Source organism: Cucumis sativus, chromosome 5 (genome assembly GCF_000004075.3).
Source record: "Cucumis sativus cultivar 9930 chromosome 5, Cucumber_9930_V3, whole genome shotgun sequence".
Lineage (NCBI taxonomy): Eukaryota > Viridiplantae > Streptophyta > Magnoliopsida > Cucurbitales > Cucurbitaceae > Cucumis > Cucumis sativus.
The window spans coordinates 22,640,427-22,704,905 of NC_026659.2; the positions used below are offsets into that span (position 1 = coordinate 22,640,427).

General features: G+C 34.3%; 2 protein-coding genes and 1 long non-coding RNA gene across 3 annotated transcripts; 2 read left to right on the plus strand and 1 right to left on the minus strand.

Annotated features, from left to right (window-relative positions):
- The first annotated feature begins 17,192 nt into the window (after positions 1 to 17,192).
- Positions 17,193 to 42,412, plus strand: LOC101219330 (structural maintenance of chromosomes protein 4). Its single transcript, XM_011657130.2, has 28 exons — positions 17,193 to 17,678; positions 17,796 to 17,885; positions 18,812 to 18,913; positions 19,030 to 19,206; positions 19,280 to 19,410; positions 27,286 to 27,364; positions 27,493 to 27,650; positions 28,682 to 28,757; positions 28,879 to 29,007; positions 29,072 to 29,216; positions 29,489 to 29,619; positions 29,966 to 30,118; positions 30,206 to 30,395; positions 36,341 to 36,474; positions 37,040 to 37,198; positions 38,579 to 38,887; positions 38,982 to 39,158; positions 39,388 to 39,471; positions 39,548 to 39,757; positions 39,833 to 39,922; positions 40,009 to 40,130; positions 40,214 to 40,366; positions 40,445 to 40,552; positions 40,723 to 40,783; positions 41,272 to 41,406; positions 41,585 to 41,672; positions 41,773 to 41,845; positions 41,931 to 42,412. Exons 1-28 carry the CDS (start codon positions 17,526 to 17,528, stop codon positions 42,049 to 42,051), a joined length of 3,738 nt encoding a protein of 1,245 aa, XP_011655432.1. The 5' UTR covers positions 17,193 to 17,525; the 3' UTR covers positions 42,052 to 42,412.
- Positions 35,743 to 36,408, minus strand: LOC116403844. The gene is made up of 2 exons (XR_004216730.1): positions 36,271 to 36,408; positions 35,743 to 35,941 (listed from the first exon to the last, which is right to left on the minus strand). It is a non-coding gene; the product is annotated as an uncharacterized LOC116403844 (long non-coding RNA).
- An 11,840-nt stretch (positions 42,413 to 54,252) lies between the features above and the next one.
- On the plus strand, positions 54,253 to 56,900 carry LOC101207913. The gene is made up of 3 exons (XM_011657131.2): positions 54,253 to 54,546; positions 55,237 to 55,763; positions 56,486 to 56,900. The coding sequence occupies exons 2-3, from the start codon at positions 55,289 to 55,291 to the stop codon at positions 56,512 to 56,514; spliced, it is 504 nt and encodes a 167-aa protein (XP_011655433.1). The 5' UTR covers positions 54,253 to 54,546; positions 55,237 to 55,288; the 3' UTR covers positions 56,515 to 56,900.
- Positions 56,901 to 64,479: the final 7,579 nt, after the last annotated feature.

Sequence of the window (64,479 nt, forward strand, 5' to 3'; positions counted from 1 at the left end):
CTCGCTACCAAAATCTAAGGCAATAGTTTTAGCTTCCAGGGTTGATTTAGAAATTAGGGATGCAAGTCGGTCGATTGGAGTTAGTTTTGGACTCAAACGACACTAATAACAAGTACTCCACTTTTTCAATCGACTCTCAACAATTTTGTTCAAATTGATTATGTTGACTGACTGCCTAAGTTGGCAATCGATAGACCTCACATGAAAGAAAAAGGGGAGAGAACGAGGGGAAAAGAAAGAATAGATGGAGAAAAACTGAAAAATAATAATAAGATAAATGGGGAAGAGAAGAAAGAGAAGGGAAGGAAAAAAGGAGAAGGCAATTGTTGTGATTTTGGACACAAATAGGTGCCTTCATGTAAAAGTTGTTGATTTTTATGTTATGATGGGACTTGGGATTAACCTCTAATTCTAGAGAGTTGGTTTCTCCTCGCATGTATATTTGATAATGGTTGAGGTTGGTCGAAAGGATAGTGTGGCCTGACTTCATTGTTGCTTTGGTGTGGTTTCGTTCTCTAGTTGGGAGTCTTTACATCTTAAACATCATGAGGCCGATACCTTGAAGTTTTTGATTTGAAGATAATATTTCTAGACATTCATTTATTTCATAACTTGTTGTTTGGAAATCAATTACAAATGCACGATCCTATTCATAGATGGTTGTTGTCACGCACCGCCCTGCACACATCCTTTAACTTGCTATGCGGAACGCGACTCAAGCAAAATCTTTGAACTTTAAACAATTAAGCAATATTAAAACCTAACTTAGGTAGCAAAACAACAATAACTTTAACACAAACCACTTCTCTTATTAACTTAAAACCATGAGTTCTACAAATATCTCTTTACAAACATCCTTACTACATGAAATATATAAAATAAACTTAAATGCCTTGCTTAGCTTCCTCACTTTGTAATCCACCTTCCTTACTTGGCCTTAACACCTGATTACCTGGGAGGAAAAACTTAAAACATAAGTCGATAACTTAGTGAGTGGTGCTTTGAAAACCTTTTGAGAAATATATAAATCATTTTCACTTCGCAAAACAGGCTCAACGTCTCATTTCATAAAAATATAAAACACACACTAGTCTTCTACTATTCCTTTTGCCAATGACGTGAATCACTCTCAAGCATAGACTATTGTGATGATCGCATCATCATCAACATCTCCTGAAAACCCACCGATTCACTTCTCGTTCCTTAGACCACTAACACAACCGTTTTGGTTAGTATATCACTGCCATGTGGTCCGCTCACTCATGATTGCCTTGACTTATTATGTGCACATAATTAGTTAGCTCATTGATAGAAATATGACTAATGGTTTACTCTTAATCAAAACATACAATACAACCACATAAAACATGCACTTTAACTCTGAAACATAATACTAAAACTTTCTTACAATTGTCGAATATGAAAAGAAGTTTACAGAGGTGGCAAAATATGTGTTAGTGTTAGTAGCAACTAAGAAGGAAAGGTGTAAATGGTTTGAGCATGGATTAAGACTCGAAATAAGAACACTGGTTACAACAATAGTTGCACGGTGTGATTATGCGCAAAGATGGTTGACGCGACTTTACGAGTGGAGAAAAGTTTGAAGGAAAAAAAGGACAAGTTCAACAGTTAGCGATGAAGAAGAATAGCAAAGTATTGAAAGATTTAGCAAGCAAGCTAAATCAAACTTTAGACAAGGTTCACGTCGGACAAGCAAACAAAGACATAAATGTAAAGAATGTGGAAAAAAGACATATGAGACTGTAGGTAATGTTTTAATAGCGGAGAGGTTGGTCATTATCAAAAGAAATGTAAGAATAAAAGCAAGATAGGTGAAGAAACTCAAACATGAATGACATCTCACTCTATTCAACAGCCTTCACGAGGAGGTTTTGTGTTGGATAAAGGTAAAAATGTTGTAGATATAGAATTCCGGGGACATTAAAGCAAAAGAGTTTAAAAGAATAGCTAAACTTTGTGTTGATTGTTGTATATAGTTTTGTTTCAACATGTAAATACTAAGCTTGCAATTTGTTAAGTTAACTAATAAAGTTGTTGTTTGTAAAACGTTTTGAAGTTAAGAACTATTATTTAAATTTTGGGAATGAAATTCTTAAAGGAGGGGAGAGTTGTGAGACCCGAGCCTAAAAAAGTAAGGGAATCTCGGGGCAACCTTGAATAATCTCGGGCAAGATGGAAAGCAGAGAAAAAATATAGGTGTTATGGCAGGGGTTACTAAGATAAAGAACATAAGGGTTTTAGAGATGGTCTCGGTCCATCCACTACAAGGATAGTGGGTATTGTCGACGCACTACGACGTCGGTAAAAATGGAAAAACACGTCGACAAAGGTTCTCTCGACATCGAAAACCCCGTTGACAAGAACATCGAAAGTACTACATCGGTAGAACTTTGGTCGACACTCTAAAGGGACGACGTTGGGCATGCCTTATCCGTGATGTCGTCAATGTCGAAGTGTATATGATGTTGGCAATGAAGTATACCTGACATCCCCTCCACATGTTGAGGATAATAATGTCCGAATGTCGGGCAAAGGTATCCCCAACATCATGGAAAGGAGATCGGGGGAAACTCCTTATGGCGACGTATGTTATGTGTTAGGATAAAATTTTATATTATTATTTTTAATTATTTTAATTATTATTATTATTTATTTATTGCTATCATGAGTTATTATTTTCAATTTCGTTTCGGAAGGCAACAATTTAAATTTATAAAAAATTATTAAAATAAAAAACTTATAATTTATATAATAAAAGTTACAATTACGAAATCCAAACGTCTAATAAACATTACAATTAATACTGTTGTTCAAAACGACGACATTAAAAGAAAAAAAAACTACACCTATATTCTAAAACCTCCTCCCGCAGATGCTAAAAGACAAAATTTCAAATCTACAAATGACATAAAAGTGCAGTTAGATATATGTCATAGATGAGAAATTAATCAAATTGATTAAAAGTTGAAAAATATGTATCCCAAGTGTGTTCACTGTCCTCTCTATGCTCGACTCATCTCCTCGATCATCTTTCTTATCTCTTCCATCTTTTAGTGTATTTTCTTTCCATTTTCAAGTAGTCTCTGCAATTTTTCGGTCACAATTCTCCTCCCTTATTTGTTGTTCTTCAATTAGACGGTTAGCATTTTCAAGGCTAGCATTTAGTTCGATAACCTCTCTCAAGTATGTCGGTTGGTCATAAGAATTGGAAGTAGAACTCTTCCGAGACTTGCACTTGGAGCCCCAACCAAGATCTTTTGAGTATCCTCGTCGTCTATCCAAAACGGTCTCGCATATTTCATAAGAATGGTTGAGAACCCTCTGGGGTGGGCTGGGATTGAAGTTCTAGCATTTGATTCTACACAATACAAGTTGTAAGTTTTGAAATAATCAGAATTAAAATAGAAAGTACAATAAAAAGTTTTCATAAACTTACATATGCATTTGTTGTTGCCTGTGATTGCATGCGTTTCTCAGAACAACTAGACACGGTCCATCTGGCAACTGCATTCTTGAGTGAGCTCGTGTTGTCATTGAAGGAATAACTTGGATCTGCTCCTATGGTTGTAAGGCTGCTTCGCTCTAGCAGCCTTGTTGACCCTTGATTACTCCTACATTCAAAGAATGATCAAAATGTTACATCCATACAACAAAAATGAAGTACTGTTAAATCAAATTAAAGTGGACGATATAAATCATCTGAAATTGTTGAGTCATGTAATGATTGCAAAGACGGTGTCGATCTTGCACGCGATTCACCAATCTCGCGGTGGGTTTGCACGTGCTTCTTCAGGGTCGTTGTACTGCTTACAATGTCGGTGGTTGTCTCCCTTGAATTCCTTCCATGTGTTGAGCATTTGATGTTCAACAAAACGAGTAAGTGCTCGATCTTCGAAATCAAGCACAAACCATTACTACAAAAGAAAAATACATAAGGATTATTCTTCTACATATATAGGTTCAACATATATGTTAAATAATTTACAAACTTACCCCTAGGTCACCCTTGACGATCTCGATGTACTCTAAAGAAACATCAGCCCAATTGAGGGCCTGGATCAGAAAGGTGTCTTGCGTTAACACACTAATTATGCAGCTGAAATGAACCGTGTATGGCGAGATAAACTTGTCCTCTCCTAGGGGATTGAAATGGGAATCTTCCCATTTTGCGCTACATACATATTCCACTCTAAGTTCCGGAGTGCCGATGTCTCCTCGGAGTGCAGGTGTGAGTGGATTGAGGGGCATCTATGAAAAAAAGACACTATCAGATCCAGAAACTTAATTACAGTTGATTCAAATGCTTATGTAACGAAACTGACTTGAAGGGTCGCCCACGGAAGATGATCTTCTCACGTTATCTAACGCTTTCAAGTTCAGGTATGTATCTACCTCATTAAGACCAATGGAAAATGACAGAATTCTTGTAGATATAAAAACCAACCATTATTAAAAAAATGTGAGTATTTCAAACTAAATATATAGAAGAAGACATTATTATTCAACGTTGCTTGGTTTGTTTTGAGGTGATGATAATTGTTCATCATCATCGTCTATGAAGTCATCTGCGACATGACGGACATTCAGTCTTTGCACCATTGTAGGATCAACTTGAATCATGCACAGAGTGTCATTATCAACGTGTTCGTCCACACGATGTCCGACGACGATTTTCAATATAATAAGTTGCTCATTCTCAATATCTTCCAATTATGGCACGTACCATACACGTTTATTTTGTACCACTTGAACAATTTTTCAATCGGTACCATTTTTTGGGTCCTCGAGATAAAACACTTGATGTGCCTAGATTGCGAGAATCACTGGTTCCTCAGTGAACCAAAATCAGGATGTGTTGACTTTTTTGTAGCCTGGTTCCACGTGTGTCCTATAGTTTTTGTTTATATATGTGTCAAACCATCTACACTTGAAAAGCCAAACACGTCGTCCTAGTGGATATTAAACGTGCAACACTTCATCTACAATTTGTCCGTTGAAGGTATAAAGGTTGGCAGCGGAAGATTTTATAGAACTATTTCTCAATTTAATTTGGGAATCCCAAAATATCAGTGCATTGGAAATATTTAGAAAAAAAAATTCTAAAAGTCTAAGCCTACTTTTAAATTAAAAAGGTACAAAGAATGAAAAACACACATAATTTGATGCCTTTATGGAATTTTTTTTTTTTGAGAGAAACTATTTTGAAGAGAGCCAAAAGCATCGGTTGAAGAAAAACTATTTTCTTTTGCATATTTATAACACCACCCATAAGAGAGAATCATGTGATGCTATTAATTTAAAAAATATTAAATTAATAAAAATTTCAAATCAAATAATTAATTAAATTATATTTAATGAATATCTTTCACATATCTTAAAGTTTTAATTAATTTAATTAAATAAAATAAAACTAAAATATTAATTAAAACTCCAATTAATTAATTGTTAAATTAAATATCCTATATTTAGTTTAATTCAAATTTGAATCATATTCAAATATAAATTTCTCTCCTAACCAATAATTTTAATATGAATCTAATTCACATTAAATTAGTATTTGAACTTACTCAAATATTTTATCTTTTATAAATTAATTTTGAATCATATCCAAAAATAAACTTATAATAATAAAATTTAATTAAAATATAAACTTTATATTATAGTGTATCACCATACATTATTTTAAATCCCAAAGTGAATTTTAACATTTCAAATTACAATCAATATAAATAAATCTCATTACCTTTTACAAGCTAGGAAGGGGACCTAATGAACCTACAGACTAGAAGCTACAACCATATGAGATTAATTGACTAAACTAATTAACCACATTAATTAATATTCGTTAATTGTGTGTACACTTCACTAAAGACTCACAACTGAACTCTTCTCACTGTTGATGTATTTTTGTGTCCATGAATATAGACCAATTACAGTAAGTTAGTCCTTCACGAGTTTTCACAACGGTAGTTGGATCAAATTACCATTTCACCCATGGGTTAGCTCTAGTCCTTAATACCAGTGCTCCTCTAATGAACATGTTTATTGTCCAACAAATAAACAAAAATACCCCTCTTACCATAAAGAGGGTAAGACCCTTTGTTCAAGTCCCGAAGACACCATTTAAGGGAACACTCATCTACGACCCTTTGTTCAAGTTGCGAAGATGTCATTTAAGGGAACACTCATATATTTATCCTAAAGTCGAGAAGGCGTGAAGTCCATCTTGTGTGATTATGTTTCTAGCTCCTCACTCAGTTTTGTCCCCAAAATGATAAATATATTGAGTCGACAATCTGGTCACTCTCACTCATACAAATCAAAGGGCAATTTCTCGCGAATAGGAATTCATAATACACTCAAGATTAAGACTAAGTTACCTAGGTCATCCTAATGAAACAGAAACTAACTAGTTAACGGAGTTACATCTAGTGGTTATTAATTTGTGGTCTGATCTTATGCAAACTCATTGCATAGGATATCCTCACTCACATGTCACCAACATGAACGCATTGGATCATTGCATTTATATCAAATACAAAGTGAGCCGTATCCATAGTGTTACCAGGATAAGGTACCCAGTCTTATCCCTATACTATAGGCTTTTTAAGCTAATCTCGAACAGTGATCCATGTATGTCTCTACATACTATTTAAGATTCATCAAACAACTTAGGATGTTAGTTTATTGGATTTAGGTTATTAAAACAAAACTAATAATATAATCAATAGCACTTATTGAAAGTATAATAACAACACTAGTTATAACGGTTAATGAATTATATTTACTAAAGTACATAATTGTGAGTTTATGTGACCACAATAACAAAGACTCAAGATATCGAATGAAGTATGAATTCAAGTTAGAAATACATACTTGCGTCAGTCCGCTATTTCATCTACATTGTGTTGGATGTACCAATGAAAAAGACATTTCTCTTCCTTTGATATGCTTCGTAAACTTAACATTTCCAATGGTCGTACTTTCTAAGAACACTTCAAACTCACCAATCACCTCCTCCTCTAGAATGCTATCATCATTATGCTCACTCTAGTGAATTGGATCTCAATCCCAATTAGATACCTCAAACAAAATGTTTGATTCGTTCATCAAATATCCTTTTACAATAAACCCATCAGGACGTGCTTTGTTACGAACATATTGTTTTACTGTGCGACGATTTCTTCCAATGGGATACATCCAACTGTAAGAAATCGGACCAACAACCTTGGTTTCATATGGTAGGTGAACGACAAGGTGTACCATTACGCAGAAGAAAGCAGGTGGAAATATTCTTTTCAATTTGCAAAGTATGATTATAGTATCTGCTTGCAATCGATCCAAATCACTTATTTGTATCGTTCTTGCGCACAAGTCATGAAAAAAACTACACAATTCAATAACAGCAGTGTACACATTTTTCGTTAAGTATGCTCGAACACTAATAGGTAGAAGTCGATGTAGCAAAACATGATAGTCGTGCATTTTGAGACCTGATATTTTTCCATCTCTTTCATTCACACATCGTGAAATATTAGAAATTAATCCATCATGAAACTTAACTAATTTCATCAGAAACTTGCAAACCTTAACCCACTCGCTACTAGTCAACGTGTCATATGGCCTCACCAATCTGTTACCTACTTCTCTCAAGTGTAAATCCTTTCTTATTTTTATTTCTTGTAGATCCAACCGAGCATTCGTGGTATCCTTGATTTTTCCTTCAATATTCAACAATGTATCGATCAAGTTGTCACAAACATTCTTTTCAATATGCATTACATCAAGTTTGTGACGAATTAATAGTCTCGACCAGTAAGGAAGATTAAAAAAAAATACTTTTCATTGTCCAATTAAAAGCTCTCTTTTTGTTTCCTTATCTTTTAACGAATGATGTTTACTCATAATTGGAAACTCCAACGAATCTAGTTGTTTCAAGATTTCATGCTCATTCATTACCACTAGAGAAGCCTTACGCTCTACTTTTCTATCGACTACTTCTACGCCAAACGTGGTTCTCTAGAAGATAGTGTTGATGTCTCATGAAAGTTATTTTTCCTATGATCCTAAACTACGATATATCTCCCATGCAAATGGGACATGTCTGATACCCCTTTGTATTCCACTTAAATAGGTCACCATACGTCGAGAAGTCATTAATTGTTCATAACAAGGCTGCATACAACTGAAAAAACCGATCCGTAAGACAATCATACGACACACACCAAAATTACATAACTCTTTCAATTCCTCAATCAATGGTTGTAGGTATACATCAATTTTCCTACCAAGAGAACTTGGACTGGGAATGAGCAATGACATGAAAAAGTTTGACTCTTTCATGTATGTCTAAAGTGGAAAATTGTATAGAACTAACACCATAGGCCACAAACTGTACGAAGTACATATGACCGAATATATTAAATCCATCTAAAGTTAATATCAAACGAACGTTCCGTGAAACTGAAGCAAAATCAGGAAATTTAAAATCAATGTGTTTCCACCCCTCTACATCAGTTGGATGTGTCAACACATCCTCTATTTTCACTCGTTTATCCTTATGTCATTTCATGTCAAACGAGTTTTCTTGCGATACAAATAAGCGTTGTAATCTTGGCACCAACGGAAAGTAGCGCAATACCTTCTACATAATTTTTTTTCTCTGTTATTACTAACCTTGTATCAAGACTCACCACAAGTTGTATAATACACAGTCGTACTTATAAGCATGAATAATCTCGTATCCCAGGCCCAAGTCACGTAATTTTCGTTTAGCTTATTAGAATGAACTAGGTACATTGGTACCACACATTGGAAACACACGTTTTAATATCTCTAACATCATGTTGAACGACTTGTTACTCCAACCGTTCAGAACCTTTACATACATCATCTTAACCAAAAAATTCAGGGAGGAAAATTCAGAACAACCAAGGTATAGCTCATTACGTGCTTTATTCAATACATCCTAAAATATGTTTGTTGTTTCTTATTCTATATTTACTCCACTATTAAACGACATTTCATTATCCAAAGCTTTCTCTGTTTTTTCTATCTTGCATCCACAAAATGATGCAAATATTCTTCGAGCATACAGCTGAATCACTCAGTTTGATCGTTTATCTGAGGATGGTAGCTTAAGTATACATTCAAACTTGTCCCCAATAAAGTGAACAATTATGTCCAAAATGTGCTAATGAATCTACCATCTTGGTCACTCACAATGCTTGTCGGTACATCCCATAACTTAACGATATGTTTAAAGAACAACTAGGCTAATACTCTCCCATGGTCTTATTGGAACTGGTAGAGGTTCGAGAAGTCCAACAACTTTTGCTTTCTCTATTTTATCTTGTTGGCAAATGAGACATGTCTTCGTGCATTGCATGACGTCGTCTCTTATATTAGGCCAATAGTAGTCCTTCTTTAGTAAGACATATGTTCTCTGCCATCCAAGGTGGCTAGCCTATAGAGTGTCATGACACTCGTGTAGTAATTTCTTCCTTAGGTCCTCTCCTCTAGGGACATACAACCACTTCCCCTTTGTTACTAACAAGCCATCTTCAACCCAAAACTGTCTTGTTTTACCTGCCTTAGTCAAATTCATGACATTTTGAGTGGCATAATCTTTCTGCAGAAATTCTCTCAAAACGTTGCACATTGGGCCATCAATTTGACTCATGGGAAAATGAGCTAACATGCAGAGAGTCGCATGTTCATTTCTCTAACTAAGCGCATCAGCTACTCCATTGCTCATCCCTTTCTTATGCTCAAACTCAAAATCAAACTCAACTAGGAATTCCTACCACCTTGCTTGTTTTAAAGTCAATTTTGGCTAGGTAAAGAAGTGGCAAGTAGTACAATTGTTTGTCTTCACAACAAAAGTAGATCCAAGTAAATATTGTCTCTAGAACCTTAGACAATGTACCACAACAAGCATTTCCTTTTCAGATATCGTATACCTCCTTTCCCCGACCTTAAGCTTTCACCTCTCATATGAGATGGGATGTTCATTCTGCAGGAGAACATTGCCCAACGCATAATCAGACACATCGATTTTGACCTCAAACGGTTGGGTCACATCAATTATCTCAAGAATTGGCCTCTCGATCATAGATGTCTTCAACTCATCAAAGGCGGCCTGACATTCGGGGGCCCAACCCCATGAACTGTATTTTTTCAATAACTCAGTTAGTGGGCTTGCACTTTTGGAAAATCTTTTCACGAATCGCCTGTAATAGTTAGTTAATCCGAGAAAAGAGCACAAGTCGGTGACTGACCTTGGTTAGCTAATCCGAGAAAGAAGCACAAGTCGGTGACTGACCTTAGTACTCCCCAATCACGTATCGCCGCAATCTTCCCCTCATTCATACCAATTTGGCCACACTCAATCGCATGACCCAAAAAAATTATCCGTTGTTGCACAAAGGAACACTTTTCTCTCTTGACATACAACTGATTTTATTTTAGTTTCTGAAAAACCCTTTGGGATGTGTTCCTTGTGTTCTTCTATCGTGGAGCTATAGACCACTATATCATGATTGTTTAGAAGAAGAATTACACGTACTCGTGTGGTCGATTAGTCGCGTGTAGATTGGGGCATTTTTCACATTTTTCATTGTGGGCTTGCGGCCTTTTTTCCATTTTCAAAATTGTTCTATACAGTGTAAATATTTTTTGATTTGTTACATCTTTTTTTTAAAAAATCTATTTAATATGTTTACTTAAATATTTTATAAATTTTAAATTTCATATTTTGCAATATGCATGTTTATATCTTATTTTAAATTTAAATGTATTATTATTAGTTCTTTCAAAATTAGTTAGAATTTGAGATTTTTTTTCTCAAAATAGAAAAAATGACAAACTATCACTCCATAGAACAAAACCACTAGAAGACAAAATTCATTATACTTGATTTCATTTTTCTATGAAATGTAAATATTTGGTCAAATGTTATATTTTTGACCATTTTTCTGTACTCTACATTATATAAATTTTTTAACTAAGATATTTATTTAGATCATCTAATATTTTACAACCACAACATTTACAATTGAGTGGAATTTGAATCAATATCATTTAAGACAAATGACTTGAATGAAAAAAATAATATTGCAAATCAAAATTTAACAACATATAATTAATAAAACTATTGTAATATAGTTATTAATTTTGCAAGAGTGCTTGTGTATTTGATCATGTTAATATTTTATAATTATTTTATTTTATATTTTAATGGATTCTATATATTTTTCACTTTTTATATAATTAAATTATATTTAAACTAAAAAATAAGCAAAAATGTTAGAAAAATGACACAAAAAATGAAAAAAATAATTATTAAACAAATTTTGAATTTTGTTTTTTCTTCCCAAGAACATGAATATATGAATAGCTATTAAACATAATTTCGTTTCTTGTTCTAAAAAACAGAAGAAAGAAGAAACAATAAACAGTGAACATAAAATGGAAACATTATCAAATAGATGTGGGCATAAATACTTTAAATCTATATAATAGATTAACCCAAGATCATTCATGCTAAATTATCAATAATAATTTACATAGAATTTTCCATTGAATATGACTGTAAATTGGCTCTTGTCTAATGGCTATAAAATGACTATTGTCTTCTTCAACCAAAACCATGAATGCGCTTAGTGGGATCTTTCTCTTGATGGGAGACAAGACAGACTGAGTACTTATTGTTTTTGTATATTGGAGACCATAATCTTAAGTCTCTTTATATATTAGTTCAATTAGGATTCCCATTAAATCATAATCAATCTAAGAATAAGCTTCTACCCATATAATTCATACTCAATTAGGAATCTTGGGCCTTAATTAAATAGATCACATAATAGGCTTAATTTAATAAAATAACCCAATGTGATAAATTATTAATTTACATACATAACCCACACTTTAACTAGATGTATTATTTAAATATGTCTAACAATCTCCTACTTTGGCTATGTTTGTATTCTTGATATAATTAAATCACATAAATCTTAAGCGCGCATAAACAAATTATTTTAATAATAGATTTCCTCTTTTCAATATGGTCCATCTCGTGTATGAAAATAGAACCAAGGCAACTTTTGTCACTTTCCTTGTAACTAAACCTTCCTTGATCACTAATTCCAATACATCCAATGACATATATCAAGTATGGGTGGATCACATGGAAACTACATGCAAAATGATCTAGATCATGCCTGTTTCCAACTAATCCAAATTCTTTAGTGAGATCATTCTAAAAAAAGCTTATGCTAAACCACTTTGCAAAACTGCATGCATGATAAATAAGTTCATATAATAAAACATAAATCATCAACTTTATTTTATATAGAAAACAAACAAATTAAGGTCAAAGGACATTCTTAAGAACAAACTCCCACTAAACCATGGAATCAAAAAATTGACTAACACCAATATAAGCAACATGCTCATGGAATACTTTAGTGATGTACTTTTCGTCAATGGATCTGTCACCATCGAGTTTGTTCTTTATTTGTTTTATCAAAATTTGACCACTCTAAACTCTTTCTTTCACAACTAGAAGCTTTATGTCTATATGCTTTGACTTTGTATTGCCTTTGTTGTTATTGGAATACATTACTATTGAATTATTGTCACAAAATAATTTTATTGGTCTTTGCCAACTACTATTTGCAGCCTAGTGTTAAAATTTTGCAACCATATTCCATGACTAGATGCCTCATAACATGCTATAAACTTCATATCTATGGGTAGAAGAATCCATAAGTGTTTGTTTAACACATTCTCAAAATACAACTCCTTTAACCAACATAAAGTTATAGCTTGAAGTGGATCACAAAGTCTATTGACATCTAAAATATTCAAAATCAGAATACCAAATGATCTCCAAAATTTATGACTTCCAATAAGTGAGCATATAATCTTTTGTTCTTTATAAATACCTTATAACCTGTTTGGCTATTGTCTAATGATCCATCCCCGGGTTGCTCAAATATCTACCTAACACTTCAGCTATGAACGCAATATCTGTTTAGAAATGTGACCTAAATGCTAGTGCCACAACATAGCAGAATTCTCATTTAATTTATGCTTTGTACCAAATGATTTAGACAACAAGACCTTGTTAGATGAAGCATAAGAATCAAGCATGTATAGGTTATCAATTAAAGAGTCAGTACCAATAAGCTTAGAGTTTTGTAAGAGACTAACTTTATTATTTCCAAAAGAATAAGAAAAACTAAATTTGTCTAAACTGGAAATAGAAACTAAGTTCCGTCTAAATGACGGTACAATAAAAGTCTTTTTCAAATCCAAAAAACAACCAGTTTTTAAAAGTAACCGAAAATTTTCAATAGCTTTAGTTACAACTGCTTTGCCCTTAGACTAATTTAATTAATAACACTTGTTGAGATTTGACAAGCTTATCACTTGCATGCAATATGCAAGTGGCTTATTGCATGCAAGATACCTAACTCACTAATAGTTAATGGAATCTAAAAGTGTTGAGATAAAGGAATCCTATTACATGCATGTAGTTTGCTTGAATAGGGGAATAGTGAAAATGGAAAAGTGACTCTTGGTTTTTGGTGAGAGAATTAATTTTGTAATTAGGAATTTCAAGACCAAAAACTCTTTTTTCCCTAAAAAAAAAAAAAAAAATCTCAAAAGAAAGGTTCCTCTTCAAAATTTCATCTCTCTCTAATTCCTTCATCGGACGGGTTCCACAACCCGGTTCTAAGTCTAAAGAATAACGAATCAACACTAGTGATAGTCCCGACTTCAAGTTCGTGAGGAGATAACAAAGAGTTCTTGAGGAGATTACAAAGAAAGAAAAGCATCAAATGTGAGTTTTTCTTTTAACCCTATCTTTATTTCCATTAGGGTTGTAATGCATGTTAATTACTAAAGTGTTTAGTTGCAATTAGAGTAAAGTTTGATCATTATTCCACTGCACATGTCTATCGTTTCTATCACATAATTATTCGCATAAGAATTAAACTAATCTAGATAACAGAGGCTACTTTGACAACATATTATTTTGACCAATTCAATTAAAACTATAAGACACAATAATAATAATTTTATTATTGTAAAATAATAATAGAGGAAGAACACCAAATAATCTTTACTAAAATTCACCAAATAATTGGTTACACTAAAGTACAACTAATGTAACATAAACATGCGAATATTTCAAAATTATCATTAAAATTTAATCTACAGGACGATCAACATGAACAAATTAAACTTGAATTCACAATCTGATTAATCAAATCTTGAATACAGATCAATTAAACTTCAAACCACAAGATGATTAATCAAACTTTGAATCTAAAACAATTAGACTTAAAACCATAATATGATTAACCAAATCTTCAATCAAGAATAACTAAACTTAAAACCACAATATAATTGGCCAAATCTTGAATCAAAACAATTAAACTTAAAACCACGATATGAATAGTAAAATATTGATTCAAGAAATATTAAGCTTTGAAACCACAATATGATTAAGCAAATCTTGAATCAAGAAACCAGTACAAAACAAACATATTCCAACAATTCAACATGAAGTTCATGCTCTGATACCCACTTGTTGACATAAATATTTTAAATCTATATAATAGATTAACCCAAGATCATTTATGCTAAATTATCAAGAATAAGTTACCTACCAAATTCCATTAATGATGACTAGAAAATGATTATTGTCTTCCTCGACCAAAACCCTGAATGCTCTTAGTGAGACCTTTCTCTTGATGAGATACTAGAAAGATTGAGAGCTTATTGTTTTGGTATATTGGGAACCATAGCAATCCTAAGTATCTTTATATACTAGTTCAATTAGGATTTCTATTAAATCCATACTCAATTAGGAATAGGCTTCTACCCATTTAATCTATACTCAATTAGTAATCTTGGGCCTTAATTACATAGATCACGTAATAGATCTAATTCAATAAAATAATCCAATGTGATAAATTATTAATTTACATGCATAGTCCACACTTTAATTAAATAAAATAATCCAATGTGATAAATTATTAATTTACATGCATAGTCCACACTCTAATTAGACGTAATATTTAACCAGAGACACTTATTGACCAACTATGAGAAGAAAAATATTACAAACACCACTTTTTGATACCTTCATTTTAATTTGTGTATTTTTAATTTAAATTACTTTGTAACAATTTAGTTGTTGATTTTGTTTGTGTAGTTTACCATGTATTGCGATTTAGTCTCTAATCAAAACAAGTTTATTAGGTGTCGGTTTTTATTAATCTTTATAGTCTATAACTAAATTTGATTTTTTTTTTTTTTGGTTAGTTTACCAATTACACATGCAATATAAATTTGATAAAACTATACTAACAATATACTAGGATAAAGAATAAATCTTACCTTGATTAAATTATTAGTTATTTAAGTTGATGTAATATATGTTTTAAAATTTAAATCATTATCAACTAAAATCCATATCATAAATGTATGAGAATCGAGAATGATTTTTTTAAAAGAAAATAAATGAAGAATAAAGAGAGTTGCCTTAAAAATTTGATGACGAGGAATCTTTGTAATTCAAGTTTTTGAAATATGAAATTAATGGCTATAATCGTGGGTGCGTAAATGGAAAATATCATAATGCTTAGCCGTTTTGTTTTGGTATATATATGTGTGTGTGGTAAAGTGTAATTAAGCAAAAATGGCGATGGGTGTTGCAAGTGCAACTTCTTCTTCTTTCTTTGATGCTTCTCTTTTTTTATTCCATCTCCTTTTACTTTCTTCCTTTATTTCTACCAAAGGTAACATTCTTCTACACCACCTTTCTTTTTGAATGGTATTAATGATTTATTCTATTTCACTCCTCCTAACATTTGAATTATTAATCAAACTTAAAAAACATCCAAACAACCACTTTTGTATATGTATGTATAATATGTTAAGGAAATCTTGGAATAAATAAATATAGGATAGAAACTCATAGGTGGAATAACCATGTTTAAAAGTTTTTTTTTTCTTTAAAAAAATGTTGGAATGACCATGAAATCAAGTTTGATTGTGGATTTGTTTGTGTTTATTTAATCTTAATTATCTAGTATGTTTTACTTACTTAAATTTAACTTTTTCTTTTATAAAAAAGAGAAAAAAAGTACTTAATTGATCTATTAGCTAAAATAATTTGAATAATTAAACCTCATTGTTTGGAAATGATGTGAATTAGGTGGAGCATTAGAAAATGAATGTGAAGAAAATTAAGTCAAGCAAAAGGGGTGAGAATGTTCAATGGAATCCCAACATATACGGTGCAGATAACAAACCAATGTTCGAGCAATTGCATTATATACGATCTCCATCTCAAATGTGAATCCTTCAACTCTTCTAACTTAATAAATCCTCGCATCTTCAAGAGACTTGCGGTCGATGATTGTCTTGTCAACAATGGATTGTCAATTGGCTATGGAGAAACCCTTTCCTTTCAATATGCTACTACCTTTATGTTCCCTCTTTCGATTTCCTCGTTTAAATGTAAAAATCTTATCATCCAAGTTTAATTTTCACCTCATTTTGATTTTTAGGGAGGATATATAGATGTTGGCAGAATTTTAAGAATAATGGTTGGGTTTCTTTACTTGCTTGCAGTGTTTCACTTAAATGCATTCACTTGTGTTTTATAAATGAGTAATTGGGTAGTAGTGGAATTTTGTTCTCCTATGAAATGTTGGTGTTTATTTGGCTTTTTTTTTTTTTTTTTTTGTTCTTTTGAGACTTAAATGGTATGTTTATAAATCCATAAACTCTATTTAAAGCAATACGAAAGCCAATAAAATTTATTGCAAATTGACTATAACAAATTTTTTGTACAAATCACACAAATTGAAAATTTATATATAATTGTATTTGAGACCAATTAAAAAGTTGAGATGCAATATCAAATTGAAATTGAAAACATAAAATTGATTTTGATTATTATTATTATTATTTAAAATAAAACGAGACACCATCGAGAGTTTTAGATTTGATTTATAACCCCAAATTGAATGATTTGAATGGGCCTACTATGTGATATGAATGGGCCTACGGTGTGATATGAATTGAAGGGAAGGGCCCATTCTTGGTTTTGAAAATGGGAGTTTCCATCGCATTCCCGCGCTTTGCTTTCTACCTAAAGTGAAACAAACTTGTTCGCTCTCTCTTCTCTTCTCTTTTCTTCTACGTCCTCAACCTCAATTCTCTCAATTGCACGACGAAACTGCAACCCATTTCCACTTCTCCTCAACCAATTACCAAACGTTCATCAATTCATCTCTCAATCACCTAATTCACCATCTTCTTACCCCTAATTCCTGTTTTTCTTCTTTTAAGGATATATCTTCTTACTTCCACCTACCCTTTCACCTCCGATTCCCTCACCCTCCCTTCACTCAAAGGATCTACTTCCATTTCCCTTCCAGTCCACCTTTCTCATTCGTTTCACCCATTTCTTCTCCCAAATGGTTTCCACCGAACCTGTGGATGACCTGATGCCCCAAACCGCGAATTCTACCAATGGAGCTTCCACAACTCCCAGGCTTTTCATTAAGGAAATGGTTTTGTCCAACTTCAAGTCCTACGCTGGTGAACAACGGGTTGGACCCTTCCATAAGGTTGCTCAATCATTTCCATCCTAGGGTTTTTCCAATTTCCTGCTCACAATTCATTTTGTCGAAATACTTCACTTCTCCTTTACTTCAATTTTCTCCATCTACATTTTGTGGTTTCAGAGTTTCTCTGCAGTGGTTGGACCCAATGGCAGTGGAAAAAGTAATGTAATTGATGCCATGTTATTTGTCTTCGGAAAGCGAGCTAAACAGGTAGGTTCGCCTTTTGTTAGAGCTCACAATACGACTTTGGCTGTGGAATATGTTTTCAAATGTAAAGAGTGGAGATTCAGTTTGCGCACTATTTAGTTTACGGCTATTACCTAACTAACCATTTCTACAGTTTCACTTTCGTTTCTACTCAACTTTCTATCTGAGTTTTTAATCTAATCTCAATTGTTGTGCGTTTAGTTGCTCCACTATCCACGAGCCATCTTGTAGCAGTGTATGCTTCAAGAGATTTTCAGGAGTTCTCAACACTTGTCACGGATTGGTTTGTGTTGATTAGGGCACCCTAAACTTGATTTATCATTGGCCTTGTGTTTCCCTCGAAGGAAAAACTCATTGGTTGAGCTGTGCTTCCTGAAATAAAACACTCTAGTTCTTTTCCATGCAGCTCAACCAAGTTCATCGACTTTCTCATTATGTTGTTCCTTTTAATCAACTTCATAGTGAGATATTGGACACCCATTACCCAAGGGATTCAATAGAAGGTGGATTTACTGAAGTGATTGTAGTTGTACTCTTGAGGTTTCAGTTAGGCTTGCGCTTTCCACCAAATTTCTATATGAAAACCATGAAATTATCATGGTTGTAGTTGTAGTCTTGCATGTAGTGGTGTTTGTAAGGTAGCTCAACTTTTCAAGTGCCGTTGTGACGAGTAAATTTTTTTTATACGGGATGAGATTTTAGATAATGAGTGAAAGATGAAGGTGAAACAAGAAGATATCATATACTGAAATGAATGAGTCAATTCTTATTGCTATAAATTGGACATAGTATAGAGGAAAGGGAATAATAATGCATGACTATCATTCTTACATGGAGGCACAGTATACATAAAAATGATATGATCAATACAATGGAATTGAGTTATTAAATTTTCCTTCTTGTTTCTAATAGTAAAAAATGATTTGCAGATGCGACTCAACAAAGTTTCGGAGCTAATTCATAATTCTACCAATCACCAGAATTTAGAGAGTGCAAGTGTTTCAGTTCACTTCCAAGAAATAGTTGATCTGGTAAATTTTGATCAACAATTCTTTTTTACTATTTAATGTCTGCCATGTTTTCATAAACTGTTATTTTCTTAGAATCAGTAACTCAGTATTATTTATGTTGTTGACTAAATTTGCAGGATGATGGAGCATATGAAGCTGTTCCAGGAAGTGACTTTGTTATAACCCGGGCTGCCTTCCGTGATAACTCTTCTAAATATTACATTAATAATCGTGCAAGTAACTTCACTGAAGTTACCAAAAAATTGAAGGGTAAAGGAGTTGACTTGGACAACAATCGCTTTTTAATTCTTCAGGTTAGTTCAATAGCTCTGGTTGTATTCTAGTGAAATATTTCTACAAAATTTGTTATATCTTTGGTTTTATTAGGGTGAAGTGGAGCAGATTTCACTGATGAAGCCAAAAGCTCAAGGACCTCATGATGAGGGCTTTCTTGAATATCTTGAGGATATAATCGGAACCATCAAATATGTTGAAATGATTGACGAGTCAAACAAGCAGTGAGTGTTTTTTTCCTCAATTTTTTTGGTGGATAGTTTCTTATTGGTTTTCCTTGTCCATCAACTGTGTCTTCTCTTGCACTGTAGTGCCATTGTTCTGTGAGAGTGTTACCATTAGCGCTCTTGGGACATCTGTAGATACTCCAATAATTGGTCTTAAGCGCTAGTTTCATGGAGAAGAAACTAGTTCTACTATACTGGTTTTTACAGTTATTTAGTTTAATTTAAAGGCTGACAATATACAATTTATCTATTATATAGAATAAGTGGGGATTAAAAGAGATAAAAAAATATTTTTCATCTCCTTTCAATTTTTGAGATCAAAATTACGTCGTCAAATAATTGTATGATAGTCCTATATTTTTCTTTTTTTTGATAAGAGACAAGTATATTCATATAACAAAACAGAACATCCTAAGGGCGAGGGACAAGAGGGCCCTCCCCGGAAGAAGCTAAGGAGCTAAGACATAATGGCCTTCCAATTGTTGAAAATCATAGAAAGGCTATAATTACAAAAGTGTTTGGTGTAATTCGTACTCCACCAAGAGGCTGTGTGTTGAATCACAGTCCAAAAAGAATCAAAAGAATTAAATCTATCTTCAAAAATTCTGCTATTCCTTTCTTTCCAAATGCTCCACAAAAGGGAACGCGTCGCACATTTCCATAAGATGTTTCCTTTAGGGCTGTAACCTCTGATGTTAAGACCTTCAATCATCCAGCTAACAATCTTGCTAGGAAGGCAAAGCTCCAAATCAAAAATACCAAACAGAGTGTTCCAAGCTTTTCTTGTGAAGGGACAATGTAAAAATAAATGATCCAAGGTTTCCTCATCTTTAGCGCATAGGCAGCACATCGAGGAGCTAAGCAATGTGTTCTGAATTTTTTTTTTGTAGTTTCTCATGGGTGTTGAGGCTTCTGTAAGCAAGCGACCATAAGAAAAACTTCACCTTCTTTGGGATTTTATTCTTCCAAATCTGGCGAATCAAGGGAACGGCAATGTTGGGGGTTCTCTTAGTTAAGTTAAGAAAAGTGGATTTTGTAGTGAAATTGCCATTCATGTTAGGAGTCCATTTAAGACTATCCTTCCTTTCAGTGGGGGCCCAAGAGTGAAGAATTTCTAAAGCTGAGGCCGCATTGGCAATCTCGTTGTCGAGCATATTTCTTCTAAGGCCCAAATTCCAAGAGTAAGTAGCAGTACACCAGCATTCAGCCACATAAGCTTCCTTATTCAGCGCCAAAGAGAATAAGTTAGGGAATTTTTCTGCAAGTGTTTCCGCGACACCATTTATCCTTCCAAAATTTGATTTTTGTTCCTTCTCCCAAAACAAAAGCAGAAAAATTGAAGAATATCTCCTTATGCTTTAAAATACCAGCCCATAATCTATGAGATTTTCCCCTGTTTGGATCTTTGGTAGACCACCCATTCTCATCTAAACCATAGATGGCCACAATTAATCGCCTCCATAATGAGGTTTCTTCCTTACTAAACCTCCAAAACCATTTAGTGAGAAGAGCAATATTCTTTTGCCTAAAAGAGCCAATCCCAAGACCACCATAACAAGTTGGGGTGGAAGTGCATTCCCAGTTGACGAGATGAGCAATTGGATTCGTAGATCCACCTGTCCAAACAAACTTCCTGATCATCTGTTCCAATCTCTTAATAACGCCAACTGGAGCTTGAGCAAGGGAGAAGAGATAACAAGGGAGGCTGTTGAGAACTGATTGCACCAGAGTTAGTCTACCACCTTTGGAGAGGGATACATTCCTCCACCTATCAAATTTGTGTTTGAATCTCTCTTCAAGATTGTTCCACATCTCTTTTCTATTATGACCCCTTCCAATAGAGAAGCCCAAATATTTAAAGGGAAGATTATCAACCAAGCATCCCGTAGATTCACTAAAAGGAGCTAAGTCATCATTGCTAAGGTTAATACCGATCAGGGAGGTTTTAGCTTTGTTAAGGGAAAGACCGGCTCCATAAGAAAGATATTAACCACCTTCCACCAGTTCTCCAGATTTCCATCCTCCCAGGAAGAGAAAAGAAGCGTGTCGTCTGCGTACTGAAGATGGGTTAAATCTTCTGCCAGGTTCTCAAAATGAAAGCCTCTTAAACTCCTTTTCTCATTACAGTAGTGGATAAGGCAGCTTAGAGCATCTCCCACAATCGTAAAAAGAAAAGGAGCAAGAGGATCACCTTGACGAATGCCCCTTTTAGCAATAATTTTTCCTCTAGGCCTCCCATTGACAATGATGGAGAAATTAGTTGTCGACAAGCATCCCCAAATCCATTTCCTCCATCTCTTACCAAAGCCTTTAAGTTTCATGATCATATCAAGAAAAGACTAATCCACCTTATCATAGGCTTTCTCCAGATCGAGTTTCAAAAGCACGCCTTTTCTGCCTCTTAAAGACCATTCATCAACAGCCTCGGAAGCAGTTAAAATAGCATCAAGGATTTGCCTTCCCTCCACAAAAGCCATTTGAGAGTCATTAATTATCGATGGAAGAACTTTTTTAAGCCTTGAAGCAAGCACCTTGGAGATAATTTTATACAAGGAGGTGATCAAGCTAATTGGTCTGAAGTCACTGACACGGCCCGCCTCTTTCTTTTTGGGGATGAGGCAAATATAAGTCTCGCTACATATATTAATAACTCCGTTTTTAAAAAAATCTTGGAACACCCTTACGAGGTCGGACTTCAGAATGTTCCATGATTTTTTATAAAACGGAGTCATGCCATCAGGGCCAGGGGACTTGAGACAACCCAAGTCAAAGACAGCTTCTCTAATTTCTTTTTCGGTAAAGGGAGCCTCAAGTAAATTCGAATCCTGTAAGCTAAGGCCTCTCCAATTAAGACCGTCACAAATAAACGGCGATGAGATCCTTGTGCCATATAACATTGAAAAGAAGCTGAGGATCTCATCCACAATCTCCTTCTCTGTGACAAGAGTCTTCCCATCAATACTAACCAAGGAAGAAATAATACTTTTACTTTTACGAGCCGAAACCCATCTGTGGAAGAAGCTTGAGTTTTCCTCCCCCTCCCTAAGCCAGTGAAGCTTCGACTTCTGAATCCACAACTTCTGTTCTTTCACAATCAAATCAAGCAGAGCCCCTCTACAATTTTCTCTTTCCTTCACATTTTCCTCGTTGAGGCAGCTTGACTCTTCAAGTGAGTCAAAAGAGTTAATCTTTTGACTCACATTTTCCTCGTTGAGGCAGCTTGACTCTTCAAGTGAGTCAAAAGAGTTAATCTTATCAATCAGCACCTGTTTTTGGGAGAAAATGTTACCAAAAGTCTCCTTATTCCAACTTTTTAGGATGGCTTTCAGACCTTTTAGCTTTTCCATGAAAGAGAATATAGGCCAGCCATCAACCTCCAAACTGCCCCACCAGTTCTCAACATTTTTAAAGAAAAGATGATGATCCAGCCAAGCATTTTCAAATCTAAAAGGTGTGGGACCCCAGGAATGAGCCCCCATTTTTAAAATTATCGGAAAGTGATCCGATGTGGTACGAGGAAGTCTTTCCACACTTACTTCTCTAAAGAACTCCATCCAAGGCTTGGAAAGAAGGAATCTGTCGAGCTTTGAAGCAGCGGGCCTAACCCCTGATCGGGACCAAGAGAACCTTCCGTTTCGGAAGGGAATATCCACCAGATCCAACTCCTCAATCAGGTTGTTAAATCGAAGCATACTTCTAGTCGGGCGAGTGCCAGAGCTCTTCTCATTTAACCATCTGACTACATTGAAGTCACCCCCTACGCACCAGTTATCGTTGCACAAACCATATAAGCTAGAAAGCTCCATCCAGAATTGGTCTCTACGTTTATAAGACGAGGGGCCGTAAACAGCCGTTATCCATCCACAGAAACCAGCATTGAGTTTACAGTGAATAGAAACAGAGAACTCCCCTTGAATTGAGTCATCTACCGTGAGTGAATCCTCTTTCCACAAAATAAGAATACCACCCGACGAACCATAAGCCTCTAAGGAAGCCCATCCAACAAACCGACTACTCCAAACGGACTTCACCAACTGACGATCGACACTGCTTACTTTAGTTTCTTGTAGAATTACCACATCTGGATTGAATTTCGTAAGCAACTCTTTCACAATCGCTCTTTTGGGGCGAGCATTAATACCCCTTACATTCCAAGAGATAATTAACATGGATCACCCTCACAGCCCAGCTTATTATTATCTTTTTCCGCTTGGGCTTCCCTTTCCCAACTACCTAGCAGTGCTTTGACTTCTCTAGTAAGCTTTTTGTTGTTGTTCGAGGAGGCCCTATGTTGTTTCCCTTTTCTGGTTACAGCCCGAATGCATAGATCATATTCAAGTAGAGCCGCTATCACCTCCTTACTCAATGGAAAAGGATTATGTATAGAAGCTGCTGGTTCTAACTCGGTTACGCTTTCAATTTCAAATAATTCTTCATTGGAAAAAGGAAGCTCACTGGTATCCTCAACAGCTATTATCTGGAGACCCTCTTCCCTGTCTCTTTCCGTGGTGCTTACCTCGTGGAAGAGTCTTTGGACGTCGGAGGAAGAATCCGAGATGTGCTGCACGTCTTCGGCTTCAAGAGGAGCAAATTTATTTTCAGAGATGAGGCTGCCCGAGCTAGAAATAGAGACGTCCAAAGTTGGATCTATTTCTCCATGAATGCAGTCTGATATGAACGTTGAGGTTGAAGAGCCTCCCCTGCCGTCAGGTTGGTTTGTGGAGCAGATCACACTGTTTTTAAAGAAAGGTCGAATTTCTTCCTTTTCTGCAAACTTAATTTTGGTGGGCTTGGGTAATTTTAGTAACAGGGGTTGGTTGGCACGGTAGCTTGGGAATTTTCTCTAATAAAAAGCTGGTTTGCTTTTTAATATTGGTGGGCTGTTGAGTAAGTACTTCATCCACTGCTATGCCTTTCCCTTTTAAATCAGGGAAGCCCACCTCTGTAATGAGGCCCATTTCATTGGTCAAGCCCAATTTATTAGTCAAATCCATTAGGGTTTGCTTGGGCGGTAAATTTGAATTTGTTCCTCTAATCTCTCCGTCAGTTTGCAGAGAAGGACAGAACTTCTCAGCTTCTTCTGTCGCCGTACTCACCATCTCAGAATTCTGAAAAGCGAAAACTGCCAGCCTTGAGTTCGACTTCTCCACACGCCAAATATCAATCGGATTCGGATCCGGGCCACCCGGACCTTTGAAGAAATTCTCAGCTTGTTCCGGCGAGAAGGATCCATGGATTCCGGCGACTTTATCAATAAGAAGATTGGGATCTTGGAAGGACGCCACCTGCACAAGATAAGAATCGGGTCCTTCTATCAGTTCAAAATCCGCTGGAATGAAGCCGCAGTAGTTCCCTCTAACTTTGATATTCACTTCCAAACAGTTAATGAGGCTCGAATTTTCTTCCGCAAACTCAATGAAGCCTCCAAACTTATCACCAACCCTCTTAAACACCTCCTCGTTCAACAAATGCAGGGGAAAATTTCTTAGTTTAATCCATCCTCCATAAGATGGAACAAGCGCCATTCTCCCATGTTTTTTTGGATCCCACCATTCCATTTTCAAGGTTAAAGGGCCGTAGGTAGCCCAGTCCTTGTTCATCGTGAGAAGTCTAGCTATCGTCTGATCAGGGCATTCGAGCAAAGCTTTATCAGCGTGGAACGGGTTGATAATAAAGGTTTTTTGTGTTTGATTCTGAAGGACATCCAGAATCCTCTGCCAATCGTCATGGAAATCGCGCTTAGTGACCACCAGTGTGTCCTCCCAGCAAATCTTTCTAACTCTTTTTTCTCCTTTGCTTCTGCCTTCCTCTTGACTAAGAGTTACCCTTGGATACCCTCCATGGTTAGAGATTCGCAAAGGATGACGAGGCTGATAATGAGTTTCCATTCTGTTTCCAAAAGAAGGCTTATGGGTTAATTTCTTCTCAGAATGAAAGGCCCTAGAGTCGACTTCATCATTCAAAAAATTCATCAATAAGCGCCTAAAACTTTCCCATCCTTTTAAATCAACACCAGCTGGGACCACTATGTTTCCTTTTTTCCCTGACTTCAGCACCTTCGAAATCTCCAAAAAGCTTCCTCTCTTGTTTGTCGTTTTTTGAATCCAGGTGAAACCTCCATTACAGAATGTCTTTCTAAAAAATTTTTGGGGCTTCGGGGTCTGCAGAACTTCCTCCAAGGAGTCAGTCAGTCAGCCAGCCAAAAAGGGTTTCCTCTCCTAAAAGGGTATATGACTTATTCAAATGAGCTTCGGTTAGGCGTATCACCCTTCCTCTACTATTCGAATCAAACTCACACGAGAAGGATTTATTTTCGATTTTTGTCGAAATCCGTTTTGATGTCCCCATATTCGTTCAGTGAGGAGATGATCGGAGAGGGTGAAGTCAGTCGGGGATGAAGAGATAAGCGGAGGAAGTAGGTAGAGCAGTGAGGACGGGAGGTTGCAGGTAAAGGAATCGTCGGAGGCCATCAACACGAAAGACGGCAGGGGAGCACTCTCTCTCTCTCTCTCTCTCTCTCTCTCTCATCTCTCACCAATAACACCTTTGAGTCCTATATTTTTCTAGTGATAGAAAAATGATGTATACCAAATATGAGAATTTTATTAATGTTTTAAAAGTTGTGAATACAAGAAGACAAATATTTCATTTATAATTAGAAAGAAAACTAATCCTAATCCTAATAAACCAAAGAAACTAATCCTAATCCTAATAAACCAAAGAAACTAATCCTAATCCTAATAGATTAAGGATTTGACCATAATACCATATTCCTAATACATCATTCTATCCCTCCCAGAAAAAAAACTCATCCTTGAGTTTTGAAACGAAAATGAAGGTAAAAATAAAAAAGTAAGCCACTCGAACGAAAATATCTTGGAACATTCAACGTAAAAGATACCCAATCTTCATGACAAGCCAATGAACCCCATAAATAATTTGTTCAAAAAATCCTCTGTCGTAAAAAGAATGTGCAGAATTTTCAAAACACGAGGAAAAACCCATTTTATAAGAGTGAAGAAAATCAACCATCATGGATTGGCCTTGTGGTGAAAAGGAAGATAGTTTCAATAACTAACTAAGAAGTCATGGGTTCAATCCATGGTGGTCACCTATCTATGAATTAATCTCCAATGAGTTTCGTTGACACCCAAATGTTGTAGGGGTCAGACGGGTAGTCTCGTGAGATTAGTCGAGGTGCACATAAGCTAGACAGGACACATAAGCTGGCCCAGACACCCACGGACACCCACGGATGTAAAAAAGAGTGAAGAAAATCCAATTGGGGATGTGTTTCTTGTACTTCATTAAATTGTGTATGGTTCTGTCAATAGACATTAATGAAAGGGAATGATGTCCAAATTAGAATTGGATTTGGGTTTGTGTTTTAGGGAGAAACAGAATACATAGGTCATGGGTCTTTTGGGTAGGGTCTATGAAAAGGGTAAAATTTTTGTGAGACCAAATGGGTTGCCAAAAAATTGTGCTGTCTTCTTCCCCTTCGTGGAAAACTGCAATTGGGTTGCCAACATGCTTTTAAGGATCTTTATCATCACACTATTCTTCTTTCTTTTCTACAAACAATGTGTCTTTCATCTTCTTGCTTGGATCTTTTGGTTTGGTCACCTCTACCTTGCCCTAAGTACCCAATCTTTTTTATTTGGGACATGTCAACTCCCCTGTTTTTTTGTAGTTGATTGTAATTAGGTTTTCAAGTTTCTTCAAATCAGACAGGGTTAGTTTAATCCATATATTTATCATTGCTGTTATGGATATATATATATATATATATATATATATATATATATATATATATATTATTTTATTATTATTATTTTTACTGGATTTTAACCATTTATATTGGTCTTTCAGGCTAGAGGCCCTCAATGAGAAACGTACCGGTGTGGTGCAAATGGTTAAGTTAGCTGAGAAGGAAAGAGATGGCTTGGAGGTAGAGTTCCCTATTTCTGCACTTAAAAATATTTTCTGATATATAAATGAAATAGTTTTTATTTTTAAAAGATAAAGAGATAAAAAGAAAGAAAAAAAAAAAACAGTTTTTACATCTGCACATAACAGGGGGTGAAGAACGAAGCAGAAGCATACATGTTGAAAGAATTATCACATTTAAAGTGGCGAGAGAAAGCCTCTAAACTAGCTCATGAGGATACTACAAAGAGAATAACTGAACTGCAAGATGAAGTGTCCACCTTAGAGGCAAATAAGAAAACTGAGAGGTGCTTTCTTAATCTCTTTTCACTTTTCTTAATCTCTTTTCACTTTTCCCCTTTCTTTATTTCGCCACTCTAGTAAAAAGATCTAGATTTTATGCTCATACTAAGGTTAAGTAGGTAAAATTTAGTCCTAATTCCATCACATTGAGTCTTGAGCTTCAATAAATGTTATAATTGATGGCTTCCAATAGTTGAGTTTTTATGTTTTCTTTAAAAAGTTTATAGGTGGTTATTAGTGCTCTTTTGGCTGGATGTAGCTATTTCTATAGGTATTGGTTATTTTGGTTTGCATGCTATTGTTTAAAACATGAGACAAGCTATAAGTACAATAGTATCTTTTTAGTGTGGGTTGAGTACTTTGATGTTAATTATTATTGTAGTTACCTTTTCACTTATTCATTTTATGATTAGTGTTAGAAATAATGGGCTTAGGTCATGTTGAAAGCTCAAGGGTGTAATTTACTTTGCCCCATTTTTTATTATGTTAATTAGACTCGTGTTGCCTGTAAATACTTTCCCTTTGTACCTTTATGAGTATTAGAAAATAAAAAACTACCCCGTGGTTTTTCTGCTTGTACTAGGGTTTTCACATAAAATTGTGTTTGTTCTTCGTCTCTATTTTCAATAATTAGATTTAAATGTTTCTATGGCTGCGTTTGTGCATTTCTTAGCTTGATTCTATATGCTTTGTTGGTTGGTTTATGTGCAGTTTTCTAATTTTAATCTTTTGAGGTATACATTTGACCACTTATTCAGGTCAGAGTTGGGTGGAATGAAATTGGAATATTTAGAATAAATCGATTCATTAAGCTAAGTATTTTGATGAATTTTTTTTCTCATTTGCCAAATAAAACCACATTTGTATAGCTCAATGTTGCTTGTTGGTGTAAAAGCTATATCAATTTGTTTTGTGATCTGATTTTCTTGAGTCTTGACTCTTGTTAATTGGAAGACTATTTAAGTAGTTCTTTTGGGGGAGGGTGAGCCCTCTTCTCCAGGCCCTTAGGTTCTTTAGACCGATGCTCTTGTTGTAGGGAAAAGATTCGTGAAACTAGCAAGGAGTTGAAGGAGCTTGAAGCTGTGCATGAAAAAAATATGAAAAGAAAAGAGGTTTGTTGTACTTTTTTCCAACTTTGTTAAAAGATTCATGTTCTTTTTGTTTGACCTGATTTCAAAATGGTATTATGTTATGTGACCACTTTTGACCCACATTTTGTACTCGTGCATCCAGGAACTTGATAATGACTTGCGAAGATCCAAGGAAAAATTTAAGGACTTTGAACGTCAGGATATTAAATACCGTGAGGATTTGAAGCACATAAAGCAAAAGATTAAGAAACTTGATGATAAGCTTGAAAAGGTGTGAAATAATGTCCAATTTGTATTGAGCACATGCATAAATCTTATCCTGTCTTTTATTACAGGATTCTACAAAAATTGATGGCTTAAGAAAGGAGTGTGAAGAATCAACAAGCTTGATTCCGAAGCTTGAGGAGAGTATTCCACAATTCCAAAAACTTCTCACAGACGAGGAAAAAATCTTGGACGAGATTCAAGAGAGTTCAAAAGGTAATTTAATTTTCTTGTGTTTGAGGGTGGTGGTTGATGATTGTCTTTTGTTTGTTTTTCTAATCAAGCTCTCACTATTTCAAATCAGTTGACTGAGTTTGTTAAATCCTCATTTTTATTATTGTGTTTTTTAAATTTTCTTATAACCTTGCCTAAAAGTTTGAAGTTTCTTTTGCTAGACAGAACTTTATAGAGGTTGAGTATTTGTTTGAGGCAATGGTGCAATTCACATTTTTGTAATTTATTTTACTCTTTATTTCATTTGCTTCTAGTTGAAACTGAGAGGTACCGCTCAGAGCTTGCGATTGTTCGTGTTGAGCTAGAACCTTGGGAAAAGCAACTGACTGAGCACAGAGGGAAACTTAATGTCGCATGTACTGAGAGCAAACTATTGAGTCAGAAGGTAAAATTGTCGCAAATTCATTTCTTGGAGTACACAGTAATGATTACACACCAACTATTCCTATCTAGAATAACCCTTTCTACTTCACAGTGTGGTCTACACATTTGCGGAATCTTCTCAGACTATTTCGTGCGGCACTTTACATGTCTTTTTTTCTCCTATCATTGATAGTACCTCTTTTTCCTGCAGAACATGAAAAACAGAAATACTTATTATAAAATTAAAGGGAAGGCTACAATATGATAATATAAGACCTTTAATAATAATTTGACAGTGGGGATTTCTATCTAGGAGATATGGAGTTAGCATTTTATCTTGTTGACTGAAATTATGGTGATTGTTTCAGCATGAAGGTGGTCGTGCAGCTCTTGATGATGCTCGCAAGCAGATGGTTAACATACTGAAAAACATAGAAGAAAAGTCTACAAAGCTTGAACAGATTAAAACTGAGCTTCAAAAGAGAAAATTGGAAACCTTGAAAGCTCAAGAAGAAGAGCAAGTATGTGTTTTAAGAGAAATTTTCCATCATCTTCTTTTATGCAGTTATGCTTTGGTAAATGATGAAAGTGATTGACTATCTTTTTAGGAGTGTATTAAGGAACAAGGCTCACTTATTCCTGTAGAACATGCTGCTAGACAGAAGGTTGCAGAACTTAAATCTGTTATGGATTCAGAGAAAAGTCAGGGATCAGTGCTTAAAGCAATTTTGAAGGCAAAGAAAACCAACGAGATTGAGGGCATATATGGGCGAATGGGTGATTTAGGTGCTATTGACGGTGAGTTTTCTATATTTGAGATATTATTCTTTTGATGTTAACGCTTTTGATATTTTAAAACTTCCCACCATGGACTATAAAAATCATAATGCAATTTTGGGCATATGGCACTGTAAGTTTGTAACAACCTAAGACCCTTACTGGACGTGTTCACACGATGACTGAATTTTGTACCAACTTTTTTTCTTTTTCCTTTAAAAGAAACTACTTAAAATAAGTTCTAGTTGAAATCCCTTTAAAAGAATCAACATTACATAAAACCACAATTTAGCTGGGATGGTCACTCTAAAGCTCATCTTCCACATTGATGCAGTAATTGCAAAGCTAGAAATTTTTATGTATAATGCCTCTTTTTTTTTATGATCTATTAATGAAAATGAGAAGCCTTTTTATAGGCTGGAGATTACAAGAGTTGTTAAACTAACTTGGGGTTGAGTTAGTTTAACTTGGAGTTGAGTTAGTTTATTTATAACTAACTCGAGATACAAAATTGTTAATTCAAATAACTTATCCTAAACTATAAAAATGGTAATTCAAACCACTCCTCTAGGATAAAACTCAAGAAACATCAAGAAGGGAGATGTTCTACATCAAACCCCTCCTCTAGGATAAAACTCGACCTCGAGTGAAGATTAGGGAGCTAAAGAGAAGGAATCTGGTGCATAGTAAGGTGATAAGTCGGCAACATTAAAAGATGGGCTGATTATCATGTTTGCTGGGAGGTCTACTCGGTAAGCATTGGGGCCGAGTCTTTCCAATATTTGAAATGGACCCATGCGCTTGTTGGTCATTTTGGAGTGATGACCAGCAGGTAGTCTTGACTTTTGAAGTTACATCATAACTAGGTCACCTACTTGATATTCCTTAAAGCGTTTGTGATAGTTGGCGGCTGTTTTGTAGGAGTCATTAGCAAGCTCTAGATGACTCTTGACTTCTTGGTGTAGCTTGGAGATACGTTCAGCCATTGCTTCAGCCTCCATACTGACATCAACAAGAGAAGGTAGATTAGCTAAATCAAAAGTTACCCGAGGGAGACTAGTGTATACAACTTCAAATGGGGACTTCCCTGTTGAGCGGTTTGCCATGTGGTTGAAGGCGAATTCTGCTTGAGGTAAAGCTAGGTCCCACTGTTTAGGCTTGTCCCCACTAAGGCACCGAATGAGGTTGCCAAGAGTTTGGTTGGTCACCTCTGTTTGGCCGTCAATTTGTGGGTGGCTGGCGGTACTAAACAGGAGGTTGGTGTCGAATTTCTTCTATAGGGATCTCCATAAATGGCTCAAGAATTTTACATCTCTATCCGAAACTATAGTTTTAGGAATTCCATGCAATCTAACAATTTCTCGAAAAAACAAGTTAGCTATATTCAAAGCATCGGAAGTTTTTTTGCAAGGAATAAAATGAGCCATTTTGCTAAAGCGATCTACAACTACAAAAACAGAATCATGGCCCCTTTGGGTTCTTGGTAATCCTAAAACAAAATCCATAGATAAATCCTCTCAAATTGTAGAAGGAATAGGTAAAGGAGTGTACAAACCTGTATTTTGAGAGTTTCCTTTGGCTGTTTGGCAAATGGAGCATCTTTTGATGAAATTAGTAACATCCCTATTGAGTTGTGGCCAAAAGAATTTAGAGCTAATTGCAGCCAAAGTTTTGTCTCGGCCAAAATGTCCTACTAATCCACTAGAGTGTTTTTCTTTAATTATTGCTTCTCTTAAAGATGTATGAGGGACACACAAAACATCACCTTTGAAGAGAAAACTATTAACAATGTGGTAATCTTTACAAGGTTTATGGTTAGAGCAATTTTCCCAAATACTTCTAAAATCAATATCAGTAGGGTACAGTGTAGGAAGGTGATCAAAAGCAATTATTTGAGATTGGAGGGTGGTGAGAAGTATACCTTTTAGGCTGAGAGCATCACAACCTTATTAGACTTACCCGAAGTATGTTTAATCACAAAATCAAATCTTTGCAAGAATTGTAGCCATCGGGCATGCATTCTACTAATTGTTTTTTGGGAGTTCAGAAATTTAAGAGAAAAGTGGTCAGTGAGCAAGATAAAAGTATTAGCAAGTAGGTAATGTTCCCATTGTTTTACAGCACGCACTAGGGCATATAGTTCCTGTTCATAGGTTCTCCAATTTTGTCTAGAAGTACTTATTTTTTCACTAAAGTACTCTAAAGGGTGACCTTCTTGACTAAGGACAGCTCCTATACCTAAACCCGAAGCATCTACAGTGACTTCAAATGGTTTATCAAAGTTTGGTAGTTTTAAAACAGGGGGGACTAGCTAAGGCTAATTTTAATTTACAGAAACTGTCTTCTTCTACTTGTCCCCATTGGAAACTGCCTTTCTTTAAACAGTTTGTCAAAGGTGCTGCTATGGTGCTGAAGTTCTTGATGAATCTTCTATAAAAAGAAGCTAAACCTAAAAAGCATTGAATATCTTTTGGAGTTTTTGGTTGTGGCCAAGAACTAATAGAGTCAATCTTTTTGGGATCAACAGAAATACCATCACAGCTTATGATAAATCCAAGAAAATGAATACTATAGTACTGGAAAGAAGATGACATAAGGTATACGTGGAAAACCCTCGTGTGGGGAGAAAAAACCATAATCGAAGCCGCTCTTAGTATTTTCTAATAATCCAAAGAATACAAAGGGGAAGAATATATTTAGGCGACAAGAAGCCTTAACACAAATAAAAAAATAAAACTAGGTACAATAAAAATACAAAAATACCCTTGACGCTGTAAGCAATTAACTAATCCCTTATTTTCAACATATTTCCAACACTCCCCTCAAGTTGGAGCTTAGATGTCAATAAGACTCAACTTGTTAACGCAAGAATCGAAGTTCTGTCTAAGCAATCATTTGGTGAGAACATTAGCAATTTGTTGACTAGACAAAATGTATGGAATACAGATGTTGCCATTATCAAGTTTCTTCTTTATAAAATGTCTGTCAATCTTCATATGTTTCGTTTTGTCACGTTGAACTAGGTTGTTAGCTTATGCTTATAGTATGTTTATTATCACAGAAGAGCTTCTTCGGTCAGACAAAACTTTCTGGAGTTAGATCTCTTCACAGATTCCCAAACTCATAGCTGTGTATTCAGCTTTAGCACTGCACCCGGTGATAACACCACGCTTCTTACTCCTCCAAGTAACAAGATTACCCTACACAAAAGTGTAGTATCCAATAGTGGACTTTTTGTTAGTAATTGATCCTGCACAATCAAAGTTGATACAAACCTTAATACATTTTCTGTCAGTTTTCCTAAACATCAGGCCTTTACCTGGAGTAGTTTTCAAATATCTTAGAATACAATTCACAGCTACCATGTGTTCTTTATAAGGTGCCTGCATAAACTGACTCACAATACTAACCGCATAAAAGATATTTGGTCTCACCTTTCCCTTTAGATGCCAATACTTTTCTTTATCAACAAGAATTTTGTCAACAGAATTTCCCAGTTTTGCATTAAATTCCATTTGAGCATCAATAGGTTTGCATCCAGTCATACGTGTTTCTTTTAACATATCAAGAGTATATTTCTCTGTGAAGCAAAGATTCCTTCCTTTAATCTCACCCCTCCATCTCAAGGAATTACTTCATATTTCCTAGGTCTTTGATTTCAAATTCGTCACCCATATTCTTTTTAAGCCCGATAATCTTAGCAATACCATCTCCTGACAGGATAATGTTTTCGACATACACAATCAACACAACAATTTTCCCAGATTCTTACTTTTTTGTAAATAGTGTGTGATCATAATGTCTGTGAGTGAAGCCTTGAGATTTAACAAAGGTGATAAATCTGTTGAACCATGCCCTATAGGATTGTTTCATACCATAAAGAGATTTTCGAAGCTTGCAATCTTGGTGGTTAAATTGAACTTCAAAACCTGGAGGACTCATGCGCCTTTCTTCTTCCAAATCACCATTTAGGAAAGTATTCTTTATATCAAGTTGATGGAGAGACCACTCTTTGTTGACTGCAACAGACAGAAGAATCGTGATTGTGTTTAACTTTGCTGCATGAACAATTCTCTATGAATAATCTACTCCATAAGCCTGAGTGAACCCTTTTGCAACAAGTCTGGCCTTGTACCTGTTTAAGGTCCTATCTGATTTGTACTTTAGAGTAAACACCCATTTACATCCCATTGTCTTGTGCCCTTTAGGAAATTTGCAAAGGTCCCATGTCCTATTCTTCTCAAGCGTTCCCGTTTCTTCCATCACAGGAGTCTTCCACTCTAAACTCTCCATAGCTTTATGTATGTTCTTTGTACTGTTGTAGTATCGAGGCTTGTAGTGAAAGCCTTGAACTTAGGCGATAGATTACTGTAAGACATGTAATTACACAAAGTGCTTTGTACAGGACCTAGTACTCTTTCTCAAGGCAATAAGCATGTCAAGAGAGGGATCATAACTCCTTGGTTTGTCTGAGTTATCCTGGCTTGTCTAACCCACCTGTTTTTTTGCTAGAGTTTCATCACTTCTGGTAACCTTGTTCTCTTATAGAGCTATCAAATTAGTTTTCTCCTCCCAACCACATCAACCACATCATCTTCAACACACAAGTTATTATTATAAAGTTTAGTCACACATAAACACGAAATACTTTCGAGGGGGATGGTAACACTTATAATCTTTCTAGTGTAGAGGATACCCCGCGAAAACACATGGTTGAGCACGAGGAGCAAACTTTGTATGGTTTGGGCCATGATTGTGAACGAAGGCAAGCATCCAAACACACAAAGAGGAACATCAGGAACAAGCCGTATGGTAGGGTAGAACTCCTTGAGACAGTCAAGAGGTGAAGGACTCAAGATGACATTTTATTGATAAGATGAGCTGCAGTGAGGACTGCACTTCTCCATAAGTAGGAGGGAAGAGCAGTAGACAACAAGAGAGAGCGAGCAACTTCAAGGAGGTGATGGTTTTTTGTTTAGCTACCTCGTTTTGTTAAGCAGTATCGACACATGAACTTTGGTGGACAATCCCTTTAGGGGACGAAAATTCATGAAGGGTATAATTCAAGAACTCACGACCGATATCGTTACGCAAAATAGCAATTTTGGTGTCGAATTGTATCTCAACAGTTGTGTAAAATTGTTGAAATATTGATGAGACCTCAGATTTATCAGTAGGAGAAAGTCCCATATGAAACAAATGTTTCCTCGAAGCAGTGGTGATCCATGAGGGCCTCCAAACATGACTATAAATGAGGGTAAAAGACTGGGTAGGTCTGGAGGGCTGAGACGAAAACAAGACTCTATGCTGCTTTGCACGGATACACACATCATAAGACAAAGAAGGGACATCCACTTTAGAAAATAAATGAGGAAATAGATACTTCATATATTGAAAATTTGGGTGGCCAAGATGAAAGTGCCACAACATACAATCTTTTTCAGAAGTAGAAAAATAAGATGACAATAACTAGTCCTATAACAATCCCTAGAGGAAGCGTCATCGTCAAGGAAATAGAATTCCCTATTGTGCCAAACAGTGTCAATCATCTTCCTCGAGCTAAAGTACTGCAAAGAAACAATATCAAGTGAGAAGACAGCTTGACAATGAAGATCCCTGGTTATCTTACTAAGAGACAATAAATTGTAAAATATCTTAGGCACATGTAGCACATTCTATAAAGTGAGACCCTCAAAAGAAGAAATACGACCCTTGCCCGCATTAGGAGCAAGGGACCCATCTACAATCCTAATTTTTTCATTGGGTTATTACATGCATCGATACTTTGAATTTTATTGTCATGCCTCTTGTTATTATGTGCCTTTGTAAACTTATGTATAGCACAGTTCTTTCTGTTTCCTGACTGTATTTGTACATGAACAACATATATGTTTACCTTACAACTTGTATCTAGTCTTTTCATCCCAGGTATTTACAATTTTGGTTTACTGGTGTTGTATTTGCAGCAAAGTATGATGTTGCAATATCAACGGCTTGCCCTGGACTTGATTATATTGTAGTGGAAACATCTGGTGCTGCACAGGCTTGTGTAGAATTACTGCGAAGAGAAAATCTTGGTGTTGCAACTTTCATGATATTGGTATCATTCATCATGTCGACAAACAAAATTTCATTCTTCTAAGAAATTATTCGTCTCACATATCCTTTTCAAAAAAAAAAAAAGAAAGAAAGAAACTATAGTTTCATTCCTGTTTGTAACTTGAGGAATAAACTTATGTACTTGGTGTTGATTTTATGGAATTAATCTATATTTCATTAATTACTTAATAGAGATACAAGCCTATATATAACCATAGAGAAATACACTTAAGGAAATAATATCAAATAATATCTCCAGAATAATATCTCCTAAGAATAATATCTCCTAAGAATAATATCTCCTAAGAATAATCTAATTATATTAATACTTGGTATTTTGATGATCACAATAAAATTGTACTTTTAAATTTTTATGCTTGTTCACAATAGGAAATTAAGAAGCACAACACATATGAGGAATGGACACGACACGGTCTATGATGTGACATTAATTTCTAGAGTTCTAGAATATGACCTAGCATGGAAACATGTGTCATCCTAATAAGCTAAGCATGCAATTCGAAATTGGGAATGATGACTCATCTTTTCTTTATTTCAACATGCAGGAGAAGCAGGTTGATCATTTGTCAAAGTTGAAGGCAAAAGTTAGCACTCCTGAGGGGGTTCCTCGGCTTTTTGATTTAATTAAGGTACAAGATGATAGGATGAAGCTTGCCTTCTTTGCTGCATTGGGGAATACAGTTGTTGCTAAGGATCTTGAGCAGGTTGGTTCTAGTACTTTATTGTGCGTTATAAACTTTTTATTGTCTTTAACTGCCAAAGATTATGCACATGTTAAGAAAGAATTTTATTGGAGCTTGTACGTGTACAAAAAATGTTGTAAATGAGTGGATCCTTGCTGTCTTATTATTATAATTTTGATAACCAAATGAATTCACGTTGGGAAGTTGTACCAAAGGCAATAGGATCCCGTTGGGTTGGAGGTTTTTTGAGGTGAGAATGTGTTTGGGCATTTGAAGCCCAGGTTTATTAGATGGGCTTTTGATGGAACACAAGATGATCCAACACTAGGTAACAGTACTGGAATAATACTATATTGATAGTAATAAGAAATTACAATAAAACAAAGACGAATGGAACAGTATATCCCAATCGTCTGGACTCTTCTCTCTCTGTTACTCTTTCTTTCAAGAATACACAGAAAAACTCCTTTACCAAAAAGCTACCTCCCACACTCCTTCCCTTTGTTATTTATAACTAAACTCCCCACCTATTGTGGTTCCCCTCCCCAATACCGTCCCACTCACTGTGGTCCCCCTATGCTGTTACAATTCTCAACCAACTCGTTCTCCTTCTTTTCTTTGCCCTTCTTCCTCCTACTGTATTGGTGTACTATAGGTGGTCTAACAGTTTTGTTCATTTTTATGGGAATATCACTTTTCCATGCATCTTTATTATTTTCCACCATTGGATTTGCTTTACCCTAGAAAATGGTGAATTTCTTACCATCTTTTCCCTCATGCAAACTTCTTTTTATTTCATTAGTATTAATTTAACTTTTTCTCTTGCCATTTACATATTTTATTTTTTTGATAATATTAACTTTACGAAAATATGTTTTCTTATCATATTTAATTAAAATTAAAATTAGAATATAATCAATTTGATATTCTATTAGTTTTAATTATAAATTATGCAACTTTCAAATATTTACAATAAAAATTATAGTAAATTCTTAATTATTTTTTGTCAATATATTGAATGATATTTATTCTTTAATTAATCAATCTTTTACTATTATATACGTTTGTCAAACTTAATTTCATAAATTAAATACAAAATAACTTTTTTTCCCTAAAATCTTGATAGCAGGAATGTACAACCACAGTGATTTTCAGACATATTCTCAAACATTTTATTTACAAACATCTTATATTCCCAAACATTTATAAAACCTTGAACCAAACAACCTCTAAAAACTATATGATTCTATTCTTATGAAGAAGAAAATGCAGGTTTAATCATTCCTTGCAATAAATAACTTCAAGCGAGATAAACTTCTTTTCTCACAGTAATATAACTATTTAAAGTTTATTTGAGTTTCAGACTTATAGTGAGGTTTCATGTTGCTTTGTTCTTCTCAGGCAACACGAATTGCATATGGTGGTAATAGAGATTTTCGACGTGTTGTAACTCTTGATGGCGCCCTGTTGGAAAAATCTGGAACCATGAGTGGTGGAGGACGTATGCCTCGTGGTGGTAAGATGGGTACATCAATTCGATCTGCCAGTGTGTCAAAAGAAGCATTTGTAAAAGCTGAGAAAGATCTTTCAGATATGGTTGATGCACTGAACAGAATCCGTCTAAGAATTGCTGATGCTGTGCAACTTTACCAAGTTTCAGAGAAAGCAGTTGAACAATTAGAGATGTTATTAGCAAAAAGTCAACAAGATGTAGTTTCACTTATTGTCTCTTTAGTTGTCTCTTGATAAATATAGTTGACATAATTTTAACGTTCTGTTTGTCTGCTTTTAATTGTCCCCACAGATTGACAGTTTGACTTCACAACACAGCTATCTTGAAAAACAGTTAAGTTCCCTTGAGGCTGCATCAAAACCAAAAGATGATGAGCTTAATCGACTGGAGGAGCTGAGGAATTTTATCTTGGAAGAGGAGAAAGAGATCAGTAGACTTGTGCTAGGATCGAAAAAGCTAACAGAGAAGGTATGCTAGGAGCATGACTGTTTTTTTTCCCTTGAGATTTCTTATATCTCACTATGATATATTTAGGGGGAAGTGCAATGTCAATTGATTTATTGTATATATTCTCACATATCTGACTATATTTATATTTTAGTGCTGCAAATCCTTTTACATGAACTATTTGTTTCAGTTTGTTTAAGATGATTTCATGACAATATTTTGAATTTAATCATGTCTCTGCCTATTTTAGGCATTAGAAATTCAGAGTCAGATAGAAAATGCTGGTGGTGAAAGATTGAAAGCTCAGAAGTCCAAAGTGACTAAGATTCAATCTGTACGTACTATTATTACTCATCAATATATAGAAAAGTGAATTACTTGTTAGATATTCATATTTTGGTACTTTGTAGGATATTAATAAGACCAGAACAGATATCAATCGCTATAAAGTTCAAATAGAATCAGACCAAGCAACAATGAAGAAGTTGACAAAGGCTATTGAAGATTCAAAAAAGGAGAAGGAACGGCTTGAGGAGGAGAAGAATAATTTGCAAGGAAAATTCAAAGATATTGAAGTTAAAGCATTTGCAGTTCAAGAAAATTATAAAGAGACCGAAAAGGTAAATTGCTTACTTGTCCACTTCCATGCTTCTTTGTTCTCTTTCCTGAAGAATTTTATACATTTCGTGGTGCAGCTAATTCATCTGCAAGAAGAAGTCTGTGACACATCCAAAGCCAACTATAACAAAGTCAAGAAGACTATGGATGAACTCAAAGGATCAGAGGTGCCCCCATATGAACCTATAACTATATTGTTTATTTGTATTACCGTAGATTGAGAATCAAAATTGATAGGTTGTTGGCTACATAGGTTGACACTGAGTACAAACTACAAGATTTGAAGAAGTTGTACAAAGAATTAGAGTTGAAAGAGAAGGGTTACAGGACAAAGCTTGATGATTTGCAGACTGCTTTATCAAAGCATATGGATCAGTAAGTAACTTTTGAAAGATAAAGAACTTTTTAGAGTATGAATTTTTTGGTTGAAGCATTTGTATTGCATATCTTGTGGGCAGAATTCATAAAGATCTTGTTGACCCCGAGAAGCTTCAGGCAACTCTTGCAGAAGACATTGTTGAGTGTCGTGACCTGAAAAGGGCTCTTGAAATGGTAACACTGCTTGATGCACAACTAAAAGAAATGAATCCAAACCTTGATTCAATCACTGAGTAAGACTACTCATTTTTAGTTTTATTATGCATTGATTCTCCACTTGCTTCTTTTTCTGAAATGCCATCTCTTGACAGATATCGAAGGAAAGTGGAGGTGTATAATGAAAGAGTTGAGGATCTCAATACAGTCACTCAGCAGCGTGATATCGTGAAGAAGCAATATGATGAATTGAAGAAAAAAAGGCAAATGAAATTTTCTTCTCTTTTTAAGTACTGCAATAACTGTAAATGACTAAATGAACCCAAAAGCTTTAAGTTGACAAGTTAGCAGTAAATTCAATTATATCCACACTTCAACAACACTATTCTTTTTTGGGTTCTTGCTTATTAATTATTTGCTTATATACTCTTAGGTTGGACGAGTTTATGTCCGGATTTAATACTATATCTTTGAAGTTGAAGGAAATGTACCAGGTTCTCATCTAAGCTTATTCTCTCTTTTTATTTGTCACTCACTTTTACATTCATGTTTGAATGCTCTACCACTTGGATTGTGTTGGAATATTTTGAATATGTTATCTGGTGCTTCGAATGACAAAGCATGAAGTCTATGATTTTGGCCTTAGGGATTTGAGGAGTGCACCATATATAAATTCCCTAACTCGGAACCTCCACCACATGTGATTTGATATTTTCTCTCTAATAAAAAACTGTTCTCTCTCTATTCGTGGATGAAACTAATGCATTGTTAACAAACTACATAAATTTGCATGTCAATTTTTCTATTGTTTACGCTTTCTCGCATTCTTTGTTTGTTAGTTTTATAACTATTTTCTTAAATTGGGCATCACAATTCCACTTGATGGTTAACAGCCTTCTAGTGGCCTTTCTTTCTGTCCTTTGTTGCTAGTTGTATTTCTGAGTAGTACACTTTGATATATTCCATTGATGTTGTTTGACAGATGATCACACTTGGAGGTGATGCAGAACTTGAGCTGGTGGACTCTTTGGACCCTTTCTCTGAAGGTGTTGTTTTTAGTGTCAGGCCACCGAAAAAGAGCTGGAAAAATATCGCTAACTTGTCTGGTGGTGAAAAGGTTGGCTGCTTTCTAATTAATCTTGAATGCATATTCTTTTTCTGCAAAAGGGTTGATAAATGCATTCTGAATACCTTTAAACTACCGTAGTAACAAGATTTCTTATCTCATTATCACCCCTTGGCATTTATCATGTGGCATATATGTTAAATTCTAATGGAATCACTGTTTCTTTCAGACTCTAAGCTCTTTAGCTCTTGTTTTTGCTCTTCATCACTACAAACCGACTCCGCTTTATGTGATGGACGAAATCGATGCTGCTTTAGGTATCTTTGCCGAGCATTTAATTATTTTCATCTCCCTGTCTGCTTATATTGCATAGATAAAAAGATCCACTTCATTTACGTATTGTTATTGTGAATTTAGATTTCAAAAACGTATCGATTGTTGGGCATTATGTGAAGGACAGAACCAAGGATGCTCAATTCATCATTATAAGGTTTGATGAACCCACCAAGTGCAAAGTTAGTATTCAGGGAGGCAATGTTATTTATGATTGATTTTGTGTTTTGTAATTTGTACAGCTTGAGGAACAATATGTTTGAATTAGCAGACAGACTAGTGGGGATCTATAAAACCAATAACTGCACAAAGAGCATAACCATCAATCCAAGAAGCTTTTCAGTATGTGAGAAAATTGCTTGACATTTTCCTTTTGGTTTTGATATGTGTGTGTACATATATATATATGACAAAGAAACAGAAAGGAAGAGAAAAGTAGTTATCTTTTTGTTTTTGCAATTTGTTTGTAAGCCACTTCAAATGGCATATTTGTGGTGGAAGTTTGATGTTCAAAGGCATTATTGAACATAGGTATTTGTAAGTTGTGTGTAATTGGACGTTTCAAATGATGAATGGATGAGCCATTGTATCCCCACATTTAGTTGAAAGGAGTTGGCACAAAGCAACCGGGGCAGATGACATCTCATTCTCGAACAAAAGTGATGTCAATTAACATTGAACTAACGGCTAATTTGATAACTCAAGTCTTTATTATTTAGTTTTATTTTTTAACCCTTTTGTTTTTTCCATTTTTGAAAATCGAGCTCTTTTTCTTTCCCATTTTTTTTACCATAAATTGTATCTTTCTTAAGTGCAATGTAGAATTTTTAGTTTGATTCGAAAAATAAAAATAAAAAATCATTGTTACCAAAGAGGTCTTAGTTATTTTATTGGAAAATTGGCAAAAGTATAACATATGGTTTTCGTTTTAAAAAATAACACTTTTTGAAAATCTGTAAAATTGTTTTTTTGGGTCCATTTCTAATGAAATCAATCATTGAGATTTTTCTAACGAAATCAATCATTGAGATTTTTCTAAAATATTAAAAAAATTAACTTGTTGATTGTTTTGGGTGTTTTTAGTTTTCTTGATGCATATGGATAGACATTAGATTGAGATTCTACAATTTTTTTAAAAATTTCAAATCTTCAATTTTTTTATCATTTCAAATAACTTATTCAAATCTTCCATGAAATCTTAAATATTTCTTTTATCGTTTCAAAATAAACTATGGATCAAAATTCATCTCGAACAAAATTGTACTAAGAAACTTGAGCAAAACTGTATCGAGAAAGTCTAAAAAATTGATAATTTTGGATTTTCTCGATACAATTTTGTTCGGGATGAATCGAGATCAACCAAATCTTTTACCTTATTATCGTCAAATTTTCTATTATAATCTTGGCAAATTTTATATAAGATTGTCGTAAATAAAAATTCCATGATAATTTTGTCAACATAATTATAAAACACATAAATTAAAATAAATGATTTGAGAAATTGTATAAAAAATTAGATAAGATTTGTTGTTATAAGATTTAGAAAGATTATAAAAAAATTAGTTATTTTCAAATTTGAAAAATTCGTAAAAATCTATATTTTTAAATGGACTTTTTTTTATAAAAAAATATTGGACGGTAAGAAAAACAGCAAATTATGAGTTTTACTTTTGAAATATAGCAAAAATAATTTTAAATTATTAGAATAGCAAAACATAAAAATTAGAAAAATAAATAAATGAAACAATTCTTCAAATGCCTCGATCCAATATGAAAAATAAAATTGTTCACCAATATTGAAAATACACTGTAATTGAAATAACATATGCTACATAAAAATTTTCAGTTGAGTACAAAGAAGGAGTTTCTCAATTTTTAGAGGTTGCAAAATATCACGTCAATTACGGATAAATCAGGTGTCAATGCAAGAGATGAATGAATTCGAATTGGAACTCAATAGAGGGTGTGGAGTGACATCTATTCACTACTAGAATAACCTCTTCATACATAGACTGAGTGTATCATGGAGAGTCCATGAACTTGTACAGAAGTATGCAAAGACTTGATGAAGGAACGAGTAGTAGTAATAATCCTTGAGATGAAGGAACTAGTAGTAACTCATTTTCTGAAAGAAAAAAAAAAAACGAAATTTTAGTTATGCTGCATAATTTACAAGTTGGTATTGAACACATAGAAAGGATGAGAGAAAGTTTGGAGAATGAAATATTGTTTATCAGTGGGGTAGATTTAGAAGAAGATAGAACAAACGTGGTATTTAATGAGTTATTAAACCAACCAAGTCATGAGCCATACCCTGACTGTTCAAAATTTTCATCCCTGAACTTTTTGGTTACGATGATGCATGTGAAGGTTCTAAAATATATGAGTAACAAGTGTTTCGATATGATTTTACAAATAATAAAACGTGCATTTCTAATGTGTGGTACCAATGCCCTTGGTTCATTCTACGAAGCCAAACATAAATTGCGTGAGTTGGGCCTTAGATTCGAGACTATTCATGCCTATAAGTATGAATGTATTGTTCTAGAAGGAGTTTGGAGATTTGCAACTTGTGGTGAGTCTCGGTACATGGTTAGTTCCAACAACTGATCATCAGGGAAAAAATCTGTAGAAAGTATTGCACCACTTTCTGTTAATGTCGAGATTACAACGCTTGTTTCTATCGCAAGAAAGCTTGGTGAACATGAGATGTCATAAGGATAAATGAGTGGAAACAAATGTTGTGCTGAGACATCCAACTGATGCAGAGGGATGAAAGCATTTTGATTCTGAATTTCTTAATTTTGCTTTAGAGCCACATAACGTTTATTTGGGGTTAGCTTTAGATGAATTTAATTTTTTCAGTCATATGAGTACCTCGTATGGTATATACCCTATGATGTTAATTTCTTACAATTTGCCGCCATAGAAATGCATGAAAGAGTCAAAATTATACATGTGATTGCTCATTCTCGACCCAAAATCTCCTAGTAGGGAAATTGATGTGTACCTACAACCATTAATTGAGGAATTAAAAAATCTATGGACTTTTGGTTTGCATACGTATGATTGTCTTACACATCTATGTTTTCATTTGTATACAGTCTTGTTGTAGACAATTAATGACTTCCTAACATATGGTAATCTATCTAGGTAGAGTATGAAAGGGTATCAGGCATGTTCCATATGCATGAGAGATAGATTGTCGTTCGGTATAAGAGGAAAAATATTTTTTATGAAATATCAGCGCTATCTTTCAGGTAAGCACGTTTGACGTAGAAGTAGGCTACATAATGAAAAGTAGAGCGTAAGTCACCTCTAGTGGTAATTAATGGCCAAAAAATCTTGGAACAACTAGATTCATTGGAGTTTCTAGTTATGAGTAAGAATCATGTGTTGAAAGATAGAAAAAGAAAGAAATCCCTTAATTAAACAAAGAAAAGTATTTTTTTCGATCTTCCTTATTGTTCGAGACTACTTATTTGTCACAAACTTGGTTGGTACATTGTTAAATATCGAAGGAAAAACTAAGGATACCACGAATACCTGATTGGATCTACAAGATTTACAAATAAGAAAAGATTTACATTTGATAGAAGTTGGTAATCAATTAGTGAAACCACATGCGAGCTATACGTTGACCAGCAACGAGCAGGTTAAGTTTTGCAAGTTCTTGAAAGCAGTTAAGTTTTCCGATAGATTCGTTTCTAATATTTCATGATGTGTGAATGCAAACGAGGGGAAAATATCAAGTCTAAAAAGTACAACTTTCATGTTCTGCTACACCGGCTTCTACCAATCGGTACTCGTCCATTCTTACTGAGAAATGTGTACACCGCTATTACTGAACTGTGTAGTTATTTTCATGATTTGTGTGACAAGACGATAATAGTAAGTGATTTGGACAGATTGCAGGCATATATCATAAATATACTGTGCAAACTTGAAAGAATATTCCCACAGACTTTTTTCAGCTTAATGGTACACCTTATAGTTCACCTACAATATGAAACCAAGATTGTTGGTTCAGTTTCTTACAGTTGGATGTATCCCAAAAAGAAGTCTCCGCACACTAAAATATTATGTTCGTAACAAAGCATGTCCTCATGGGTCTATTGCAGAAGGCTATCTTATGAATGAATCAAGTAGTTTTTGTTCACCGTGTCTAAGTGAGATTGAGACCCGATTGACTAAAGATGATCGAAATAACGATAGTATTCCAGAGCACGAGGTGATTATGAGTTCAAAGTGTTTGTTCAGAAGGTACAAGCATTGGGAGCGTCCCATTTTCGAAGCGTATCAGAAGAAGAGAAACGACTCTTTCATTGGTACATCCTATTTTTGATGTAATAGCGGAGTACCACAAGTACTCATCTCTACACTAATCATGATGAGTCTTTGTTATTGTCGCCACCTAAACTCAAAATTATGTACTTCAAGAAACACCTAGTGTTGATACTCGTCGAGGTGAAACCATTTATGAAACTTTTAAAAGACATGAACGAGCTTTTTTGAATGGTCCAAAGCTTTTTGTGAATTCTTGCATGCGGTACTTTATATTTTATATATAATCTGTTCATTTACACTCATTTCAGGTTATAGTAGAAAGGCATGAGAGTTCAAATATTTCTCAACATTTCTTCTGAATCGCAATGGGACCTTCACTTGAGGTCTGCTCTTATAGTGGATGCATTATCGATGGCGTACGATTTCACACTTTGGAGTGTGATTTCTAATGCAGAACACAGAATAGTAGAGTCATGGTAGATAGTGAAGTTAGTGGAGGTAGTGCTAACAACAATTTCTACCGGGGTTTTAGATGAAGTGTTGCAAGTTCAATATCCATTTGGACGACGTGCTTGATTATCTAAGTGGAGATCGTTTGACACAAACATCAACCAAAACCATAGAACACACATGGAACTATCTAAGTGCTAACAACAATTTCTACCGGTGTTTTAGATGAAGTGTTGCAAGTTCAATATCCATTTGGACGACGTGCTTGACTATCTAAGTGGAGATCGTTTGACACAAACATCAACCAAAACCATAGAACACACATGGAACTAGCCTACAAATCAATAGACATATCCCATTTTTGGTTTGTTAAGGAACCAATGATTATTCTCGTAACCTATACATCAAGTTTTCTACCTCGAGGACCCTAAAAATGGTACGAATTGGAAAATTATTCAAAGTGGTATAGAATAAACGTGTATGGGACGTGCCAGAAGAAGAAGATGTCAAGAATGACCAACTTAATGTATTGAAAACAGTCGTCGGACATCGTTTGGACTAAACACTGATTGAGGGTGCAACTCTGTGCAAAACTGAAGTTGATCCAACCGTGGTGGAAAGACCAAATATGCGTCCTATTGCGGATAACTTCATAGATGATAATGAACAATGATTATCATCACATCAAAGCGGGTCAAGTAAAAATGAATAAAAATGTCTTCTTAACGTATACACATTAGTCATATATTTTTCTATGCATTTAGTTTGCAGTACTTACATTTTGTTTAACGTCTGTGGATTTTTATGTGTGCATGAATTATGTCTAGCTTTTCGGTCAGTAATCATGATGTAGGCATTTTTCTCAATTTGGAGGCGTTAGATATCTCTAAAATCATCAAGTATTAACATATTGCAACACCAAACATATATTTCAACATAAAAGCAAAACCAAAGATGAATGATGAGAGTTGGATCAATAATATTATATTATATAATAAAAATTATTATAAAAAAAACATATACTTTTGTCATAGGGAAAACACATGTAGCTTGTAAAAACATTTAAATGTTTGTAAAAAAATTGTTGAAGATATGTCTTTATATATAGTTGAAGAAAATAAATTCTTACAAAGTCTTTTCAAATCTCATCATTAAATATAAATTCATGTTTCTAAGAAATTAAATTATTGAAATAAATAGATAAAAACCTTTCATATTCTATTAATCACTAGTTAATATTGATTTTCTATTTATAATAAATAAAATCAATTATAAAATAATATAATTCATAAACTTTCTTTTATAAAAATTAATGGAATATAAATGGCTTGTTTTATAATTTATTTGAAATCTCATCCTTAAATATAAATTTATAAGCTTTAGAAATTAGATTCATGAAATAAATAATAAAAACCTTTCACATTCTATAATGAAGTTAAGCATTTGAAATGTTGAATTATTGATTTTATTTTTTATATTAAATAAATAAGTTATAAAATAATATAATTCATATAAACTTCTTTTAGAAAACTCATGAAATATAAATGACTTGTTTTTTTTTTTTTTAAATCTCATCATTAAATATAAATTCTTAATCTTTAAAAATTAAATTATTGAAATAAATAGAAAAAAAAGGTTATGAAGTTAAGAATTTGAAAAGATAATTATTCATTTTATTCTTTATACTAAAAACAAATAATAAATCAATTATAAAATAATATAATTTATAATTTTCTTAAAATTTAAACAATATCTAATATTTATTTTAAAGTATAGGATAATATTATAAATTTAAAATTTGGCAAGGGGTAGAATTGTCTAAAAATGATTCTCTCCCTACGTGACTTTTAATATAGTAAGGATAAAGATTATATTATTAGAAGACAAAAAGAAGATTTGTTAGGAAAATGAATGAGAAGAGAGAATAAGTTTTTTTTTTGTTAGATAAGAATAAGGAAAAGGAAAAAGGGATTATTTAAAGAAAGAAATATAATAATAATATTTAATAATAATATATAATTAACCCCCTCGTGAAGCGTGCACCATTAAACTCACAATTCAAACTTCATCTTCTTTCTTTGACAAAACCCTAGCCACCGCCTAAGTTCTCTGATCACATCTCTGCCATAGACGACACTATTTCCATCTCCGTCAAGCTCTCTCCGTCGGTAGCAACGCGTTAGTCTTCGTCACTGGTTTTCGTCGTGTTTCCACTCCTAGTTCGTCATAATGAAGCTGACGCGTCCGGTCTCCTCTTTCATCTGCCGGCCGCGTCTGAACATTATCATCTATCTTCATCTCCTTGTCTCAGGAGAAGCCAATCGTGCCTCGTCTCCATTCGACCGTCTCTACTAGCTTCTATCGCAGTCAGTCACAATTGTCATCGTTACTAATATATGTTTGATATACCTTATACACGTCTGTTATACCTAATACCCCTTAATACACCTGATACTTCTCTGGTACACACCTGAAACATCTTTAAAACACATTATAGTACTCCTCGTCACACTTGATTCTTCTTAATACACTTGATACCTCTTAGGCCTTGATAGTTTGATACACTTAAGGACTTCACTCATAAGTTTGATACACCACTAATAAGCTTGTTATGCTTCATTGGTACACACAACAAATTTGATATGTTTGATGCACTCGATGCACTGCAGATACACTTAGTATTCTTCACTTATACATTTGATTGATTAAATATACTTGATATGCTTGAAGTCCTACTTATACACTTATATACTATTGATATTTACCTGTAAACTTGATAATGATTCACTTTAGTGATATGCTTTAACAATATACTGTTGATATACTTGATAATGATACTGAGTTACACCATTCATATACTTAATAATACTCTAATGAACGTAGTAAGTATATTAACCAATTAATACATATAATATAAGTATGTCACAACACTGATATACAAAACTAACCAATTAATACATATAATATAAGTATGTCACAACACTGATATACAAAACTGATACAAAGTAAAACCAAGAAAAAATCAATGTAAAAAAATAAAACAAAATCATTTGGAATCATATTCAATTCAAAATATACATAGAAGAAAGTAAAAAAAAAATCACAAATGAAGTTAAATTACTCTGATCAACAACCATTATATTTCATATTGCAATTATTGTAATTATTGTAATATTGATATTCTAAAATTAAGATTAAGACCGAAAGAACAAATAATTTTTCTCGTATAAGAATAAATAAATAATTATGGCTTTAAAAAGTTGGAAAATAAATAAATAATGAGTAGGACATTAAAAAGAGGAAGAAAAATAAGCTATAGAAGGGTAGTTTAGGAATAATAACAAATTTAAAATGGAATAAGCTATAGAAGGGTAGTTTAGGAATAATAACAAATTTAAAATGGAGTATTTTTATAAGTGAAAATTTTACCATATTTGCAAAATTCTAAAACAATGTGTTATATTTCCTATATCATATTCTCAAAATGCTACCCTATGCAATTTTCCTAATTATATTATTCCCAATAATATAATTATTTATAACCTTCCATAACTTTATTTGTATATATATGTGCATATATAATTAACCAATATTCTTCAATCTTTATCAAATCCATAATAACACCAAAAATTTCAATTTCAATAATTAAACTAAGATAATTAAATTTAAAATTACCTTAATTTTTGGGATGTTACATCAAACTCATGCTTTTGCAAATATCTTTCTAAAACAGTGAACAATTCTATTTGAGAAACTTCAAACATACTCATAAATCATTGCTTACAAATCTTAGCAGTAACCTAACGATGAATACGTGCTTTGCAAATCATTTCTAAACTCATGCTTTTGGAAACACTTTCTAAATAAGTATACTCAAATGCTTTTCCCAAACGTGCTTTTAAATTGAATTAATATAACGATCAATATAGTTCAATAAACATTTCAAAGCATACTTAAACAATAGCTTATAAAAACACCTTTAGAACCTTCATTTAGAAATCATTTTGTCACTCACTACTATTGGCTAGGTTTTTGGCTTAGAGATCTATTTCTTCTTGCTCTAAAAATAACAAGGAAACTCAAGTTAAAATCTTGGTTTCAACCATGATAACATATGTTTAACTTCTTCCTTTATCCTTCTTTCTTATCAAGAAAATCCATTTTTGACTCACCTTGAACTCTATCGGAGTCTCAACAACCATGACTTGCTTATAACTACTTCTACCAAGTTTTTCGTAACTCCAACGAACTCATAATCAGATTTAAAGTTAGATCAACAACTAGAAACCTGTAAACTTGGTCTAAATCGTCTTAAAAAAGGAAAATGAGCTTTAACTTACTTGGATCTGAATCTTAGGCTCTTAACCTTTCCTCTATGGGTGTAACTCGCCAAAGACAGCAACCTCTTGGATGCCTCTTGCTTAAACACCCAATTGATGCTTGGCCAAACTACTCTCTGTTGTGGCTTCCAAACTTCAAAGAACACTAAACTCTCACCATGCTTCTCTCTACTTTTCTCTCTTGAGCTGAAAATGGTGAGAAATGAAAGAAATGAAGGTTTGCTGCCTTTAAAAATACCCATTGTGTCCAAAAAAACGCTAATCTTGTGTTGACTTTTTGGCCCTTAATCTCAAATTAATTAATTTTAAATTAATTAATTAATTAATGATTTGATCATAACAAATTTGATTTTTTTATTAACAATTTTATTATTTTGAATAGTCCATACTGTAGAGCTTGGAATAATGAATCCGACGCCCCTTGAATCACCCAAATCAAAGTTCAAACGAAGAAAATATTGCTGAAATAAGCTTAACAAAAAAATACCCGAGATGGTGATGTAGCAGTCAAGTATTCAATTTGAACCAGGTAGAGAAAGTGAGCAATGGTGGAGTAACAAATGTGGCTTTTGATTTTGTTTTATTGGCTTTTATAAAAAAAATGAATTTAAAAAGAAAATGATTTATGAGGCACTTGCAAAAATGGCAAAATAAGTTATAATAATTAAGTCCATAGCACACACATTTTTTATTTACGAAAATGACAAAAACGAAGCCCAACTCACACATCAAGAGGTAAAAGATCGCAAATGCCCTTGTTACTAATATACGTTTGATACACCTTATACACGTCTGATACACCTAATACACCCCTTGATATACCTGATTGATACATTTGATTGATACACTTGATGCACCTGATACTCTTTGATACACTTGATAGTAAAACATTACTAACATATGTTTGATACACCTGATAAACTATAGATACATTTAGTATTCTTCACTTATACAATTGATTGATTAAATGCACTTGATATGCTTGAAGTTCTACTTATATACTCGATATACTATTGATATACACTTGTAAACTCAATTCATATACTTGATAATGATTCACTTTACTGATATGTTTTAAAAATATATTGTTGATATACTTGATAATGATACACTGAGTTACATCGTTCATATACTTAATAATATTCTAATGAACCATATAAAATTTGAAAGAAAAAAAAATCACGTAGTAAGTATATTAATTAGCTAATACATATAATATAAGTATATCACAACACTGATATACGAAACCGAGACAAAGTAAAACCAAAAAATCAATGTAAAAAAATAAAACAAAATCATTTGGAATTAGATTCAACTCAAAATACACATCGAAGAAAATAAATAAAAAATCACAAATGAAGTTAAATTACTCCGATCAACAACCATTATATTATACTTTATATTGCAATTATTGTACTATTGATATATTAAAATTAATATTAAGACATAAAACATAAATAACTTTTATAGTATAAGAATAAACAAATAATTGGAGCCTTAAAAAGTGGGAGCATAAATAAATAATGAGTAGGGCATTAAAAAGAGAGGAAAAGAAATAAGTTATTGAATGGTAGTTTAGAAATAATATCAAATTTAAGATGGAGAAGTGAAAATTTTGTCATACTTGTAAAATTCTAAAACAATGTGCTATAATTGTTATATCATATTCTCAAAATGTCTTCCTATGCAATTTTCCTTAATATTATTATCTATCTTTGTATTTAACTGCTAGTTTTTTTTATTAAAAATTGTGAAATTGCTTGATTGGGTTTTGAACATAGTATTTTGAAAAGACGTATTATTATATTATTATTTATATTGTGTACTAATTGAGTTTAAATCTCAACAATTCATTTTTCTTTTGCTTACATCTATTGACCCAAAATGATTTTAAATTTATCTTTCCCCTCTTTTTAAATCCTTCATTTTTCCCAAAATTTGAACAACATTATTAAACTTTATAGTCCTCAAAAAGTGCAAAAGCCAATATTGTTATTCTCTCTAAAGCTTCCAATTTTTATTCTTTTCATCTTATCCTTGAGATAATTCTTATTGTATTGTGAGGATTAATGATTGAAAGTTTCAAATTGTATACCCATTCTTTAGAGAGTTTTCTTTTGTGTGATTTAGAACTTCAACATATTGTAACGGTTGGATCCTAACCTGTGGAAATGATCGGGTTTGCTCTTGAACTTGAAAAAGGAGCAAGTAGGTGCTTGAAAAAGGAGTAATTTAACTTGAAAAAGTAGTTGTTCGACTCTAATCTATGATAATAGTCAAAAGAAGATTTTCAATCAAAATCTCAATAGATGCTTGAAAAAGTAGATGTAGGTTGAGTTTAACCGAACCACTATAAAATTACGACGTTTTCTTCTCTAACTCTTTTCTAATTATTTTTGTGTTTAATTTTAGTTATATATTCTTGTTGGTTGAGTTTGATTGCATATTCTCATTCATATTTTTTTATCAATCTTGTTATTTAACATATTTTAGAAAGATTCTTTTTTTTAAAAAAAAAGATTATCTAATTAATTTAATTTAAGTTTATTTGTTAAAAAGTTTAATTAAACCCTATTCACCCACCTTTAAGGTTGCCATACCGATGCATCCAATAAGTGATATCAATCAGCCCAAGATCCACCAAGATTTACTCCTTTCTTGGTCAAACAAGCACCAAGATCTTGCGCAAGAACCCAAATTGTCCTTCTTTGCTTCCAGTCCCAGGCGAACAAAGCCCCGAGATGGCTTGAGTTTTTCTTACCTTTCCCTTCGAACTTCCAATCTCGGCTGGACACGGCCCCAAGATTGCTCGAGATCTTAACCTCTTAACCTTGTGCCCTTCATCTCGTGCTGACAGAGCCCCAAGAGCATCGAGATTTCACCGCTATCTCTACTTTGCCTCTTATCTCGGTCAAACAGGACCGAGTCCTGAAGCCTCTATCCTGAGATTCCTTTCTCAAGGCACTTACTTTGGCTAACAACCTACTTTTCCTTAACTTTTCTTCCTATCAACTCAACACAACTTCCACTTCAATAGTTAACTTGAATCAAATCTTAAAGTTTCTCTTTCTTTACGAAAGCTTAACAAGTCCTAAAGGTTATGAAAATTCAGAATTTCACAATCACTCTTAGTGCTCAAGTAATCTATCTTATACTTGTCAAATTGCTTGCCTATAAATAGGAACATGTGATGGATTCGTAAGACACTCATATTGGAGAGAAATTCATAAAATTTGGAGAAAGTGAATAAATTTAAATTTTTGAGTTTTTTTTCATAATTTTTAAATTTTAATATTATATTTTTTCGATATGTGGAGTCGGATTGTGACACGTTTTTACAACAAAATCTATTATTTTGAGAATTGTTTGTAAATTTACTATAATTATCTATTTTGTGAAAAAACAGCCTTGGAAGAAGTTTACACCCACTTGCAAATCAAACCATGCATAATGAGAAGTTGTCAATTGACGTAGGAAAAATAAAAAAGAATTGATACAACGAGAGTGAGAGGGATTGGTAAAGGGAAGCGTTGAGGAGTTGTGGACAATAAGAAAATAGAGAAACAGAAAAGAAAAAGGAAAGGCAGTCCGAAAGGATCGGGAGAGAGGAGAGTGGTTTTTGTAACGCTCATTCCTCTCTTCCACATAAATATCCATTCTCTTCTTTCTTCTCTCTTCGGAATTTTCTCCTTCTGCTTTTCCCCCATTCATTCATTCATCTTCCTCCTTCCAATGCCTTTTCTTCCTCACCTTTTCACCTAAATGCTCTTCTTCTTCGCCGGTATTCTTCTTCTTCTTCTTTTTTCTTTCTTTTTACGCCTAATCTATATATGTTTTTTCATCTGATTTAGCCATTTCCTTCCTTTTTCAATGTCAATATCACTTTTCATCACGCCCAGTTCCTATTTTCTCAAAGGCCTTCTATTCTCTTACTTTGTTTTTCATATCTGATTTTCATGTTTGCGTTTTTTTCTTCTTTCTTCTTGTGTTTCAGACATTACTATCCAACAAATTGGGTTTTCTCCCCTTTTCTTTTCAATGAGTTGTAGGTTTAAAGCGTAACTAGATGACGTTTTAAGCGGATGACTCTTTTTTATCTTTTTGGATTAGAGGTGGTCCTCTGGAATTTTTCGATCCATTGTTTTGACTCATTCTCATAACGGAACTTGTATCTCCTGTTCTTGATGTTGTATGTACTTTTGATCTTTTTGCTGTTTCTTGCTTTACTTTACCATTTACACAACTGTTCTATTGCCAACAATTTTTAGCTGTACATTTTGTTATCTGAAACTAGGATTGCTGGATATGATTTTAATCCTAACCTTTGAAATGGATCATTTTGGGAATTGGTGATATGTTGTAGCATTAAAATGGGAAGTTCTTTTCCTTGTTTGTTCAATCATTTGTTTGGATTTAAGTGTGTAAATGATGAGAAGTAGTGAGCTGATGAGAATTGTGTTTGTGGAATTAGACACTGTGGATTCTGTGCTGGGGTTCTGTTGAATTGTGGTGAACGTTTAGAAATGGATGAAAATGGTGGGATCAAGATGGGAATCCGCCAGATTGTGAGGCTGAAAGAGACTCTCCAACACTGGCAAGGGGTCACAGTATGCCCGAAATCCAAAGCAGCAGCCCATGAAAACGGAAGCCAAAATCAAAATCAAAATCATGGGATCCTTTCACCGGCAATCAACAAAAGGCTGACGAATGTGTTGTGTTGTGATTCGGATGAGGAGACTTGCCAGAGCCCTGAGCACCCACCCGATGTTCCGAAAGGGTACTTGGCTGTTTATGTTGGGCCGGAGCTTCGGAGGTTTATCATTCCGACCAGCTATCTTAGGCATTCGGTGTTTAAGGTGTTGCTGGAAAAGGCAGAGGAGGAGTTTGGATTCGATCATAGCGGCGCGCTCACTTTTCCTTGCGAAATCGAGATCTTCAAATACCTTCTCAAGTGCATGGAGAGCCAGCAGAAGGATCATCCTGATGACCACACCCCAGGTTAACAACCATTTCTTTTGTTTGATGAAGTTCTTTTGGTGAATTCTTTTAGCATTATGATATGATGAACTGCACAAACATTACATTTAGAAGAAACTCGAAAATGGGGATTGGGGGCTTTGTTTGTGCAGCCATTTTGCTTACAAAATTGATGGTTAATTGACTTGGTTGAGTTCCTCAAGCTTGCCTTGTTCTATTTTGTTTTTTGAAGTTCTTGTAGTGAATTCTATTAGCATTATGATATAATGAACTGCTTGAACACTATATTTAGACGAAACTAGAAAATGGGGGCATGTGTTTGTTGTGTAGCCGTTTTGCTTACAAAGTTGATGGGTATTGACTTGAGTTCCTCAAATCTGCCAGATTATTCTCTTTTGTTTCTTGAACTTCTTGTAAGAACTCCATTAGTGTTAACCATGTTCAATTACAAATTAATTTGTTCCCTATGATTTGGAAAATATTAAAATCTAGTCCATATAATTTTAACAGTTAGAGTATAGTTCTCATGGTTTGATAAAGTCCTGATGAATAGTCCCTACCATACGTTTAATCAAACGAACTTAAAATTTTGTTCCAATCGTTTATAATTAGAACCTAGTGTTTTTCAAACTATAGGAACTTATTAATATAAAGGTCAATAACAAAATATGTATCTAGAAGAAGGTAAAATAGTTGTATTTATAGAGAAAGTTGATAATGTTTATTATGGACTTTGGTTGCAGCTGAGAGTTCGATGACTATGGAAGAATAAAAATGGTTGTGATCCACAGCAGGGGAGGGGGCTATATACAAAGACAAATTGATGTCATTGTGCCAGATTTCAGATAATGTTGTCAAATTGATGTGTTTACATTAGGGATGTGTTTAATTAGTTAGACAAAATCTGTGGAGGATGTGTGTGTCAGGCAGATTAAAAATCTACCCCTTTTTTTTCACTGTTCTTTTTTCTTTTTTCTTTTTTCTTTTTTCTTTTTTCTTTTTTTGGAATACCCTTTCAAGAGATGTGAACTTCAATTTGCTTCCCTGTATTTGAATGTGAAGCACATGATTGTTTGACCACACAGTATGGATTTTCTTGCATTGTTTTATTATTTTTTTTTAAAAAAAAGTATTATGAAATTGAGGCCTAAATGTGAATTTGAATTTTGCATATATTTTCTTCATCAGCCCATGTGGTGGGGTTGGGTTACGTGTCTTTCTCTTCCTTTGAGCACAAACCCCAAGGAGAATCATATTATGCTTTGATGTCAAAACCAAATACAAATAATATCTTCTCATATGCACATCATATAATATGATTACATATTAATTACTTCATGATCCATTGCCAACATGGTTATTGCTTAATTTATAAATTTAACAAGCACCTTCCAGTTCCATTATTGATATTTCAATAAAAGAAGCTGTACACATAATTATTGATTGCTAAGTCGCACTGAACTCAAATTTATTTATTTAGAAAAAGGATTCTTGTTATCTAAAATAGACAGATGGAAATTTAAAACTTTTGCTAAAAACTTGTTTGAATTTGAAAAGTGGCAAGTAGAATCAACAAGGCAGGATGTAGAGAAATTCAGAACTGCTATTAAAAATTTTACGGGGCACAAGCTCTTTTTTCTTCCAAGGCAAAACACTCAAAAAAGTTTTTTAAAAAACGCTGGTCAAGTTTGCATTTTGTATAAAAAAATATTTCCAAATTTTTAAAGTTTTCAAAAATACAAAAAAAAAAAAAGTTCAAAAATAACCTGGATGAAAACCATTAAAAATTTATTTAAAAAATACCCACACACTATTGAAAAAGTTAAAAAATACCTTTGAATATATATATATATTGTTTTAAAAAACTACTGTTGCAATCCGTATTAGAACTAAAATTGTTAATATTTGGTTGAAAAAATAACTCTAAATTAAAAATGTATAGTGATAAATTTATTTAAAGTTGTTAAGTTTGATGAGATTCACAATATTTGTTTTATGACTTTCCATATTGAAAATACCATCTCATTGCTATTGTTTTAAAAAAATGGATGATGTGTTGAAATGTTCTTTTGCATGATACTTTTCTCATCAATAGTTATCTTTTTTGTTTCTTCTACTGACATCTCCTTTATTCAGTGCATAGTTGTTATAAAACTTATGGTTGTTGGTAATTGTGATTGAGTCGTGCATATTTAAAGTACACTTGGTCTTTTGGTTAGGGTTGATCGTTCAAATTATCTAAAGAGCAACATTTGTATTATCTTGTTGTAGTTGTTTCAACTTGTGTTAAAAGAAGGAAATGCTACATGTATTGAAGATATACTCCATTCTCCTTACTATTGTGTACTGTGATTTTTTTAAAAAGGATTCTCTTAGCTTAGAGGCATTCCGAGTCATTCAAACAAGGGGGATTTGTTCAACAAAAAGATATATATACATCAACGTGAGAAGAAATCTCACAAACTTGAGGGTAGCTCTTGCTCTTCACAGAGGGAGTGTTTGTCATAGACACCATCTGCAATAAAGACTAAATAATAAATTAAGAAACTTAAAAGGTAGAAGTAGTGTCAGTTGGCCCAATTTTTTTTTCTGTAAAAAAATAAATCGTTTATGAACGAGGCCACTATAATTTTTAAAAAATTGATGATTTTTTAACTCAAATAAAATTTAAATAAATCTATCACTATATATACTAGTGATAAAGATGACTTTAACTTGAAGTTTTTTTTTTTTTTTTGCAATTATTAACGGTTTCGGTTCCTATACTAATTGTGAGAGTAGTTTCATTTAACTTCTTCAAAATTCAAGTATATTTTTGAAACTTTTCACTAGTTCAAAGGTATTTCTTAAATAAAACTTTAACGGTATTCATTCAAAATTAAACTAACAATAAAGGTGTTTTTGAGCCATTTTTGAAAGTTTGAGGATGTCTCTAAAACTTTTGAAAGTTTAGAGGTATGTTTAACACAAAACATAATGTCGGGGGATTTTTTTTTATAATTTAGCCAAGAAAAATTACCTCTATCGAATTGTTATCCATACTTAGAGATTTTATGCATATACACCTATATAAGTATAAGATATTAATTAGGTTTAGAAGAGTGAACAAATTTCTTCTTATTTATATTTATAATTATATCCACGTACATGCCAAAATTTCCTATCTCTCATCACTTTGTTATGATATTTTTTTCAAGAGAGAACTATGGATGCCAAAAAAAAGGGATCAAATGTAAAATTGGTTTTATGATGAAAATTCGTCTGAGTGCCTGCAAAACAAAAGAGAGTAAGCATGGGTGTGGTGTCTAACCACACACTTCAATTCTCAAGTCAATCTAGTGTTTCAAAGTAGTAGCTAGACAATAGAGGAAATAGTGAATATTCAGGCATATTTGGACGTATTCGGACATATCTTCAACTAGTGGCCTTGGTTGCTTATATAATATAGTGATTTGTAACCTACGCTTGGATCATAATTGCACCTCTTGAGCTTCCACAATCATTGAACTGATAGTCAATAGTTGGTTTCACTACCATGGCAAATCCATTGAATGCTCCTACCGACTCCCTTTATGACACTTGTTTCTTCAGAATTCGAACAATTTCACATTCAATGGCTTAGAGGTCTTCCTTTGTGGGTCTTCTGAGCTCTTATTTGGAACTACCCTAGGAGTACTTTTCCTTGTGGGTCCTCCTCCTCTTAGGAAGTTAAGCTATTCTTAGTGGGTTCTCCTTTAGTGAGCTTTTCTAAGGAGACTAGTCTCTCCATAGTGGGTCCTCCTCCTGTGAGCTTTTCTTAGGAGGTTAAGCTCTCCCTTGTGGATCCTCTTCCTATGGCTCTTCATATGAGACTTCTCTCTTAGGTTTCATTAAGCTCGTCTTGATCTTTCTCTTAGCTCTTGTGAACTTATTTCTCTTGAATTGGTGCTCTTAAGCTCACCTCATAAGTCCACCGAGCTGCCACTAAGCTCACTTAGGCTCACCTCATGGGTCCACCAAACTACCACTAAGCTTGCTTATGTTCTCTTTGAATAGACTAAAATTCACCCACAACAAGAATGAAAAGAGAAAAATATTTGTTTTGTGTATTTGCTCACTAACGATAGTTTTGATACAAATGGACATTTTAAAAATATATTTATCTATTAAGATATTAAAAGTATTATGATGTTTTATATATTAGGGAGTCAGATTGTTATTTAATATGTATTGTTTATTTTATGTAGGTTCACCTAATTGCTCTAATTTATTGTTTCTCATATGTAACATTTGACAAGAACGTGAATTCTATATCTCCATTTCCTCTTTATTTGGATATGATCAATATAACAATATCAAAATGTTAAACAAAAAATATCATTTATATTTTATTTTCACCATAATACGTACTATAGAAATTGAGAGTAAGATGAACAACTCATAAAACTAAAAACAAGAAAGAAGATGGTAACCTTCCTATGAACATAATACGTACCGTAGAAATTGAGAGCAAGTTGCTCTTGAGATCATTTTTAGTCTTTTGGTTATGATAGAAATAAACATGTAGGTAAGGTATACATTAAGCGGGTAAAACATAAATGAGTTATGAGGGGGTCGTTTGGTGTCACAATTGTAGCCTTCCAACCTTGACACAAATGATTGTGCGACACTTGTTCGAACTTGATGAACAAGTTAACCGATTGAAATCTGAAAACTGCGGACAAACTCACGGTATGAAAAACCTCCCATTACGTTTTTAAGAATTTTTTTTAGAAAATGTGAGAGAAAAAATTCATTGAAATCGGCGTTATGATATACATTGAAGACTTTCAGTTGCAAGGGAAAATGTTTGCTTGCAAAGAGTGCGACAATGCTTGGGCAGTGAATCAATTAATATGTCTCCCCTATAGTACATTTTAAACATTTTCAGCTCTGGTAGACTTGCATATAAAAATGTCAAAATGTCACACCCAAGCTTTATGACTTAAAATGGAAAACAACTAGCTAAACTAAATACAAGATAAGATAAATTTGGGGTATTCGGGCATACAGCCATAGGCAAACACGCCCTAGACATGTATGATCGTGATATTCTGCCCAACTTAAATAGTAAACGTTCTTGTCGACTAGCAAAGCTAGAATTCTTTGATCTTCTGCTTCCATGCTTCGAGGTCTTTGGTACGCCTCAACTTGTTTCTTCCAGGGGGAGGTTCTTCCACTTTACTAGGAATTCATGTACCCTCCTCGTGGGTCTTCTACGTTTCCTCACTCTCTCAGTAAGGATTTCTTCCACTTCTGCTAGTTCATCGTATCTTTCCACGGGGTGGTGGTCTTTCTTTATTCAAAATCGAGTCTGTTCAGGTCTCACTTTAACAAGGACCTGATCTCCCGCATGAAAGTCCAGAGGGGACGCTTCTTATCTGTCCACTTTTTTAGCCGCGTGAGGCTTCTTCTAGACAGGCTCGAGCAACATCTGATTTTTGCTTCCACTTATTGGTAATGTTGTGAGTCTGAGGACTCTTCTCAGCATAGGGGGATCAACAAGGCATGAGAATATAGGTTGTTCATCACAAACAATCTTGAACGAGCTTTTACCAGTTGATGAACCCATCATAGCGTTAATGCAAAATCGGGTTACCTTGAACAGCTGAATCCCATTCTTTGGTTGTGTCTTACCGGCCTAGCCAAACTCACACCATCTTGAGCGAAAGAGTTTTTTTGCAAGGATTCTTTTGACGCGTCCCGCATTGGGCCATCAACTTGACATCCATGTATACGAGCCAACATGCATAGAATCACATGGTCATTTCTCTGACTAAGGGCACCAACTACCCGATTACACACTCCTTTCCTATGTTTCGATAAAAAATCAAGTTCAAGCAGGTCTTTCTGCCACCTTCCTTGACTTGAAGTTAGTTTTGGCTAAGTACTAAAGTGGTCGATAACAATGTTGCTCGTCTTTCCAATGTAAGTAGATCTCCATGAATACCGTTGCCAAACTCTCAGATAGTGTACCGTGGCAAGTGTTTCTTCTTCAAACACCATGTAACTCTTTTCTACGGTACTCGACTTTCGACTCTCAGATGCGATGGGGTGTCCATTCTGCACAAGGACATCGCCTAATGTATAATTAGACGCATCAACGTGAGCTTCAACAGGTTGAGTCACATCCATGGACTCAAGAGTTGACCCTTCCTTTAGGGCATGCTTCAAGATACGGTTGTCAACACACAACCGTAATTTTCCATTCTCTTCTTACCCTAAAAAGACGGGCTTCATACAGAGCTTTTGCAGATGTAAGGAATCCTACACTTAACAATTCCTACGACTATCTTCGAATTTCAGTTAACTTCGACGACACCATACGACCAACAATCTTCGTAGGTGATTTTGACTTGGGCAAACTAGCAAGCATCCCATCCTCCGACTTCTACCACCGTTATAAAATTGTGGGTTGTACTCGAGTCAACCATAGTGCTCTTTGCGTTCTTCCGGTTGACCTAGGTGTCAACATATATTAAACTCCTTTCGCACATTTACTTGTCTCCTCTAGTTTCTCCTAAAGAGACGACAAGAATCTCATGGTCCCCCACTCTAGGATTCTCAACTTCGTCCACTTGACCAACTTCCTTCATTGATTGACTCAACTTGTCATCTGATTCTGAAGCTAAAAAGGCATGAAGGACATAGAAGGCCAATTTATTTGAACATTCCTTAGCCCGATGTGACCCATCACACATGTAGTAACTAAAAGGTCGATTTGATGTGCTAAAACCATTGTATCTTTGCTAGGTGTTACCTGTGTTGGGTTGGGAAGGCTTGCGGTCTCTATCGAGACTTCTGTCTTCACAGACAACTTTGGGAGAATTCGGTCGGCTATTTCTATCTCTTCTAGGTGAAGAGCTTTGATGACGTCTCGTATCTTAAGAGTCACTAGACAGATTGAACAAACGTTCAGCTACTGCATAAGTTGATGTGAGGTCTTGAACTCTCTGCTTATATAGCTTAGCCTTTTCCCACGACTTCAGCCCTTCAACAAAACTAAAGATTTTTTCCTTTTCAGACATATCACATATATCTAACATCAGCCCTAAGAATTGTTTCACATACTCCCGAATGGTGCCACTATGTTTTAATTCACACAGTTTTTGTCGAGCCAGAATTTTGGCATTCTCGAAAAAAAACTACGAGCGAACTTCTTTCTTTAAGTTGTTCCAAGTGTCTATTGTGCAACGTTCTTCCTGAACTTCACATACCAGAACCTCCACCATAACTTTGCATCTTTAGACAGATGCATGGTCCCCAATGTCACTTTGGCTTCTTTTGAAATAGTATTTGTGGGCCTTGAAGTACTGTTCGATATCAAAGACAAAATTTTCTAAACCTTTGCATCTCTTACCTCACAGAAGGGCTTGGGTGCATGGATTTTTATTCTACATCAACTAGAATTGCCCCTCCAACCAGAGCTTGGTTTGCCAACACTCGCATTGTAAGGTTCACCTTCGTGTTCACCTCTGTGATTTTCTTCCTAACAACATCGAGGGTAGCTAAAAAATCCTCTGTCATGTTGTTTATCATTTCCAACATATTCTTGTGTGAGTTATCTAGCTCAATAACTCGTAATTCCATATGGATAGTAGAGCCCGACGAACTGTCCCCACACTCGTAGGTGACATTTCCCATTTTTACAATTTGTGACTCTAGAGTGTCAACTCTAATCAATAATTCTTATATGGGTAATCTGTCAAGACGATCGGACACTGCATCAATAGGATCAACTTTATTGGAAACTTCCTCAAGCCAATTTTTAAGAAATCAGATGGAATCGGAAACTTCGACCATGTGGAGCATCTACTCTTCAAGCCCCACTAATCGTTCATCATGGGTCATACCCGTGTGTTTCGCAGTCTACATCTTTCTGTCTTAACTGTCAATTAGCCAATTTGGCTCTAATACCATTTGTCACAATTGTAGCCTTTCAACCTCGGGACGGACGACTGTGCAGCCTTGTTCAAACTCGATGAGCAAGTCAACCAATCGAAATCCAAAAATCGCAAACAAACTTGGATATGAATCAACCTCCCATCACGTTCTTGAGAAAATGTTTTAGAAAACGTGAGAGAGAAAGAAATTCATTGAAATCGACATTACAATAGACATCGACGACTGTCAGTTGCAAGGGAAAAGGTTTCCTTGCAAAGTGTGCGACAATGCTTGGGCGGGGATTCAACTAGTATGCTTCCTCTATAGTACTTTTGAATATTTTTAGCTCTGGTAGGTTTGCAAAAAGATAAGATAAATTGAGGGTATTCAAGAATAAAGATAAGAAAATGTTGAGACGTCACAACCAAGCTTTATGACTTAAAATGGAAAGCAACTAGCTAAACTAAATACAAGACATAAAGATAAGATAAATTGGGGGTATTCGGGCATACAGCCATAGGCAAACACGCCCTGGACAAGTATGACCGTGTCATTTTGTGCACAGGTTCAAAATCAAGCCCACATACATTTAGTTTCGAGTATAAGATTTGGAAATTTGGATTTTATGATTCCTGTGTTTGGGGTGCTGATTTTGAATTTCTGAATTTAGTTAATTTGTTTAGTTTTTTTTATTAATTGTATGCCCTAAATTTATTTTATATCAAAATTTAATTGATTTTTTAAATATTTTGTACCTCTCATTCAATTTCTTGACTCTATTGATTTTAATGATAATAATATAAAAACAGGAAATTTTGATATTTGATAGCAATAA

Bases quoted from the DNA above. Each gene is read 5' to 3' on its own strand.
- LOC101219330 (XM_011657130.2), top strand. From the start codon at position 17,526: ATGGTTTCCACCGAACCTGTGGATGACCTGATGCCCCAAACCGCGAAT. The intron at 29,217-29,488 runs GTAATTTAATTT...ATTTGCTTCTAG, and splicing joins GATTCAAGAGAGTTCAAAAG to TTGAAACTGAGAGGTACCGC. The intron at 39,472-39,547 runs GTACGTACTATT...GGTACTTTGTAG, and splicing joins AAGTGACTAAGATTCAATCT to GATATTAATAAGACCAGAAC.
- LOC101207913 (XM_011657131.2), top strand. From the start codon at position 55,289: ATGGATGAAAATGGTGGGATCAAGATGGGAATCCGCCAGATTGTGAGG. The intron at 55,764-56,485 runs GTTAACAACCAT...CTTTGGTTGCAG, and splicing joins TCCTGATGACCACACCCCAG to CTGAGAGTTCGATGACTATG.